Source organism: Eucalyptus grandis, chromosome 6 (genome assembly GCF_016545825.1).
Source record: "Eucalyptus grandis isolate ANBG69807.140 chromosome 6, ASM1654582v1, whole genome shotgun sequence".
In the NCBI taxonomy this organism is placed as follows: domain Eukaryota; kingdom Viridiplantae; phylum Streptophyta; class Magnoliopsida; order Myrtales; family Myrtaceae; genus Eucalyptus; species Eucalyptus grandis.
Window position 1 is genome coordinate 8,398,977 of NC_052617.1, and position 53,351 is coordinate 8,452,327.

General features: G+C 39.0%; 2 protein-coding genes and 1 pseudogene across 2 annotated transcripts; all 3 read left to right on the top strand.

Moving 5' to 3' along the window:
- The first annotated feature begins 11,088 nt into the window (after positions 1–11,088).
- On the top strand, positions 11,089–13,006 carry LOC104456181 (UDP-glycosyltransferase 74E2). The gene is given in 4 exon segments (XM_010070922.3): positions 11,089–11,594; positions 11,597–11,799; positions 12,279–12,648; positions 12,651–13,006. Coding segments are annotated over 4 exon segments (1,431 nt in total). The 5' UTR covers positions 11,089–11,092.
- A 2,207-nt stretch (positions 13,007–15,213) lies between these two features.
- LOC120286134 (mogroside IE synthase-like) lies at positions 15,214–21,071 on the top strand. The gene is made up of 3 exons (XM_039314290.1): positions 15,214–15,584; positions 16,693–16,709; positions 20,682–21,071. Exons 1-3 carry the CDS (start codon positions 15,263–15,265, stop codon positions 21,069–21,071), a joined length of 729 nt encoding a protein of 242 aa, XP_039170224.1. The 5' UTR covers positions 15,214–15,262.
- A 3,405-nt stretch (positions 21,072–24,476) lies between these two features.
- On the top strand, positions 24,477–26,640 carry LOC104456180 (annotated as a pseudogene).
- The last annotated feature ends 26,711 nt before the right edge of the window (positions 26,641–53,351 follow it).

Genomic DNA, 53,351 nt, shown 5'->3' on the forward strand with positions numbered 1-53,351 from the left:
CAAAAAGACAATCCGTGGCAAAGAAAACTGGTGGTAATGCCAAGATGATCACCAACTCTTACCCATTACACACATCTTTGAGCCTAACGATCCTTTCGTTTCTCAAACCCAAGAACCAAGCCTATGTTACGTCCCTTACAAAGTCTCTTCAGATTAGGGCACTTGAATTAACATAGGAATTCATATGTTTTAAGCATTGCTCGAAGAAGTGCGAGCAAGATTATTTCTTTCTCATTTTGTAGGGTTCTTGACTTGTAAACCGGAGATGATTACAAATTGTTCTTTCAATTGCTTTGACTCAAAGAGTCTCTTTGCTAAGCCATTGACCAAGCCCACATTACGGTACTTTGTCAAAGACCTCTCGGATTGGGAAGGTCGTGCGGTGCAAGAAAATTCGAACTCTTGTCAACAAGATGATGATAAGATTGAGTGATATATTCCCGCATCAATGGTCGGGACAAATAACCCCTCCTAAATGAGAGCGAGTGAAAAGCAATTTCACACCAAAAGTGTCTCATTTAGCATGTTCAAGAGATTCACATTATAACTGAAAATTGTCCTTGTGATAATTTTTCCAGTAGAAGCTTGATAAAGCCATCATTGAATTTTTCCTCAAAGACCAAAAAATTGGCTTTGAAACCCCGAGTTTGTTCAGTCATCTTGGTGCTTGATGAGAATTCCAAGTACCCATTTATAAAATATTTTCAAATGTCTAGTGTGAACTTCAGATATTTGAACCCTTAAATGCTTGATGTGACTTCCAAGTGTTTGTCTTTCCAAATGTCCGATGTGACTTCCAGATGTTTAGTAAAATATTTTCAAATGTCTAGTGTGAACTTGAGATATTTGAACCTTTAAAATGCTTGATGTGACTTCCAAGTATTTGTCTTTTCGAGCGTCCGATGTGATTTCCAGATGTTTTGAATTTTTAAGTACTTGATGCAATTTCCGTGTGCTTGGGATTTGATGAGAGTCCCAAATCCCCAAAGATTTTTCTTCAGATTCAGTTTGATTTAGGCGACCGTAGAATGGTACGGGTCCTAAAACAACATTTATTGCTCTAACAGGCGACCGTAGAATGGTATGGGTCCTGGAAAAGCAGTTTCCCCATTCAGGCGACCGTAGAATGGTACGAGTCCTGAAAAATCAATTCTCCGTCAAGGCGACCGTAGAGTGGTACGGGTCCTCGACAACACCTATTCCCTATTTTAGGCGACCGTAGAATGGTACGGGTCCTAGAAAGTGAATCCCGTTCGGGCATCCGTAGAATGGTACGGTCCTGGAAGGTAAATCCCGTTTAGGCGACCGTAGAATGGTACGAGTCCTAGACACAACCAAACACTGTCACCGGGCGACCGTAGAATGGTACGGGTCTGGGAAAACAGTTTCTTTGTAAAGTTATGTTACTATTTTAGGCGACCGTAGAATGGTACGGGTCCTAGACATGTAACACCCTTTGCCCTAGAACTATTCTATCCTTCTTGAAGGTAGGTTATTCCAGTGCTTGGGGATCGATGAGAGTTCAGATCTCTAAAGACTTTAAGCCTTTCAATTATCTGAAAAGATTTCCGGATGTTTGTTAGGTCCGGGTAGGAATCATTTCACATAATACTTTTTGAATCTCCGAGATAAGTATGACAGTACGTGTTCTTCTTTGCATTTTGCATTTCATTAAGCATGGAGACATAGAATTATATGCTCTCGACAAAATCATTGCATTTACATTGCATTATTGCATGACCTTGCATTTCAAAAAGAATTAAATTTATTTGAAAAAGAGGTTATTAACATTTGCATATACACCTTTACCAAAAAAAAAAAAAAAAAATTTGCATATACATTCCATATTCATTTTGCATTCATTTTGCATTTGCATTTCATTAAGCATAGGCACATTGAAATATATGTTCTTGACCAAATCATTGCATTTACATGGCATTCTTTATTTGCATGACATTGCATTTATTTGAGTCCATTTCTTTATAAAAAAAAGGGGTCATTACAATTAGCATTTGCATATTCATTTTGCATGGTTTAAATTTAGGTGTCATTTATCTTTGAAGAAACCTCTACGAGCTTCCCTTCAAAGAGGGGCAGCTGTTGACACCTAATTTAGATTCAATTTTTAGAAAATGAAAGATTAGAGGGAAATTTTGAAAAGAAATTTTGAATTCAAAATAATTCAACAGCTGGAGTTTTGGAGCCATTTCTTTTGTTGGAGAAGTTGAGCGAAAATCTCCACCTAGCGAGAGGTTGAGCAAAATCTCCACCGGCGAAACAAACTCGAATTTTCGCTTTATAAATAGAGGGTTCTTCTTCACCTTTGGAAGGAGGAGCTTCTCTTCATTGATCCAAAAAAATAGCAAATTGAAGAGAAAAAGAGAAGAAGTACGGTGGCGAAAGTTAATGGGGGAAGTCTTCGGTAGAGGGCGAGAGAGACAAGTGAGAGAGAGTGTCGGTGAGAGAGAAAAGAAGGAAAAGTACAAAAAAAAGGAAAAAAGCGAGCGAAAGTGTAATCGGGGAGATTGGACGTTTACTGTTCATCCTTTTCCCCCGCACTCGAATTTGCTGCCCACATACCGGCAGCTCCTCCTCACGGTGCACCGCCGTGCCGCACTGCGCCATTGCATTCACCCGGCCGCGCCTCCGCCTCGCTGCCTCCGACGGCTGGCCGCACCGCCGCCCCGCTCCTCCCAGCCACCGGTTCCGCTTAAAACACATTTCACCGCCCGCTCAACCCGGCGCCGACGTGCCGCGCTGTCCGGAGCCGAGACCGAAACGACGTCCCCGCTCGCCTCACCGCAGCCTACGAGGCCCGGGCCGCGGCTGTCCTCGCTCATTCCGGGCTCCCCGTGCCCGATCTCTTCGCCGCCCGCATTGCGCCTCTCCGAAGCTCCGAACCCGTGGGCCCTTTCCCCGCCACCTCCGTCCACGAAGCTGGCTCCGTTTGCCGTCGCGCTGCCGCCCGCACTCGCGTGCCTCCCGGTTCGTTGTTGCCGAGTCCCGAGCGACCCACCACCGGGCAGCAGACCCACGCTTGCCCTTTGCTTTCCGCCGCTCCGATCTCTCCGCGTGACTCGGCCACGACACCATTCCCGCTAGCCCGCTTGCTCCGTCTCCGCTCGGTGCACGACGCCCCACACCTCCGTCCGCGACCACCCGGTGCCTCGCGCCGAGCCCAGCACTTTTTTGCTGTGTGGCACCACCACTTGCTTCCCTGTTTGTTTATTCTTCGGTCTGGTTGGTTTGAGTTCGCTTTGCCGGAGCTCCGACGACCACCCGGCTCGGTCACAGGACCCATCACCCTTGGCGAGCCACCATCGTTGACCATTCGGCCATTCTTTGCTTCCTTGCCATTTCTTCAAGTCCACCGTGAGTTAGACTAGGTAAATTTTAGGTATTTGGTTTCATAGTTTTTATTTGTTTACTTTTTATATATTCTAACTTGATTTGTTTTGATTTATTTTTATCATTAGGAAATTTGTCATATTAAGTTATGATAATTAAAAATATTGACCACGCGAGACGTCGGGTTAGATTTTGATTATTTCGACTTTTATGGCAAAATTCATGAATTACTTTGCACCATTAATTCATATTAAAATGCCATTGATTTATATGGATGGATGTTTATTTTGGCATGTTATTATTATTTGCTCATCACATATTATGCATCATATTAGGTATTTAGGTCTATACACATATCACATTTAAATGCAACGCATTTTAGTTTTAAGATTCATGTAGAATTAGGATGATTTTCCTTTAATAAAACCAAAACACAAAAAAAAAAAAAATATAAAAAAACAAATCCAAAAAATATTAGGTACATGCTAGTTAATTTGCATAATAGGTTTAATTAGAATTTGTTTATTAGTAAAATATTGTCATATCTAGAACTTAGGTACTTAGGTCCATGCACATTTCATATTAAAGCAACATACTTAGATATTTTTAGATTAAGTCAATTTTCATTTAATAGAACAAAAAGATGAACAAAAAAAAATGTTATGCATGCCATATGAGTTATAGTTTTAAAAGAAAATGCTAAAAGATAGTCATTGCACCATTAAGTTGTTTTCTTTTTAATAAAAAACATTATGTCATTAAAAAAAATAAAAATAAAAGATCATTTCCTTGGTTAGTTAATAGGTTAATTCATAATTAATCTCATATCATCATTATTTAGCATAGGTTGCATATATGCATTAAAAATGAATCATCATTAAAATAAAATCAAAAAGAGCATGCATGTAGAAATACCATGTCATTTATCCCATATCATGTAGCACATGCATATTTAGGATTATAAAAATTAGATTGCATACATATAGTGATAAGTTTAAGTCATACCATATGAATTGCATCTCGCATGTCATTAAAATAAATTCATGCATATTAAGTTTAAATTAAGATTGCATATAATTAACATTTTAAAAAGAAAAAAAGAAAAATTAGGTGTCATGACATTTAGAAATCATGTTTAGGGCATGCATTTTTATTAGCATTTTTTATTGAATGTTATTTTATTGATTGTGCACCGCATGACCACCATTTGCATGTTAGTAGCTTAAGTTTAAATTAATCAACATTGCTTGCAAAATATTTTTAAAATAAAAGGTACCGAAAGGGCGTTAGACTAATCTAGCGTAACCATGTCCCGGACCTATTGAATCTCTGGTTCGCAATAGTAAAGTATTCTCCCTACTTTACTTGGGTTTCTAACCAGCCCTAATTGGTTAGTGGCGGCTCCAAATAGAATTGCATGTTTAAATAGATTAATTTCTATCAAGTCGCGATTGGTAGGACTTGGGAGGGTTCGCGCCAAGTTTTTTCGACTTAGTAATCCATTAACCTAAACTTTAGGATTTCCCTGAAAATTTAGGTCGCGACAGCCATGACCTTGATTATGAAGTTTTCATCGTTGAAGCTCACTAGTGTTAGAGGTGTGTGTGAGCACATCATGCAAATGAGGAACATTGCAGCTCAGCTTAAGAACCTTGAGGTTGAGATATCTGAATCCTTCCTTGTGTATTATATTATGAACACTCTCTCACAATAGTATGCACCTTTCAAGATCTCTTATAACACACAAGAATAAATGGTCAATTAATGAACTCATGACCATGTGTGTTCAAGAGGAAGAAAGACTGATTATGGAATTGGGAGAAAGTGCTCATTTGGCAACACAAGAAAAGAATAAGGGTCATGGCAAGCATAAGGGAAAAGGTAAAATACTTCCCCAAGTGACATTAAGAAAGAATCAAATGCTTCTTTTGTAAACATAAGGGGCATATAAGGAAGGATTGTGTCAAATTTAAGGCTGGCTTGAGAAGAAAGGTAATCCAATCTCTTGTGTTTGTTATGAATCTAATATGGTGATGTAAGTCACAACACTTGGTGGATTGATTTTGGATCTACAATCCATATTTCGAATTCCTTGCGGGGTTTTCAAAACTACGGGAAGCCGGTGAGAAGTGAACAAAACATCTATTCAAAGAAACAAGATGCGTTCGCATGTGGAAGCTATTGGGACATATAGACTAGTTCTCAATAGTGGTTTTGTTTTAAATTTGGAAAGACCTTTTATATTCCTAGTTTTTCTAGAAACTTAATTTCAGTTTCAAGACTTGTACCTTTGGGATACTCTTTTAACTTTTCAAATTCAAACTTCTGTTTATCATTTAAATCTGAAATTGTTGGGAGTTGTACTTTGTCTAATGGTCTTTTTTGAATTAATTTACAAGACAATGCCTATTATGATGCGATGCATGTTCATGATAAAGTTGGTATAAAACGATGTGTTGTGAAAGAACATTCCTCTATGTTGTGGCATCGGAGATTGGGACATATCTCCATAGAAAGAATTAAGCGATTAGTAAATGATTGAGTACTCGGTACTTTAGATTTTACTGATTGTGATACTTGTGTGGACTGCATAAAGGAAAGCAGACTAACAAGACAAAGAAATGTGCCAAGAGGAGTACAAAAATATTAGAAATCATACACACGGATATTTGTAGTTCGGATATGGACTCATGTGGTAAAAAATACTTCATCTCTTTCATAGATGATTACTTACGTTACATTTATCTCTATTTGATTCATAATAAGTATGAAGCATTAGATGCCTTTAAGGTATTTAAGGCGGAAGTAGAGAAACAATGTGATAAGCAAATTAAGATCGTGAGATCAGATAGGGGTAGAGAATTCTATAGTAGATACACTGAAGATGGACAAGCACCTGGTCAATTTGCAAGGTTTCTTCAAGAGTATGGGATAGTTGCCCAATATACTATGCCTGGTTCTTCGGACCAAAATGGCGCAGCGGAAAGAAGAAACCGAACCTTATTAGACATGGTGCATAGTATGCTTAGCAGCTCCAAACTTCCTAAATCCTTGTGGACTAAAGCACTTAAGATGGTAGTGTACATATTAAATCGAGTTTCGACCAAGGCTGTCCCAAAGACACCTTTTGAGTTATTTAAGGGTTGGAAACCGAGTTTGCATCATGTGCGTGTTTGGGGATGCCCATCTGAAGTGAGAGTTTATAATCCACAAGAAAAGAAGTTGGACCTAAGGACCATAAGTGGGTATTTCATTGGATATGCCGAAAGGTCTAAGGGATACAGGTTTTATTGTCCATCTCACACCACTAGGATTGTGGAATCAAGAAACGCTAAATTTCTTGAAAATGACTTGATCAGTGGGAGCGATCGATCGAAGGACCTTGATCCTAAGAAAGATCATACAGATACTCAACCTTCCACCTTAAGTTTAAGATTGGTTGTTGCTCATAATGCCCCTTCAGTTCAATCGGCTATTGAACAACCAATTGTTGAAGTTCCACAACCTGCTGATATTGATCTAGTAGATCCAGTTGTTTAGCAATTACCAGAAACTGTTGAACAACCAGTTGAGCAACACGCTCCTCAAGAGAATGTTGATGCAACATTGAGAAGATCTTCTACAATAAAGAAATCGGCTATTCCTAGTGATTATATTGTGTATTTACAAGAGTCTGACTACAATATTGGAGCTGAGAATGATCCCGAAACGTTTTCACAAGCCATGGATAATGATAAATCCAATTTGTGATACAATGCCATGAAGGAAGAAATAAGTTCAATGGCATCTAACAAAGTCTGGGATTTGGTTGAGTTACCTGATGGTGCGAAGGCCATTGGTTGTAAATGGGTCTTCAAAACTAAGAATGATTCATTGGGTAACATTGAAAGATATAAAGCTAGACTTGTTGCCAAAGTATTCACTCAAAAGGAATGAATCGATTACACGGAGACTTTTTCTCCTGTATCTAAGAAAGATTCTTTTTGTATTGTTTTGGCTTTGGTTGCCCATTTTGATATGGAATTACATCAGATGGATGTGAAAACGGCATTCCTCAATGGAGAACTAGAGGATGAGGTTTATATGAAACAACCTGAAGGATTCTCCTCTAGTAAAGGTGAGCATTTGGTGTGCAAGTTTAAGAAATCTATATATGGTTTGAAATAAGCATCCCACCAATGGTACTTAAGGTTCCATGAAGTCATATCTTCATTCGGTTTTGTAGAGAATGTCATGGATCAATGTATATACCAGAAGGTCAATGGGAGCAAAATTTGTTTCCTTGTATTGTATGTGGATGATATACTACTTACAACCAATGATAAGGGGTTGCTACATGAGGTGAAAAATTTCTCTCTAAGAGTTTTAACATGAAGGATATGTGTGAGGCATCTTATGTCATTGGCATTAAGATCCATAGAGATAGACCTCGAGGCATTTTAAGACTATCTCAAAAAACCTATATCAATAAGGTCCTAGAGAGATTTCAGATGAAAGATTGTTCACCAAGTATAGCACCCATTGTGAAGGGTGACAGGTTCAATTTGAACCAATGCCCGAAGAACGATCTAGAAAGGGAACAAATGTACAACATTCCATATGCTTTACGCTGTTGGAAGCTTGATGTATGCTCAGGTTTGCACTCGACCTGACATCGCTTTTGCTGTGGGAATATTGGGAAGATATCAGAGTAATCCAGGTTTAGACCACTAGAGAGCTGCAAAGAAAGTGATGAGATACCTTCAAGGTACCAAAGACTATATGCTTATGTATAAACGAACTGACAACCTGGAAGTGGTTGGTTATTCGGATGCGGACTTTGTGGGTTGCATTGATTCACGAAAATCAACATCTGGATACATTTTTATGTTAGCTGGCGAAGCCATGTCATGGAGAAGTGCCAAGCAGACTTTGACTGCTACTTCCACTATGGAGGCTGAGTTCGTTTCTTGTTTTGAGGCTACCTCGCAGGGTGTATGGTTGAAGAGTTTCACTGCTGGGCTTAGAATTGTTGATTCAATTTCTAGGCCATTAAGAATATATTGTGACAATTCAGCTGCGATTTTTATGGCTAAAAATGCCAAAAGTGGCAGTCGAAGTAAGCATATCGACATTAAGTATTTAGCCATAAGGCAACACGTTAAGGAAAATAAAGTGGTCATTGAACACGTTAGCACTGAATTAATGATAGCTGATCATTTAACTAAAGGCATGGCACCAATGAAGTATAAGGATCATGTAACTAGTATGGGAATAGGTCCCATCATGTGATTTGTCGACATATGAACGATTTTTGTTGTATGAAACTCTTATTCAGTTGTAATGTTGATTCTCAATTTTTGTGTACACATTTTGTTGTTTATGAGAATAACATTTATCCTTAGTTTTGGAATAAACATGGGATTTATTCATTCAGATTTGTTGTCACATATAGGCTGACATTAAAGAAATAAGATGCATTGTGATACATGGAAGATATTATTCACTCTTAGAGGACATGTCGCCATGATCCATGTGTTTTGTTTCTTTTCTTTAAGCATAAAGTTTTCGTGGAATTAGTTGGATAATCCGTATGATGAAAATGATGGGATCAAGTGGGAGAATGTTATTTATTTTTTTGTGATCCCACATTTTAGACCCACATTTTTCTCTTAAAGTTGCGACTATTCAACATAAAGTTTTTCCACGCTTCGTACCCTTTCATGAAAACCGCCCATTTGGTAACCGTTCTTGATGGGAGACGAGATATAAAAAAGGAACGTACGTTCATTTCTGACGGGGGATCACAAGGTCTAACACAAAATCCTCACATTTATAATACACCATCCGTACATGAGGAAATTTGGTTAGTAGAGTGTGCCCAATTTTATTTGATTTCAGGTTTTTCTAACAAAAGTAAACAAGAACAATGGCTGGAGGTTTGTCTTTAATTGATCCTGACTTTCGCATCATGAATTTTATGTCTCACATATTAAACATGGGAAGAGTGATTTTGAATATGAAAACTAAAATTAACACATGGAGGCACCTTTAGACGTAATAATAATACTTTGTTTTAAAACTCCAAAGTTAGGTGTGTTCAGATGAGAGCATTTATAGGGAAGGGGGCCTCATGGAAAGGTGCCCATTTATACATCAAAAGATCAAGACTGTGATGGTTGTGATATAGAAGTCCTCTTAATGTTGGTTGAGATGTGTGGTTGAAAATTATTTGAGAGTAGTTGAAGCTTGTTATTTTATTTAGTACAATTGTCTTATTAATTTAATCAATTCAAAGGTTGCGTTTTGTTTTTGAGAATTTTCAGAAATTATTATTTTTTAAATATTATTATTTTGAATTTTTATTTGTGTCTTTTCAAGACAACCTTTAGAAAAGATACTCGTTCAATTTCCAACTTTTTCCGAAGAGTTGCATTTGTTCGTTTTTCAACTTTTACTAAATGGATGCCTTTATTCAATTGGCAATTTTCGAAAAGATACGTTTATTCATTTTTTGTAATTTTTCACAAAGAGTTGCTTGTGTTTTAGGAGTGTTATATATATGTCAGTTTTCATAAAAGTGAGTGAGCATTTATATCTTTTTGAGCTTTTTTTCTGAAAACTACCGCCATCATTTCAATTGTTTCCTAGAGAAATCCAGGAGAAATACTAAAATTGTTATTTAGTATTCTCATTTGAGACTTTGTTGTATCATAAAGAAAATTTACCGATGACCATTAGCAACTTTGTGAGGGCAAATAAATCTTTAAAGAAAGTGATATCACACCTTAAAATTCGACTTGAGTACTCTAAAAATTCGTTTTCATTATCCTATCAAATTCGAAGCCATATTTTCAACACTATAGACATCTTTCAAAAATCTTACGTTGTTTATTACAAATCAAATCAATGAGGAGACATGCAGAAAGTTGCTTACGTGCGCTAGACTGTCCTAATAATTAGTGGCGTTTTGCTTCTGTTCTCTATCGAAACGTACAAGATGGACCGAAGCCGATGTCCTTTACTTCCTACAATATATAGTAATCCATATACTCGCTTCCAAAAGCCATGACGTCATTTTTATTATGCTGTTGCCATTCCCCAAATCTTCCTTGCCGATCAAATATATCACCAGATGGCAGCGGCGAAGTGTCCACTTTATTTGTCGCATTACACGATAGGTTTTGTCTATTCTCCCTGAAATCCACGTATGTGTATACGGCAAGAACATGAACAATACTCTTAGTGATTCGCTCAAGAAATCATGATTCGCAATTTTAAGCAATGCAATCGATATAAAAATTGACCAGTAAGTAATGCAACTCTCTCTGTTTTACTGCAATAAGGGCTTGTTTTAGAAAGATTGATTTAAATGTGATAGACGCCGTTAGATCGTTAAATGGCCAATTAAACGTGTGGGGGGAAGGATTCCCTGATTAGAAATGGAAGAAAAATTGAATTTCTTTTGTAATTCATATGCAAAGAACGACATGCTTGGGGCGATCCAACGAAGGGGCAAGGAGATGATGGGGGACGTTGGTGGGGTCACTCGAATTAAAAGAGTTCCTGTCCCTCTTTCGTTTCGAGATAAAAGAAGATGTGTATCCCAAGTTCAACAAACGGTTCAACTATCACGTGGTGAATGAGCTCCCATCATCAATAACGCCACCGCAAGCAACTACCATTCCAAGGACTGTCTCGGCAAAAGATCTTTTTATATAACAAGGATCGGCCTCAGACCATACGTGCCTTTTATAAACAGTTGATGTCATCGAGTCGAGAGAGAATCTGTCCGAGCAACAGACAGCCTACCATGTATCCGGCTAAGGACATTCACGTTCTAGTCCTAGCCCACCCAGTGCAAGGCCACATAAACCCAATGCTCCAATTCTCCAAACGGTTGACCTCAAAGGGTCTCAAAGTCACCTTCCTAATCCCCATCTCCACCAAGAAGTCCCTCAATCTGGTAAACGCGAGCTCCATCCAGGTCGAATACATCTCCGATGGGTTCGACAACATCGAAGAAGACAAGCTGAGCACTAAGGAGTATCTCGAACACTTCCGACTCTCCGTTTCTCAGAGCCTGAGCGATTTCATTCAGAAACACCAATCTTGTCAGGAGAATCCGGCTAAAGTTCTTATTTACGATTCCTTTGACAGCTGGGCTCTAGACGTGGCAATAGAACATGGAATGCATGGAGCTTCGTTCTTCACTCAGTCCTGCGTCGTCAGTTGTATCTATTACTTGGTTCACCAAGGAACAGTGAAGCTCCACTAGATGCTGTCGATGGACAAGGGCGTGTTCTATGTGACCCTCCGGTGATGTCGGTTTTAGGGCTGAACGATTTTCCTTCATTTGTTGCCGATGTCCATAAATATCCCGCCATTCTCGACATCGTTCTCGGACAGTTCTCCAATTTCCGGAAAGCGAAGTGGCTTTTGTTCAATACTTTTACTGAGCTCGAGGAGGAGGTAAGTAGCTCCAAATCACCTTAGTGAACATATGACTAGAAAGACTTTTGAGAAGGTTTTGTGGATGACCCTTGTTAAGTGCGCTCGATAAGAGTCCAGAAGTAATTCATTAATTGCCACGACTTAAATATTTATATAATCAATGATTTGACGGAAAAAAAAGTTCAACTGCAAAAAATTTCATAACGAGTGGCCAGTGGCCATGTTCGGCACATATTTTCCACGTTCTTATCCACGCGCTTGAAATTAATCTAATTTCTAGAATAACAAATATATTTGCTTTCAAATTCATGACATGAGATTGGCCACAAAAATTGATGACACGAGAGGCAATCTCTTCATGAATATTTTATTGCGTGGAATGTAACTTCTGTCTTTGGGTAAAGGGATGCTAGTATAAGTCAAATGGAGCATTTTCACGTGCCGCTAGGAATTAGTGCCATGTACGCAACTTAAATGATTTGTGCATTGAATCCCAGCTGGTGAATTGGATGGGGAATCAATGGTCGATGATGACCGTCGGACCCACGATACCTTCCGTATACATGGACAAGAGACTCGAAGACGACACAGGCTACGGGCTTAGCCTCTTCAAGCCCGAAGCAGAAGCTTGCCTCCGGTGGCTGGACTCGAAGCCGCCCTGTTCCACCGTCTACGTATCGTTCGGAAGCTTGGCGTCTCTCGGAGAGGACCAGATGGAAGAGCTCGCGAGCGGACTCAGGTCGATGAAGAGCCACTTCCTGTGGGTGGTGAGAGAGTCTGAAGAGAAGAAGCTCCCACGTAACTTCTTGCAAGAGCTAGGGTTAGATGATGACAAGAAGGGTTTGGTGGTGAGGTGGTCCAATCAGCTCAAGTGCTGAGCCACGTCTCGGTCGGTTGCTTCATGACCCATTGCGGTTGGAACTCTACCCTCGAGGCGCTGAGCTTGGGAGTCCCCATGGTGGTGATGCCCCAGTGGACGGACCAGCCGACCAATGCAACTTTTATCGTGGAGGTTTGGAAGGTCGGCCTCAGGGTCAGGGCCAACGAGCGAGGGGTTGTGACTGGGGAAGAGATCGAGAGTTGCGTGAACGAGATCATGGAGGGAGGAGAGAGAGGGAAAGAGATCAGAGAAAACTCCTTGGGTTGGAAAGAATTGGCCAAACGAGCCATTGACGAAGGAGGTAGTTCGAAAAGAACATCCAGAATTTGTCTCCAACGTTCTTGATTTATGCACATGATGCATTTGCCCTGCAATAATGGTGAAAAATAATCTCACTGATTTGATACAGATGGTTGTATCTTAATCGAATTGTAAGATTTTATTTAGAATAACATTGCAAGTTTAGAATGTCATTAGTCTCTAAATATTCAATTCCACTAGTTAAATATAATTATAATACAATTGCAATATCTTTTATATGTCTTGTGATTCTCCAAATCTCTTAAGATTATGTGTATATTTCCCTTAATGTAACAACTTGGCTTGATGAGGGCGGGGAGTGGTCGTTGAGGCTAGAGAGTCTCGACAATGAGTGTCTCCTGATAGGCTTATAGGATAGTAAATGGGGGTAAGGAGGTATACTGTACATGGGGAGAGTGATTTTGATATATGTATATATGAATATGAAAACAAGGATTAACACATGGAGGCACCTTTAGACGTAATAGTAATACTTTGTTTTAAAACTCCAAAGTTAGGTGTGTTTAGATGAGTGCATTTTTAGGAAGGTGACCTTGTGGAAAGGTGCCCATTTATTCATCAAAAGATCAAAACTATGATGCTTGTGATGTAGAAGTCCTCTTAATGTTAGTTGAGATGTGTGGTTGAAAATTATTTTAGAGTAGTTGAAGCTTGTAATTGGAGAATAGTCCATGTTGAACTCTTAAAGAGCACTTTTTTTGTACTATGGCAGTGTAAAAGAGCCTATATATTGGCAAGAGTGCTTAATTTTGATCATGTATGCTTGAGATCAACAATTGATGAACTGCTCGACATGGTTATATTGTGACAATCTATCAGCCATAAGCTTGGCAAATAATCCAATTATCCATCAAGGACCAAGCATGTAGAAATACACCATCACTTTTTGTGGGAAAATGTAATACTAGTGTGATAAAGATGTTGTACACCAAGACAAATTATCAAGTCGAGACGTCTTCATTAAAAAGCTTGGGTTGCAAAGTCTGAGGAGTTTCAAGGAAGTTGGTGTGATTGGACAGTCTACATTACAAAAGAGTAGTCGGTGGGGAGTATTGAAGAACCATCGCCTCTTTCTCTCTACTTTTCTAATTTATCCAAGACTAAATATCTATAAATGATAGTTGATGTTTGTGGCATTGAAGTCCCCTTAGTGTTAGGTGAAATGTGTGGTTGAAATTCATTTGAAAGTAGTTAAGCTTGTAATTGGAGATTGGTCCACGTTGAGCTCTTAAAGAGGACTCCTTCTGTACTATAGCGGTGGATTAGAGCTTATACATAGGCAACAGCGCTCAATCTTGATGATGTACGCTTGAGATAAACAATTCCATTCTTGTAATACACCTAAGCTATAAAACACAATTTCCCCACCTTGCCTTTGTTTCTCCTTTGCTTAATCTCTTGCCAAAATTTTTTGCAAGAGTGCTCAGTCTTAATGATGTACGCATAAGACCAAAATTCGCATTCTTATAATACACTTACGTTGTTAAACACAATTTCCCTTTCTTGCCTATGTTGCTCCTTCGCTTGACCTCTTGCCAAAGTTTTGTATACATACACATATAGAAAGTTACACTTCCACAAGCCAATAGAAGCTTGAGTCGAGAGAAAACATGGTGAAAACAAAGGGAAACCCAAAACTTGGAGGAGAAAGAGATGTGAATTTCAAGAGTGATTCTTGAGGAATTGTGTGCGATTAGTGAGCAACAGAATGTGTTGAAAACAAAGCAAACTGGTGCAGAATTCACGGCCAAAATTATGAGGAACCAAGGAGTTTGACCATCGTCCCTAGTATAAATGCTGCCACTATCCTTGGCATTTACTAGGTAAAAATTCATAATTTCTATCTCATTTAACTATATTTTGATTTATTTTTGGCTTAATTGCATGTCTTCTGATTAGAAAAGCCTTATGTGATATTTTAAAGTTGACAAAACCTTCTACCTTTCATGTTTATATGATAGATGCAGATATTGTTTTATTTTCTAATAACATTGATGTAAAGGACGCTTAACCACCATGATGGAATCTGAAGTACAAATTAAGAAGATCAATAAAGCTTGATGGACATTGATAAAAGGGTGAACAAGTCAAGAAGAATGGAAAGTTCATGAGGATTTGGAAGTATTGTAATAAGGTGAATAACTAAGTATTACCTGAACACTGATGTACTTAGGATGACCAAATGTGATAAATGGGCACAGATAGTGCAAAGGATGCAAGTGCTAAGAGAATAGGAAGGTCTGTACGTAACTGTAAATTAATTTGTTGATTGGATCCCAGATGGTGAATTGGATGGGGAACCAATGGCCGATGCTGACCGTGGGACCTACAATACCTTCATTATACTTGGACAAGAGACTTGAGGACGACGCAGACTGCGGGCTTAGCCTCTTCAAGCCCAAAGCAGAAGCTTGCCTCCGGTGGCTGAACTTGAAGCTGCCTTGTTCCACCGTCTACGTATCGTTCGAAAGCTTGGTGTCTCTCGGAGAGGACCTTATGAAAGAGCTCGCGAGCGGGCTCAGGTTGATGAAGAGCCACTTCCTGTGGGTGGAGAGAGCGTTTGAAGAGAAGAAGCTATTGAATATAACAGTGCCTATATTTCGTGACTCTTCGTGTTTTGGTTGAAAGGTTGTTCAGTTTCCAACAGAAGCCGTTTCGGCACATATATTAAAGTGTCTTTATTACTATTTATTCAAACATGTTGTCTTTATTACTATTTGTTTAGACATGTCTATTCATATATCTAAGGAACGTCAAGAATTGTGCTTTAAGCCTATATATAAACAAGTCTTGTAAACGTTTCAAAATAGAGAGTGAAAAGTTTTTTTTTTTTCCAGCAAGTAGTATATTCATCTCCTTCCTTAAAGAGCTTCTCTTGTGAGAGTGTTAACAGCTTTGATATTCAATAATTGGCATCAGAGCAAGGTTATATGGGACCGAAAGCACGGTTGTCAGGGATTGTGAGTCAAGTCTTCTAGAGCATAGTTCATGAAGACGGTGGTCAAGGACCATTGTTCGTGTGCAGGCGGTCGAGGACTGAAATATGTCAAAGTTCTGCCGATGTACTGTTAGGGATTGTGATCGATTGGTCAAGTATCAAGGTTTTTTGGAGTAGTGCTGGGCATTATTTCAAGTCAAATGGTAGATATTTGAAATTCGACGAATGGCATTGAGAAGCTCAACAACTCCAAGTATAATAATTGGAGTGTCTGGATGCAATTTTGATTTGTTGGGTTAGGATTTGTGGGATATTATTGGCGGCAGCAACACCACGGCACCCGGAGACAATGATGCACAGAGGAGATGGAAGATAAAAGAGGTTAAGGCTCTTTACGCTCTTGCTGTAACTATCAAAGATGATTTATTGCCGCATATTAGGAGCGCACAAACTCCCAGGGAGGCGTGGGATAACTTGGCAGCGTTATTTGCAAGGTCGAATGATGCCAAGCTACAAAGGCTGGAGAATGAGTTGCTATCGATGTCACAACAAAATATGACTGTGAGTCAGTATTTCTCCAAAGTTAAATCTATTTGTGAAGGAATTTCAAAGTTGGATCCCGCAAATGCCATCTCAGAAACAATAATGAGAAGAATTATTATTCACGGGTTAAAGCCGAAATATAATGGTATTATTATGGCTACTTGTGGATGGGCAACTCAACCAATGTTGACCAATTTGGAGAATATTCTAGCTAACCAAGAGACTTTAGATAGTCAAATGTCTGAGGTTTCGGTTAAGAAAGAAGAAAGTGCCATCTTCAATGATAAAAGAGGGTTCAAAGGCCAAAGGCAAACCGGTGCTAACAATAAAGATGGCAAGTCCGGGGAAAAGCCATGTCGAATGGCAAAAGCAACCAGCTCATGAAGGATGGCAAAAGCGCCAGGGGGAGAGTCGAGCCTTCGACCGGGGAGCTGAGTGATGCGATGACCAAAGACGTAATGGACAATGTTGCGTCTGCAGCAAGGAGGGCCACTTTGCTAGAGATTGTTGAGCGAAGAAAGTTGAAGGAAATATCGAAGCATCATCGAAGAGGAATGATTTTGATGAAGATAAGGAATGGGATTTCCAAACGCCTATTGTAATAGTGGTGTCAAATGAGTTTGCTGCTCTTACGCAGGTGAGTTAAACAATGAGATGGCATCGATATCTATAAGTGAAAAGTCGATTAATTATGATTATGACTAGATTGTTGATTCAGGGTGTTCGAGTCATATGACTGGAGATCAAGGCAAACTGTCAAACATGCTTAATTATATCGGAGGACGTGTTGTTATTCAGACTGCTCAAGGTTGCCGATTACTCATATCGGCAAGACAATGATAACTCCTCGGTTCAATTCACAGCAAGTTGAATTGAAAAGTGTATATCATGTGCTAGGAATGAATAAGAATTTATTGTTTGTGTCAGCTCACGACGCGGGTAATTATGTGGTGTTCGGTCCATGAGACATTAAGGTGTACCGAAGTTTGAAGCCGATCGGTCGACCAATCATGGAGGGACGTCGGTTGGAGTCCGTTTACGTGATGTCTGCTCAAACGGCATATGTAAACAAAACTCGAAGGAATGATACACCCAATTTATGGCATGCACGGCTTGGGCATGTAAGTTATCACAAGTTGAAGGTGATGATGCAAAAAAGAACATGCTGAGGGTCTTTGATTGGAAGTGTAAGAAAATGTGGTTTGTCTTTGGGTGCCGTACGGAAGGCACATCAACTTCCGTATGAGGAATTGTCGTTCAAAGCTCGAATGCCTTTCGAGCTCGTTCATTCGGATGTGTTTGGTCCAGTGAAGCAGCAATATGTTAGTGGATTCGAGTATATGATCACTTTCATCGACGACTTCTCCAGGTACGTCTAGGTTGATTTCATGAAGGAAAAATCTGAGGCGTTTATTAAATTTAAGGTGTTTAAGGAGAAGGTTGAAAGTGAAGTAGGTAGAAAAATTCATTGCCTACGCACCGATAATGGGAAAGAGTACACTTCCTACGAGTTTACGAAGTATTTGCAAGAGTACAAGATACGTCGACAGTATACTTGTTCGTATACGCCTCAGCAAAACGGTGTTGCCGAAAGAAGAATCGACATCTAGCTGAGAAATGCAGGAGTATGTTGAACGCAAAGAATGTTCCATCGAGGTTCTGGGTTGAATGTATGAAGACGGCAGCTCACGTGACTAACAGGCTGCCTCAAGCAAGGCTTGGTTTTATGTCACCATATGAGAAGCTATGGAATCGCAAGCCTATGGTAAGTCACTTTAGAGTTTTCGGATGTGTATGTTATGCAATTGTGCCTGATCATCTTTGCAGCAAATTCGACAAGAAGGCGGTCCGCTGCATATTTGTGGGATATGATGATCAACGAAAAGGGTGGAAGTGTTGAGACCCTATAATAGGGAGGTGCTATACTTCAAGGAATGTGGTGTTCGATGAAGTGTCGTCTTTGTGGTCACCTCAAGTAGTCGAATTGCCAAATTCACAGCATTTCGACAAAGAGGTTGAAGAAAGGTTGAAAGAATTTAATGAGAATCAGTTTGTTGAAAAAGATGTCAAAGCACAATCACCAAGATTGACAAGTTCATCTAGTGAGCATCCAAGGTCGATAGAAGAACTTCGACCAAGTCAGGTTGAAGAACTTCGACCAAGTCAGGTTGAAGAACTTGAAGAGAAGGAGCCTCAACTTCGGAGATCGACAAGGCAAAGGAAGCCGAACCCCAAGTATGCCAATGCATCATTGACTGAAGATGTTGGCATGGTTGAGCCTTTGACATAAGAAGCCTCGAAGAGTACAGAATGGAGGAAAGCCATGCAAGAACAAATCCTCGCACTAAAGAAGAATGAGACATGGAACTTGGTACCAAAACCTAAAGAGGTACGTCTTATTTCTTGCAAATAGGTTTATAAACTTAAAACTCGGCCAGACGGGTCAATTGAGAGGTATAAAGCACGTCTACTAGCTCGAGGATTTTCGCAAAAATATGGGGTTAATTATTAAGACCTTTAGCCCGGTGGCAAAGGTTACCATTGTTTGAGTTCTATTAGCACTTGCGGCAAGCAAGTCATGGAATGTGTGGTAGATGGATGTGAAGAATGCTTTCTGCATGGAGAACTCAAGCAAGAGATATACATGGAGCAACTGGATGGCTTCAAGAGCAAAATTCATCAAGAATATGTCTGTAAGCTAAAGAAAGCATTGTATGGCTTGAAGCAAGCCCAGAGAGCATGGAACGGAAAAATTTCAGAATTCTTGTTGAAGAACGATTATAATGTAGCTCCAACAGACTCGAGCTTGTTCGTGAAGGTAGAAGATGGAAAGGTTGCAGCTGTGCTGGTTTATGTGGATGATCTCATCATTACTAGAGATGATAAAGATGAGATATGTCGAATTAAAGCCAACCTCTCTGTGTGGTTCTGATGAAGGAGCTTGGAGAACTAAAACACTTTCTAGGGCTCGAGATTGATAGGACAAAGGAAGGATTATTCTTATGTCAACAAAGGTATCCACAAGACCTCTTGAAAAAATTAAGGATACTTGATTGCAAACCTATATCTACTCTGTTGGATGGGAACGCAAAGCTATGTGCTGAAGAAGGTCGAGAGCTAGAAGATTTGACTATGTATAGGCAACTAGTAGGCAATCTAATTTACCTTACCATAACTCTGCCTGACATCTCTTTTGTAGTGGGAGTAGTGAGTCGATTCATGGAGAAGCCAAGGAAGCCTCACTTGGATGTAGCCAAGTGTATCCTGAGGCATGTAAAGAAGACTTTTGATTTTTGGGCTTTTGTATAAAAAGGGATCATCGAGTGAGTTGGTCGGTCATTGTGATGCCGACTATGCTGGAGATCAACACACATGACGATCAACTACTTGATACTCGTTTAATCTTAGATCAGCAGTAGTATCTTGGTGCAGTAAAAGACAGTCGACTGTGTCTTTATCTACAACAAAATCTAAATATAAAGCAGTAGTAATGGCAGCTCAGGAGAGCATGTGGCTAGTGTAGTTATTGGATGATCTTCATTAGTCAATAGGTTATTCAACAATATTGTATTGTGATAATCTATCCACTACAAGCTTGGCAGAGAATCTAGTTTTCCATGCTAGGATTAAGCATGTGGAAGTCCATTATCACTTTCCGCGAGAGAAAGTGTTGGAGGGTGAGATCAAGATGAAGTACATCAAGACAGGTGATCAAGTTGTTGATATCTTCACCAAAGGTCTTGGAGCTGCAAAGTTTGAAGAGTTTCGAGCTCAGCTTGGTATGGTCACAAGGACTATCCTTAAAGAGAGTAGTCGGTGAGGGGGGAGTACTAAATATATCACTACCTATCTCTCGTGACTCTTCGTGTTTTGGTCGAAATGCTATTCAGTTTCTAACAGAAGCCGTTTCGGCACACATATTAAAGTGTCTTTATTACTATTTATATAGACATGTTGTCTTTATTATTATTTATTTAGACATGTCTTTTCATATATCTAAGGAATGTCAAGAGTCGTGCTTTAAGCTTATATATAAACGAATCTTCTAATCGTTTCAAAATAGAGAGTGAAAAGTTTCTTTTTTTTAGCAAGTAGTATATTCATCTCCTTCCTTAAAGAGCTTCTCTTGTGAGAGTGTTATCAAAGCTGTGAGATTCTGATATTCAATAAAAGCTCCCATGTAACTTCTTGCAAGATCTAGGGTTAGATGATGACAAGAAGGGTTCGGTGGTGAGGTGGTGCAATCAGCTCCAAGTGCTGAGCCACGGCTCTGTCGGTTGCTTCATGACCCACTGCGGGTGGAACTCTACCGTTGAGGCACTGAGCTTGGGAGTCCCAATGGTGGCAATGCCTCAGTGGGTGGACCAGCCGACCAATGCCTCGTTTGTCGTGGAGGTTTGGAAGGTTGGCCTCAGGGTTAGGGCTAACAAGCGAGGGGTTGTGACTGGGGAAGAGATCGAGAGTTGCGTGAACGAGATCATGGAGGGAGGAGGGAGAGGGAAAGAGATCAGAGAAAACTCCTTGGGTTGGAAAGAAATGGCCAAATGGGCCATTGACGAAGGAGGTAGTTCCAAAAGAACTTCCAAGAATTTGTCTCAACATTCTTGATTTATGCACATGATGCATTTGCCATTGCAATAATGGTGAAAAATAATCTTACTGATTTGATACAGATGGTTGTATCTTAATCGAATTGTAAGATTTTATTTAGAATAACATTACAATTTTAGAACGTCATTAGTCTCTAAATATTCAATTCCAATAGTTAAATATAATTGTAATACAATTTGCAATATCTTTTATATGTCTTGTGATTCTCTAAATCTCTTAAGATTATGTGTATATTTCCTTAATGTAACAACTTGGCCTGATGAGGGCGGGGAGTGGTCGTCGGGGCTAGAGAGTCTCGACAAGGAGTGGCTTTTGATAAGCTTATATGATAGCAAAGGGGTAAGGAGGCACACTAAACATGGGGGGAGTGATTTTGATATTATATATGAATATGAAAACTAGGATTAACACATGGAGGCACCTCTAGACATAATAGTAATACTTTGTTTTAAAACTCCAAAGTTAAGTGTGTTAAGATGAAAGCATTTTTAGGGAAGGTAGCCTCGTGAAAGGTGCCCATTTATACATTAAAAGATCAAAAATGTGATGCTTGGCCCGGAACAAGTCAAAGCAGACTATACCTCAATGAGTTGATCTAAGGATATCAAACCTAAATGGACTAAAATTAACCTCTTTGCTTTGTTTTGCTGAGTTTTTGAGTCCAAGTAATGTTGTTGAGGCTCGCGCGAAATTTGTCCCTGATTATAGCTTTTTTTAATGGTCTGAACGTAGTCTGATTTGGTTGTCCGATGCTTCAGTGTTGCATTTATACCTCTCGGTTGAATTGATAGCAGTTTGTTTGATAAAATGCCTGAACGAATCAGTGCTTAAGTTTAAGAAACGCTCTCACTCCTTAATTATAGTTTGACTACTGCACATTTAAACTAACGATGTACAGGCTCGGTTCAATTACTCTATAATCGTATCATGCTAATTTGGCCCATAGCTGAGACCTTCATTCAACCTACTTGATCCTTGCTTATTTCACATGTTAGTCTCGGTTCAAGTTCATACAAGTCACTTTCTGCTATGTGTCAATTTATGATAATCTGGATAATTAAAAGCACGTTTGCTATAGATTGTGTTGTGTGACCGAATATCTTGTAAAGCTGACTCCACTGGTCTGAATCTCCTGCTCGCCGGCCATGTTTGTATTCTTTCTCAACTGATTATGCTTTGTTCGATTACTTTGCTCTGATCTGATTGTGGATTTTAGAAGTCAATGAATCCCTGCATGAACTCATTTGCTGACGTTGGAATGCTTCTTGTTCAAGTGAAGTCTTGCTAATGGCTGCAACTAATGGACATGAGCAGAGAATAGGATCATTCAGCGAATATGTTATGCTTCATGAGTGAAGGTGAAAAATGACATTGAGGGTAGAAGGAAGGAACGAAAGAGAGAATAGAAATTTAGACGAGACTTTGTGCGGCTTAGGTGAAGGAAGGACCAAAAGAGGAGAAAGAAAGAAATAATGAATTATAAAAATAATAATAATAATAACGAAAATAAAAAGGAGATGAAAAAGGAGAGTGCAGGTCTTAGCTAGGTAATTGCATCTTAGAAATGGTTTTAATTCGATTTCATTTGATTTAAATCCAATTAACTTAGGAAGTCATCTTTCTTGCAACTGAAATAAATTGAAATTTTAGGATGTGCTTCCTTTAGATGAAATGGACATAAAGATAAAAATAAAATAAGAAGAAAACGATTAAAAAAACCTGATTTGCATTTATAATAGGATTATGTTTTGTGATTACTTTTTCAGTCAAGCACTTCTCTCTGGTTTAGAATTAGATGTCAGCTCGATTTTAGATCTAGCTCACCGGGCTCATGTCTTGGGTTTAATAGTGAGGTGGTGTATAATTTTTTCCTGAATTTTATCAGTTAACTTTACTAGTTTTTATATTTCTTTGTTCTTTTGTTGTGTTTGAGTTATGTGAGGTTTTAATGTGAGCTCATAGGTTCATATCCCGGATTTTAATAACAAAGTCATGTATATTTTTGTCTTACTCGTATCAGGTTTATTTGCTCGTATTTTACTTTTGTCGTCTTTATTTTGTGCTTTATATTGTTTTTTTTATTTTTTTTTTTGGACGAAATGCTTTATATTGTTTGATGGGTGACTTTCATTAAAAATGATATAAGTCTTTCCCTCATGTAATAGAGAGAGAGAGAGAGAGAGAGAGTCACTTAGTAGGAAAACAAAACGAGTTTTGCTATGGAAAGGATGCTATTTAGATCATTGGCAAGTTTGTAAGAATTGGGACATCTTCTTGCGTCTCACCTGACTCTTAGTTGGCCCAACAAATTGATGGCAACTCCTAGCATGGAATCTCATATCTTAGATCCAAATTGAATTTCTCAATGTCACGAGAGGTAAAGATTTGGATGAATTCATGCCAAAAGAGGGTGAGCACCTCAAATGTAAGGACTATTCATTCTAGCTCGACATTATTTCTAAATCCAATCACCCCCTAAGCCCGACCTTTAGGCAGGGTAGCAACGACTATAGACATCTTCCCAAAATCCTACATTGTTTTTCACAAATCAAATCAATGATGAGGCATGCAGAAAGTTGCTTGCGTGCGCTAGACTGTCCTAGTCAATAGTGGTGTTTTGCTTCCGTTCTCTATCGAAATGTACAAGATGGACCGAAGCCAATGTCTTTTCCTTCCTACAGTATATAGTAATCCATATACTCGCTTCCAAAAGCCATGATGTCATTTTATTATGCTGTTGCCATTCCCCAAATCTTTCTTGCCGATCGAATATATCACTTGATGGAAGCGGCGAAGTGTCCACTTTATTTGTCACATTATACGATAGGTTTTGTCCATTCTCCCTGAAATCCACGTATGTTTATACGGCAAGAACATGAACGATACTCTTAGTGATTCCCTCAAGAAATCGTGATTCGCAATTTTAAGCAAGGCAATCGATATGAAAATTGACCAGTCGGTAATGCGACTCTCTCTGCTTAACTGCAATAATGGCTTGTTTTAGAAAGATTGATAAGTGATAGACGCCGTTAGATCGTTAAATGGCCAATTAAACGCTTGGGGGAAGGATTCCCTGATTAAAAATGGAAGAAAATTGAATTTCTTTCGTAATTCATACGTAAAGAACGGCATACTTGGGGCGATCCATCGAAGGGGCAAGGAAATGATGGGGGATTTTGGTGGGTTCACTCGAAATAAAAGAGGCCATGTCCCTCTTTGGTTTCGAGATAAAAGAACATGTGTAGCCCAAGTTCAACAAACGGTTCAACTATCACGTGGTGAATGAGCTCTCATCATCAATAATGGCACCGCAAGCAACTGCCATTCCAAGGATTGTCTCGGCAAAAGATCTTTTTATATAACAAGGATCGGCCTCAGACCATACGTGACTTTTATACACAGTCGATGTCATCGAGTCGGGAGAGAATCTGTCCGAGCAACAGACAGCCTACCATGAATCCGGCAAAGGACATTCACGTTCTAGTCCTAGCCCACCCAGTGCAAGGCCACATAAACCCAACGCTCCAATTCTCCAAACGGTTGGCCTCAAAGGGTCTCAAAGTCACCTTCCTAATCCCCATCTCCACCAAGAAGTCCCTCAATCTGGTAAACGCGAGCTCCATCCAGGTCGAATACATCTCCGATGGGTTCGACAACGTCGAAGAAAACAAGCTGAGCATTAAGGAGTATCTCGAACACTTCCGACTCTCCGTTTCTCAGAGCCTGAGCGATTTCATTCAGAAACACCAATCTTGTCAGGAGAATCCGGCTAAAGTTCTTATTTACGATTCCTTTGACCGCTGGGCTCTAGACGTGGCAATAGAACATGGCATGCATGGAGCTTCGCTCTTCACCCAGTCCTGCGTCGTCAGTTGTATCTATTACTTGGTTCACCAAGGAACAGTGAAGCTCCCACTACAAGCTGTCGATGGACAAGGGCGTGTTCTATGTGACCCGCCGGTGATGTCGGTTTTAGGGCTGAACGATTTTCCTTCATTTGTTGCCGATGTCCATAAATATCCCGCCGTACTCGACATCGTTCTCGGAGAGTTCTCCAATTTCCAGAAAGCGAAGTGGCTTTTGTTCAATACTTTTACTGAGCTCGAGGAGGAGGTAAGTAGCTCCAAATCACCTTAGTGAACATATGACTAGAAAGACTTTTGAGAAGGTTTTGTGGATGACCCTTGTTAAGTGCGCTCGATAAGAGTCCAGAAGTTATTCATTAATTGCCACAACTTAAAGATTTATAGAATCCATGATTTGACGGAAAAAAAATATTTCAACTGCAAAAAATTTCACAACGAGTGGCCAGTGGCCATGTTCGGCACATATTTTCCACGTTCTTATCCACTTTTGGTACTACATTAAATTAAAAGATATAGCTTACGAATTTCATTAAGAGCTGTTACCGGAGAAAAATAAGAGATTTTTTTGAGCTCATGTGCATATACGACGCTTGAAATCAATCTAATTGCTAGAATAACAAATATATTTGCTTTAAAATTCATGACACGAGATTGGCCACAAAAATTGATGACATGAGTGGCAATCTCTTCATGAATAAATTATTGCGTGGAATGTAACTTCTGTCTTTTGGTAAAAGGGATGTTAGTATAAGTCAAATGGAACATTTTCACGTGCCGCTCGAGAATTGGTGCCATGTACGCAACTTAAATGATTTGTTCATTGAATCCCAGCTGGTGAATTGGATGGGGGAACCGATGGTCGATGATGACCGTCGGACCCACGATACCTTCCGTATACATGGACAAGAGACTCGAAGACGACACAGGCTACGGGCTTAGCCTCTTCAAGCCCGAAGCAGAAGCTTGCCTCCGGTGGCTGGACTCGAAGCCACCCTGTTCCACCGTCTATGTATCGTTCGGAAGCTTGGCGTCTCTCGGAGAGGACCAGATGGAAGAGCTCGTGAGCGGGCTCAGGTCGATGAAGAGCCACTTCCTGTGGGTGGTGAGAGAGTCTGAAGAGAAGAAGCTACCACTTAACTTCTTGCAAGAGCTAGGGTTAGATGATGACAAGAAGGGTTTGGTGGTGAGGTGGTGCAATCAGCTCCAAGTGCTGAGCCACGGCTCTGTCGGTTGCTTCATGACCCACTGCGGGTGGAACTCTACTCTCGAGGCGCTGAGCTTGGGGGTCCCGATGGTGGCGATGCCCCAGTGGACGGACCAGCCGACCAATGCCACATTCATCGAGGAGGTGTGGAAGGCCGGCCTCCGGGTTAGGGCTAATGAGCGAGGGGTCGTGACCGGGGAAGAGATCGAGAGTTGCGTAAACGAGGTCATGGACGGAGAGAGAGGGAAAGAGATCAGAGAAAACTCCTTGAGGTGGAAAGAAATTGCCAAACGGGCCGTAGATGAAGGAGGCAGTTTGGATAAGAACGTCTTAGAATTTGTCTCGAACGTTGTAGATTTGTGCACGTGATGCGTGCTCGTGCAATAATGGCGGAAAATAAGCTCATCGATTTGATTTAGATGATTGTGTCTTAACGTAATTGTAAGATTATTTTCAGATTACATTATGAATTTAGTCACTGTTTGTGTTTGTTTGAGAGAATATGATTTCTAGAAAAATGATTTCATAAATTCCAGTGTATGTTGTGGGAATACAATTCGGCGAAGGAAAACGTTTCCATCTTGAAGAAAATTCACACTCAATCCTTTAATTGGTCATTCACACATCCTCTCAGCTATGCAAACGCGCACCATCGTCCTCCACACATCGCCAGATCACAACATCACCACAACCTTTTGTATCTCACCACCATTGTCGACTAGAAAACAAGATCCAACTTGACGCCACTGCCGGATTCTCCATTTCACAACCGCTGCCACCATTTGCCGCCGCCATTTTCTTTACTACTGTCCACCACCTGCAAAACGTCCACCACTGACCACTGTTCACAACCTACGGTCACCACCAACCAGGACATTAAGGTCATGAACCTCTACCACCACTTGATAACCAAATATTTACCTCCACACACCACCTGAAACAGCCAGCCTTTTGCAATCCATACCTCATATTTATCACCAATGATTAAACCGAGAAAGGGGGCGAGAAATTTCACCAATCAAGGTTGGTCGGTCATCTAGAATTGTAGAGAAGTGTGGCTTTCTATGAATTCTAGGTTCAACTTTGTTGGTATGGCTTGCCATAGTTGAGCTGTTTTTCGGAATTAAGGGATGATTCTTACTATGAATAATGAAGAAGGGGAAATATAGATGAAAAAATAGAACAAGGAAGAACGAGCCCGAACCGAAAAAATGAGTAAATAGTTAGCTCAAAACGGGTTCAAAGCCCATGATAAGTATTAGTGAGGCCCACCATTGAAAAAGATAGCGTTGAAAGTGGTTTCTAATTTTCTACAAATTGAGGATATCAATTTTAGCGTATTTCAAGTTTTTATTTTTATTTTTTATTAGCAAACATCATCACTTGATTTACTATTTCATATGAGGGAATATAACACCCAGAACATCAGTGCATAAAAGATCAAATAAAGCAGGGGGATTGGATATCCAGTTTGGGGGTAAGGAGTTGTTTTGACAAGCCTTAGCTATCCAGTCCGCAGGGCAATTTGAGCTTCGGTTGCAGTGGGCCAGGGAGAGGCCCGGGAGATGGGCGAGTTTTGCTTGGGCCCGGCTCACAATCGGTTGCAGTTCCCAACTAAGTTCAGTCGAAGATTTTAACGCGTGCACCAGAGATAAATAGTCAAAGTGTACTTGTGGAGAGAGAAAGCTTCGGCTCTCGATGAAATTTAGGATTTCGTCCATTGCGATCGCCTCCGCCTGAGAAGCCGAAGCAGCGTCGACTAGCTTCGCAAAACCGTCCACCAAGAAGCCTCGATGATCTCGACAGACACAAGCGATGACAGCTCTGTGTTGAGGAGGATCTCTCGCATTGGTGGGTGCTACGTCCTTAGCCAGGTCGGGAGCAAAAGATGCATCTATATTGATTCGAAGCGTACCTGGAGGAGGTGGAAGCCTGGTTTTAGATAAGTGTTCGGTTTCCTTCTTGCTGTTCGATTTACCGTTTATAGCTCTGTAACTTTCTGTGAACGCCTCTGCTCTAGCAATTTTTGATTCCGGCCTTGGGTTTTGATGACTAAAAATAAATTGATTTCGCTCCTTCCAAATGCTCCATAACAACATCGCTATGTGATTAAATTTGCCCGAGATGACTAGATTCTATTGTATGCTGCAGATCCAGTCTTCGAACCAGGTAAGGCCGAATCCAGAGATCTGTAGATGCAAGGGAGTTGAGTTCCAGACCTTGGCAGTCCATGGGCAGAGAAGAAGTGTGTGCTCGAGCGTTTCTGCTTCCTGCTTGCAGAGGGGGCATAGAGGAGAAGGTACAATCTTTCGGTGGTGCAAATTCTCCATTGTAGCTAGGGCATTATTGCATGCGTTCCGGAGGAAAATTTTAATTCTGGGTGGGTTTGTGGATTGCCAAATATATTTCCAGAGGTTGGGGTTGGCTTGATAAGATGAGGTTGCTTGTATATCCTGTGATATAACTGAGACATCCCTGAATATAAAGTAGCCGCTCTTTACTGAATAATCGCCTGATTTTGTGTGCATCCATACCAGTTTATCTTCTTTATCTGGTAAGCCAATGGGTGTGGCTAAAATTTCCTGAACCCTTCTTTCATCAAACATAGAATGTAGTAGAATTTCATTCCATGTGCCTGTACCTGGATTTATGAGATCTGAAACTTTTGTTGGCTCTTGGTTTGTTGTTAGGCCTCCTATGGGGCCACTTTTTAGCCATCTATCTGTTCTAATTGATGTGTTCTTTCCATTGCCAATCCTGTGCATGACCTGAGGAGCAACCGAATCCCTGGCCTTGATGATACTCTGCCAACCCCACGAGGGACGTGAGCCTCTGCCAACATTCCAAATGTCACTATGTGAGTAATACAGCCCTTTCAGTATTTTGGTCAACAGAGAGTCTGAATTTTTAATTATGCGCCACATTTGCTTAGCTAGCATTGCTGTGTTTAATATTTGTAAATCTTTAAAGCCCAAACCCCCTTCACTCTTCCTGGTTTTCAACAAGTCCCACTTCTTCCAATGAATTCCAGCCTTTTTCTCATTGCTTTTCCACCAAAAAGATTCAACCTTTCTCTCAATTGCTTTGCAAATCGATATAGGTATTTTGAATATTGACATAGCATATTGAGGGATAGCTTGTATTACTGCTTTCAGGAGTATTTCCTTTCCTGCTTTCGATAACAATTTTTCCTTCTAGCTGTCCAATTTGGAGTTGACCCGAGCTAAGATCCATGCGAACATGTCTTTCTTGGAATGCCCCCAGTCTGAAGGTATGCCTAAATAATTCCCTGTCTTTGTGATTTCTGGAACTCTAAGAGTTAATGCCATGTTTCTCTTTAGAGCTGTAGGACATCCTTTGCTAAAGTAGATGCCCGATTTGTTGAGATTGATTGCCTGACTTGAAGCAAAGCAGTATTGATTTAAGATATCAGCCATGTTTTGACATTCTACAATTGTGCCATGCAGGAAGAAGATCGAATCATCAGCAAAGAGTAGATGGGACAGAGTAGGGCAGTGATTGTTCAATTTGATTCCTGTAATCGAACCCTCCTGAACAGCTTTCTTCATCAGGATAGACAGCACATTGGCCACAATGATAAAGAGATAAGGTGAGAGTGGGTCTCCTTGGCGTAAGCCACGGGTGGGTTTAAAGAAAGGTAAGGGCTCCCCATTGAAGTTTATGCTAAATTTACTGTGGTCACACATTGCATGATCCACTGTACCCATAGGTCACAGAAGCCTAATCTTATTAGACAGGCCTTAAGAAATTCCCATTCAATGCGATTGTATGCCTTTTGCATGTCGAGTTTTAAAACTACTTGGAACTTCTTTTTCCTGTTGCTGGTTCGTAGTCTATGTAGCACCTCCTGAACTATCAATATGTTATCCTGAATCTGCTTGCCTCCCACGAAAGCACTCATAAAGTCAAAACTATTAGGTGTCCATGTCTTGCCCCTCTTTGCAAGAGAGCTCATAGAGGTTCCTTAAATGTGCGCAAGGCTGCACCTGAAACATAAAGCAGATAATTAAAAGAAACAAACAGGGTAAATTAGATGCATGCTGGAAAATTATTTTATTTTGAAAAGATTTTCAAGGGAACATGAAGAAGCCCAACCTTCAGAATTAGCTCCTTGCCGTTTTCTTTTGGGTAGGATTTTATCACAGGGTTGGTTTGGTGTACTTCAACATGCCCTTAAAACACGAAAATCTCCATGTATTTTATTGGATGAAAAGCAAATTACATTATTGAAATAAGGGAAATCCTAGAATTGAAATTGCAAATATGCAAATATGGAAAGCAATAAAGACTCTTGCGCAGAGGAGTGTGCAAATAATTAAAACTTTCTTACTCTTGAGCTTTGTCGATGGCAAACACTAAATTCTCTTCAAACAGTTCAGTCATTCCTTCGAATGCGTCATCAGAACTCTCCATCTTTGGAGGTGCGAGATCATCTATGCCACCCCATCCATCTGGCATGATATCCCGTGGGTTGAAATAGGAGCTGGGAGGAGCCGAATGCTTTACATAGTAATCGAATTTGCCACTTGGTTGCCCTAGGGTGTCCATCACTTCTACTTCCTCATGCATCATCTGAAACATGGTGGGCTTAGCATCAAAACCGAAAATGGCATTCACAGCTTTTGGGTGGTCAGGGAGTGGGTTATTCTGGATGTTCGGCTGTGCATCGTGGAATGAAACCACCTTGGCATCCAAAAGATTTTGGATTTTATGTTGCAGCGTATAGCAATTGTCAACAAAATGCCCTACCTCCCCCATATGATAAGCACATGTCTTGGACGGATCATAGTTGGGGAATTGCTGGGGATTAGGTCGCTTAGGCTCTTTAGCGAGTAATCCTTTCTTCTGAAGGGTTGGCAAGATCTTGGACAATGGCTTAGGAAGAGGCGTAAATTGACGCCTAGAAGAGTTCTTCTCGCTGGCCAAAGAATGGTCATGCTCCTCCTGTTGGGTGTTTGGGATAGGGCGAGGTGGTTGAACATAAGTTGCATTAACCTCCACTACAAGTTCTTTATCCTTCTTGGTTGAGACTCTTCCATAGGAGCTGGTTTGATCAGACGTCCATCCATCACGCAATGCTACTTCAATTCGCTCGCCAACAGGGATTAGCTGATTGAATGACTCGGCAGTTGATCCCAACATTCAATTTTGATACTCAGGCGGGAGTGTCTTCATGAACAAATCCATCAGCTCCTTTTCTGTTGGCTCTAGAGTTATCTGAGCGGCTACAGTCCTCCATCTCGTGACATATGCCTTGAAAGATTCTTGTCCTTTTCTTCTCAGTGCGAAGTAAATCTTCTTGAGATGGATTGACATCAATATTATACTTATATTGCTTAAAGAAGGTATCTGTCAAATCCTCCCAAGTCTCCAGCAGATTAATCTTCTTCATAATGTACCATTGAAGCGCCGGTCCTGTCAAGCTTGCTTGAAATTGTTGAATCATCAAAGGGATGTTATCAACATATTGGGTCATCCTAACCACATAAGTCTGCAGATGGATCTTCGGGCAAGAGGTGCCATCATACTTTTCAAAGTCTGGCATTTTGAACTTCTTTGGCATCTTGATCATAATGAGACAAATCAGTTGAGTCTTGGGTAAATGAACCCTGCAGCTGCTTAAGTTTCTCTTCGATTTTTATCAAGCGTTTTTCCTGCTAAGTTTTTGGTACAGCTGAAGGTATCACTTGTACCTCATCATCAACAACAATTTGAGGTACGTCAGTAATTTTAACCCTGGAGGTATCATCAGAGGATGATGGCCCAACTGCGGATGTAATTCTTTCCTTTATCTCTCGGATCAGCCGTATTCCTGCCTTTATCTCTTGGACCAACCATGGGAGCATGTTGTGGTAACACCACTTCAACTTGCGGAGCTGGTGGAGCAGTGTTTGCTTGGAGAGAATCGATTTTCTTAGAGAGCTGCTCAAGAACATTCAAAACTTGCTTCATCTTCGATTCGAGGGCAGCGATGCGAGTTTGTTCAACAACACATGTTTGTTCGGTGTTATTAGCCATTGTTGCTCTGGAACGAGTACGAATTTGTGATCTTAGATAAGCCGTGTTGTTACCTAAAGGAGAAAAGAGATAATGTAAGAAATGATGACAAGATAGGAAAATGACCCATGACAATGGTCTAATCGCCTCATTTTATTTGAAATTTGAATAAAATTTTCTAACTAAGAATTGAAATTCAAGTCCCTAAACATTGAATTGAACTAAAAATTGAAAGCACTGAATTGAAATTAAGGTCTCTAAACATTTAACTAAGAAACCAAAACATCTCATTTTATATGCTTTTGGGGGTAGAAATGAATTTTACGTCAGTTTTCTCCATTGCATATAAAATAAGATCGACGACGAATCCTAATGTCATGGACCAACGAAATTGCAAGTAAGTAAATTGCAGTAGTGAGAATTTAAACAACTTACTTTCACTGGTAATGGATGACAATCACATAGACACACGTGTGAAATGTGAGGCTCGATTTCTATTTAGATGGTTTAACAAAATGGAGCTAAAATGATGATTTGACTGTTGTAGTCTCGCATTAACGTGTCAGGTCATCCTAACTTCGGCTCAGTTGAATGAAATGCCTAATATCACGCAGTCTCGCGGATATGGAGAAACACATTCGACACTATGAAGAACTTTCGGGGAAAAGAATGTCAACCTCTATATAGCAGTCTCGCTTTAGAGGAAGTATTATTCTCAACACCATCCTAAGAATCCTATCGCAGCCTAGGTCCGGCAATAGGTTGTGTGTGCAATAGTGTAGTGCTAAAAACAATAAAACATGCACAACAGTTTAATTGCAAACAACACTTCTATAGTTCAACCATTCATCCTTAACTCCAACCTGCAAAACAAGGGTTAGCAAAGACTACTTCCCTTATACCTCCCATCTGCAAAAACATTTAACACTTCACGTTAGGAGCGTACCTTGTTTCCATGCTGCCAAACAAATATATATATTTTTATTTTAAAAAAAGGAAATAGGCCTATGTCCACTATGAGTTTTAACTCTGTCCCCAGTGGAGTCGCCAAGCTGTTGCGACCTTCTCGAATTTTTTTTGAAGGTGAATTACCTAAAGAAGGCTAATGGATTACTAAGTCCGAAGACTTGGCACGGACCCTCCCAAGTCCTACCAATCGCGACTTGATAGAAATTAACTCATTTAAACATGCAATTTCAATTTGGAGCCACCATTAACCAATTAGGGCTGGTTAGAAACCCAAGTAAAGTATGGGAGAATACTTTACTATTGCGAACCAGAGATTCAATAGGTCCGGGGACATGGTTACGCTAGATTAGTCTAACGCCCTTTCGGTACCTTTTATTTTAATTTTAAAAATATTTTGCAAGCAATGTTGATTAATTTAAACCTAAGCTACTAACATGCAAATGGTAGTCATGCGGGTGCGTAATCAATAAAATAACATTCAAATAAAAAATGCTAATAAAAATGCATGTCCTAAACATGATTTCTAAATGACATGACTCCTAATTTTTCTTTTTCTTTTTAAAAAAATTAATTATATGCAATCTTAATCTAAATTTAAAATCCACTTTAATGATATGTGAGATGCAATTTATATGGTATGACTTAAACTTATTACTATATGTATGCAATATAATTTATATAATCCTAAATATGCATGTGCTACGTGATATGGGATGAATGACATGGTATTTTTACATGCATGCTCTTTTATGATTTTTTATGATGATTCATTTTTTAATGCATATATGCAACCTATGCTAAATAATGATGATATGAGATTAATTATGAATTAACCTATTAACTAACCAAGGAAGTGATCTCTTTTTTTTGTGTTTTTTTAATGACATAATGTTTTTTACTGAAAAGAAAGTAACTTAATGGTGCAATATTCTTTTAGCATTTTCCTTTTTATTAAAAAAACAATTAAACTATAACTCACACATAACATTTTTTTTGTTCCTCCTTTTGTTTTACTAAATGAAAATTGACTTAATCTAAAACTAATTAGACTAACTAAAGTGAATGATATTCTAATTTATTTTAGGAATCAATTTAACTTAAACTATATTTTATCCTAAAAGCTATATAAAAAATCAAGACATGCCAACATTATTTAAAATTAGCCCTAACAAAAATCACCCATCTAAAAGTATAATCTAAAAATTATAATCGTATAAATGCAATTCTAATTTACTAACCCTAAAACTATAGTCCTATTTTACTAAACCTAAATGCTCTAATGGAATATTTAGATTTTTATGCATTTTCTGATTTTTTTTTATCTTTTTAATCTTTCCAAACAAGTAAATATTTAAAAAGAATGAAGATAAGAATTAAAATAACCGAAAAAATAATCCGTTGTCTTACAGATTAAATTAACAATTATTTTAACTCTATAATATTTTAACAATTGAAATACTATCAAAATTCCTAAAAATTAAAGTAATTAAAAAAAATGACCCGACGTCTTACGGGTCAAATTAATAATTACCTTAATTTGGGATAAAACTCTTAATGTCTACAAGGTCTACAAATATTGACAAACAATACTACAATTCAAATAATTAAACTTAAAAAATAAGCTAACATAACATGAAATAAGTAAAAGATAAAAAAAATATATTACCTAATTTCCTTTTCTTTTTTTTTCTTTTTTTTTGTTTTCTCTTTTCATGCTTTCTTCACCCACGGCTGAGCGGCTTCGGTAGATCACCGGGGTTGGGTTATCGGCTTTCAAAGCTCCGGCAGAGGGAAGCAGCGGACCGGCAGCAGGAGCAAACGTCGGGTCGTCGCGGGTCGGTAGTGGGCGTCGTCGGAGAGCACGTGGAGCCGGCGATCGGGGGGCCGCGAGCAACGAACGTGGAAGGCCGGGGTCTGGGCGCTGCAGAGGCAGGTCACGCGGCGGAACAGGAGCGGCGGTGCTGGTGCAGTTGGCCGCGGAGCGCTTCGTGGGTCCGAACGGTGGCGCGGCTGCAGGTGGAGCAGAGAGCAGATCTCCAGTGAGGCTCGACGTCGTGGTGGTGCGGCTGATTTGGGGCTCCGGTAGCGTTGGGTCGCGATTGGGTGCAGGGCTGGCGGAGCAGGCCGAGGCAGAGGGGCGTAGAGTTGCAGAGGGAGGCGGAGTGCGGAGACCAGCAGAGCGGGGCGAGCTGCTGCAAGGCGGTGGCGCGGCAGAGCGAGCAGTAGCGGAAGCTTCACGGGCGGCAGTGACTGGCGCAAGGCGTGCTGGTGGAGATCTCGGACCGGCGGCGATGTGGGGCACCGGAGCGACAGCGATGTGGGGATTCGCGGACGGCGGTGGTCGCGGTCGTGGAAGCAACAGCGGCTTGGGGCTTCGCGGAGGAGGAATCCACGAGGAAGATGAACAGTGTGTCCTATTTTCTTCTTTTTTCTTTGTTTACTTTTTCTCTCCTGACACTCTCTCTCACCTGTCTCTCACTTTTTGCAGAAGCAAAAGCTTCTAACTTTTCTTTTCTTTGCTTTTTTTTTTTCTCTTCCTTGAAGCAATAGAAACTCCCCCTACTGACTTTTCCCTTTTGCTTTCATTTTCCTTCGACGAAAAGAAGTCGCCCCCGCGCACTTTTTTTCTTTTCTCTGCCAATTTTCTATATTTTTCTCCGATGAATGGCCAAGAGAAAAAAACCCCTTGGCGTTCATTCTGAAGCCTCGCATTTTATAGTGAAAGCGCTCAAAGTTGTTGAAGATTTCCAATATTCACTCAACTTCTTCAACAAAAATGCGGCTCCAAAATTACATGACTGTTGCATTTTTGAATTCAAAGTTTTGTTTTTTCAAAATTTCCCTCTATAATCAAATATTATCTTTTATTTCTAAAAATGAATTTAAATTAGGTGTCAACAGAAGTGGTACGTGCTCTTAAGTTCCGGGCATCTATACTAGAAAATTTTTAGGGAAATTGTGTGATCACTGCGGCATATCTAATAAATCGTATGCCATCTCGCATTCTAAAAAGCAAAACTCCATTTGAATTATTGTATGGAAGGAAACCAGATTTGAGTCATCTCAGAGTCTTTGGCTGTCTATTTATGTGGCTACAGTAGGTCCCCGGGATAAAATGTTCCCTCGTGCTCAACAATGCATCTTCATGGGGTATCCCAATTTGAAAAAGGGTTATCGAGTTTATGAACAGTCTACTGGAGAGTTTTTTATTAGTAGGGATGTGGTTTTTCATGAAGATATTTTGCCTTTTTGGGATACTACTTCTCTGTCTGCAGATGATATGAGAACTAATCATAGATTCCTATCAGAAGAAGATCTATCTTCTGGGGAATCATACCTTATTACCTCTCCTCCAAGACATTAGATAGTAGATACAGTATTGCCTTCACCACCCGATGATTCATCTCATGACAATTCCATTGAGCAACAACTCATGGAGCAGAAATCCCATGAGACAAATCACGTAGAACCTACAAATATTGAAGAATCATCTTTGAAGGTGCTGGATGAGCCACCATGAAGATCAGGTACCCGTTATCCTCTATCCTCATATATATCTTTTGACTACTTGTCGTCAGACCATTTATGTTGCATTAGCCGAGTTTCTGAGGAAAGGGAGCCTTCTAGTTATAATGAGGCTGTACATAATGAACGTTGACAAAAGGCAATGGAGGCAGAACATAAGGCCCTAATTGATAATCACACTTGGGATGTTGTGTTGTTACCTCCTGATCGCAAACCCATTGGGTGTAAATGGGTCTATAAGATCAAATATAGAGCAGATGGCTCTGTGGAAAGATACAAGGCCCGATTGGTGGCCAAGAGCTTCACACAGCGATAAGGTTTTGATTACCATGAGACATTTTCTCCGATAGCCAAGGATATCACGGTTTGCTCCTTCTTATCAGTTCTGCTTTTTGCAACAGATCATTGCATCAAATGGATGTCCACAATGCTTTTCTTCATGTTGATTGGAAGAGGAGATTTACATGGACCTTCCACAAGGATTACAAAGACAGGGGGAGTCTAAGGTATGTCGTCTACGCAAATCTCTTTATGGATTGAAATAGACCTCTTGATAGTGGTACGCCAAGTTTACTACTGCACTTACGGGAGTTGGATTCCAACAATCCAAACATGATTATGCCTTGTTCACTTGGGCAAAAAGTACGTCGGTCATATACTTGATGATTTATGTTGACGACATACTTATTCTGAGAAATGATGATTTCGCTGTGAAGAAGCTTAAAGACCATCTACATTTGTTTTTTCATATCAAAGACTTATGGTCACCTAAGTATTTTCTTGTAATAGAGATAGCTCGTTCTGATCTAAGGATTTCCCTTAGTGAAATTTGTGATAGAGATTATATTAGAAGCGGGATTATCAAGGTGCAAACCAGCAATTATTCCCATTGAACAGAATGCCAAGTTGACCAGTGTTGATTATGATGTTGGGACGTCCTCCTCTAATGATCCACTATTGAAGGACTCGACAAGCTACCAAAGACTTGTTGGGAAGCTTATCTATCTCACTATGACTAGGCCAGACATTTGCTATGCAAAACATACTCTTAGTCAATTCATGAATAGTCCAAAGCAATCACACATGAATGTAGCTTTAAAGGTGGTGAAATATCTAAAGAGATGTCCAGGATTATGGTTACTCCTCTCTAGAAAGTGCAATATGGAGATGATGGCCTATTGTGATGTGGACTATGCTACATGTCTCATGAGTAGGAGATCTATTACTGGATTTTGCATCAAATTTGGAGAGTCATTACTTTCATGGAAGACAAAGAAATAATCTACTGTATCATTGTCATCGGCAAAAGCCGAATATCAATCTATGGCAAAGACTGTTTGTGAGGTAGTATGGCTACGAGGCTTACTTCTGGACTTTGGGGTACAAATTAAAGGTCTGACATTACTTTTCTGTGATAATGATTCGGCACTCAAGCTTGCGGCAAATCCTATACTACATGAAAGGACAAAACATATAGAAGTTGATTGCCATTTTACTCGAGAGAAGATCAAAGAAGGGATCATCGAAACCAAAGGAATCAAGACCATAGAACAACCCGCGGATATCTTCACTAAACCCCTTTGTCAAAGACAGCATACATATCTTCTAAACAAGCTGAGTGTCTTGGATATATACAAGCCACCAGCTTAAGGGGGACTGTTGAAAGAAGATATGATTGAAGATCTGGGATCTGATTGACGGTTTGTATTGATTGTAATTGATAGGAGATGTGATTATTTTAGGACTAGAAAGATTAGAAGAATTTATTTAATTTTTTATTGAACTCTCTTGTACGATATATACATCATTGTATTACATGTAGAAATCAATGAAGCAAGTATAATTTTCCTCATCGCATGAAATTCCCACATTCCTTTTCTTCTCATCTTCTTCTCGGATTCGTGACAGAGCGTCGCAAGGTTCCCCCAAGAGACTTCAGGGGAGGCTCGAGTGCTCGCAAGCCCAGATCTAAGGGAGAGGGAAGAGATTGGAGCCAAAGGAGAGGAGCTACACGAGAGAGGGAGTTACCCGATGCCATCCTCGATGACCTACCGTCGACCCCTGACGTCGTCGCAACAGACCTCCGTCATCGCCGCTTAGCCACTTGCCGAGGCCCCCTATCATGCTTGGCTGCCGTTGCTCCCCACGACCCCACCGCTAATTCTTGTCTCACCACCACCGTTCGTCACTTGACGAGTTCCAGTCAAAGTCCCCGAAACTAGTGAGCATCTCCGCACCTTCCCTCGTCTCCTCCGTGCCATGTTTTAGTAGCCGGGTTCGCGCTCGGATGCCTCCACTCCCTGCTGCCTCTGTTGTGGCTGGATCGCAAGGGCAGCAACGGCTTTGAAATTCGGGTCAGCCGGCTTGGATGTGTGACCTGACGCCCTAAGGTTCCTTCAAGCAGGTTGGGTCGTCAGGCCGGGTTCGAAGCTTGGGCCGAATGCCCAATTTTGTTTAAAAATAGGCCTGTCTTGCAAGTCAAGCGTTTTTTTTAAATAATAAAGTAGCCCAGTCTGGGCCCGCGTTCCAGGCCCATTCGAAATAGCTTCTAGTGACCTGGGTCAGGCTCAACCCTGAAATCCGACCGAGGTCACCTTTTTAATATATTATAATATTATAATATAAAATAATATTTTAAAATAAAAATAAAAAATAATTTATTTTCTTGAAAATCAAAATAAAAAAATATCTCATATTTTCCCAAAAGGCCAAAAAAGTTAGAAAAAACAAAAAATATTTATATTTTCCAAAAATCAAAAAAAAAAAAATCCATTTTATGTCCAAAAATAGAAAAAGGTCCCAAAAAATTTTCCTCCACAAATACATGGAAAGTCCCTTAGAAATTAAAAAAGCCTCAGAGTTTAAATAAGATTAGGTACCGAAAGGGCATTAATAATTAACTAGAGTAAGTCCCCGATCCTAATTTCTCTAGTTGCACAGGAGTGAGTATTTTTCCCGATATTTCACTTGGGTTTCTAATCGATCCACCCCAAACTAATTAGTTGCGACTCCTTTTTAAATCTAACTCACAGGTTAAAAACTTGAACCATTAAGTCGTGAATTGATGGATTTGGGAGAGTCTGGGCTACACTTAATAGACATAGCCGAACCATTAGCTTCCACAAGGCACCCGCCCCGATCGGGCGCCAAAAAAAAGAGGTTGCGTCAACTGCTGCACGAAATGCGAATAAAAATATGAAGTTATTATTTACTTGATGGGCAAGCTATGCGAGCATCATTGACAAGTTGGAAGTAGTTGCTTATGGCTAAGAGTGCTAAGAAGAAATGGAAAACATGAAGAATGCTAAGAGTAGCGCCCAAGGAGAAGTAATCGACTGACGGCTACTAGTCCGCTCTATAAATGACACAACCTATCCAATGAGGAAGCCTCTCGGCACAACATAACAACCATCTTTACTTTATCTTTACTTATTGCATTTTAGCTGTAGTTTTTAAGATTCTCATCGTAGATTAAATTCTGGTGTGCATCTTTATTCGGGTTAGCATTGTTGATTAAATCCCGGTGTTGTTCTATAAGCTCAGCGTCATTGATTAAATTCGGACGTTGTATTTATTGTCCAAGAGTATTGCTATTGATTAAATTCTAGCCGTACACCTAAAGCAAGCTATGTCGTATATTAAATTCCAACATAGTTTGATTTCAAATTATAGGCTATCTAGCTACTTGCGTCTAGTTTGCATCATTTAGTAGATTCTGGTGTAATTAGTGCTCAAAAGCTATTAGTCCTTGAGTCATCTTAGTATTAATTGTCAAAGTTGTATATACAAGTTAAGAATAAAATCTACCATTAAATTTAATATTCTTTGTCCAACCTCACTACAGAAGCTGAGTCTTCTATTAAAACGTAACCTTTGGTGAGAGATTTTTCGCAAGAATCAAAATCGATGAAACAGCCACACTTGGGCATTGCTAATCTACAAGGCTCGAGCCCTACCCTATGGTGACACTTGAGCGTTGCCAATCTGTGAGGCCTGAGCCTGGCTGCCCCTTGGCGACGCTTGAGCATCACAAATCTGCGAGGCTTGAGCATCATAGTCCTTGGGTGACACTTAAGCATCGTGGATCTAACAAGCTCAAGCTTGCTAGTGGCCAGTTGTTGGCCTCCAACGACCAACTAAAGAAGAATGAAAAAGATAAAGGAAAAGATAAAAAGAATAATTAAAAATTCGAATTTGAAAAGAAAAAAGGAAAATAAAAATAATCAAAATGAGTGGTGAAAGAATGAACAGGTAAAATGTTTTCCTTTTTTTCTGAAAAGCAGAAAATATTTTCCCCACTTTTGATTGAGCTTTTTCCATTGGCCAATATTATCCTTGACTAGTCTATCTTTCGTGAAGCAAATGCCTGAAAATCTAGGAAATTTTTTTGTAAAAGTTATTTTTTGTGAAACAAGCAGAGCTTTAACCATTATTAATTTCCAAACATACAACTCAACTAATCTCGCGGGTACGTATGATTTTCCTTGTTCAGGTGCATCCAGTAACGCTCCACGGAAGGACATAGCTTTCAGAACTTCTTTAAGTTGGAGGCATTGAGATTTTAAATACAGAATCCGTCGCATTCAAATAGGGTGCATGCTTTAGCCGCCAAGCCAACATAGGCATTCACACAAGTGTTATTACATTGGTCAGTGTTCTTAAACTTTTTTTTTTTTTTTTTATCAAGAGTGTATAATTATGGGTCACGAAATAATTATTCTATGTTGAATATTTTTAAGGTCAAAAATGTATATTAATTTATATGGTGAATTCTCTGTTCAAAAGAAATGTTTTGGATGATGATCCAAGTTTCTTCCGTTATGAACTAATTGATAAAAGCCCATAAAATTCACAATGCGAGATTGTCAAAATTGTGGAATTTAGAACTGAATTGACATTTATATAAAATGGTAATTTCCACTAGTCTGACAAGACAAATCCTGAAAAGATAAAGATGAGGTTCATCGTTTCTATTAAATGGGTATGTATCGATTGATCAGCTACATGTGTTTCCTAAATTACAATAAAATCAATCATGAAGAACATATATTCGTTAATAACTTGTTACGAAAGTGCCTTGGTGTGAAAAGAGTGTGGCGGTGAATAAAATAGTCCAAGCTCGTGCCACACGTCTTCGTGTAACATAAGTCCTGAGAACGACTGTGAGTGTTTTTAGCATAAAAAGAAGAAGAAAAATCTTATGATAAGTTTTATATATTTTTATGAGATTGAAAAGTTAATTTATAAGAAATTATGAGGGTTGAATATTGTGTGAGATTATTGAGTGTGATTTGGACCTAAAAATGCTAAGAGTGTTGGAAGGATGTGATGGAGTTATAATTTTCAATATATCACTTAATTTATAGTGGAATTATGTGTCACTCTTCTTGTAAAATAGGTTATGTCAATCGAATTGTGTAAATTTAGCGTTCGATGTATTTTCTCTTTTTGTTTATTATTGCTCGATGCTCCATATAAAACAAATCATGAGCAACTAGTAAAATCAACAAGGAAGAGTACTAAAAAAGTCCTCAACCTATTGCACCAATGTCAATTCAGTTCTAAATTATTTAATTGTGCTAATTTAATTTTAAATGTTTTCGCGTTTCATTAATTGAGTCCATTCGGCCATTTTAGGCCAGAGATCACTGACGTGGATGTTAATCGTCCCATGTGATACATTCGGTATTGACATTGACTTTTTTTTTAATTATAATTTTCTCCGTTTTTCCTTTCTATTTTTTTGCCGGTGGCTGGCAAAGGTGAGTGTCCCCCTTGTTAGATTTGCCGAGGCCAACCCTTGCCCTCGCCTAGGTGAAGTCTGGCAAGGCTGACCCTCACCTAGGTTAGGGTGGCTTGTTGGACCTCACCCTTGCCAGTGGTCATCCTTCCCCAAGTGAGGCCCAATGAGGCCCAATGAGGCCGGCCCTTGCTTGTGGTGGAGAGGGAAACCCTCATTCAAGCGAGGCCAGCCCTCGTTAGCCTTGGCCTATAGCTAGTAACCGGGCATTGATAGAAAGAGAAGGGAATGAAAATAAAAGAAAAATAAATTGAAAATTATATAAAAAAATATTCATGTCAATGTTGGTCAAGCTATGTAAGATTATAGGTATCCATGTTCACGATTTCTGATCTAGATTGGTTGGATGAACTTAATTAACAAAATGTGAAAAAGTTTGACTAAATTGAGACAATTAAAAAGTTTAGAATTGAATCGACACAAATGTGATAGGTTTAAGATTTTTTTTTTTACTTTTTCCTAAAATCAACTTCAAACCTATATTTGGCGACATGCTACATATATAACAAATCAGGAGCAACTAGTGAATCAACATCAACTTCAAGCCCATAATTACGAATCTTAACATTGAAAATAAGGAAGTAGGACGCAGACTAAGACGTCTCTTCTTTGCTAATCATGAGTAAGACTAACCATAGTCATGTAAGACTAACCATAGTCATCTTGTCGAATTCTTTCATTGTCTTTTACAAATTCAATCAACGATGTCCAATGCAGAAAGTTGCTTGCGTGCTTAGACTATCCTTGTCAGTGTTGGTGCTTTGCTTCTGTTCCATATTAAAAAAAAAGCACAATAGATGGACAGAAACCGATGTATTTTACTTCCTTTTGTATATAATAAGCAATTTACTTGCTTCCAAAAACCACGATGTCCCCTGTAATATGTTGTCGCCAGTCTCCATCTCTTTATCGTCAAGTTATGGGCGCTGGCAAGCGCTGGCAAAGTGTCAGCCATGTTTGTCGTATTACATGTTAGGTTTTGTCTTTTCTTTCCGAGAGCCACCTATATTAGACGACAGGAACATAGTAAACACTATTTTAGTAATGCCCACAAGGAATCGTGTTTTACAACTTCAAGCCATGCAACAAATGTGAAGCTTGACCATTAGGAATGTGACTCTCTTTGCTTAACTGGAATGGTAGCTTGTTTTAAGAAGATAGGTTTAAGTGTGAGTGACGCTAATTAGTATGTTAAATTACCAGTTAAATGTCTGGGAGGAGGGTTTCGCTGTTAGAAATGGAAGAAAATGCGATTGTTAAAATATGTAAACAAAGACCTATATGGGGTATCCAACAAAGGGGCAATGAGATTGTTAAAATATGTCTCAAGTTTGAGTCCAAATCTTCTCTTTCTCCAGTATTCTATTCTGTCTCATCCATGTCTTTTTCTTGTCTCTCCGTTGATTCTGGAACATAACGTCTCAAGTTCTTCAATGCCATTGTAGAAATGGTGATATCATCCTCATCTTCTTCATCCTCAATGATGAGAGCTCTTCTTTTCTTGGATCGAGCAACCATGGGCTCCTTCCTTTTTCTTTTTGCAGCCACAGAGATTTGATGAGTCTTGACAGGGGTTTTCTCCTTGAATTGTTCCAACGCCTTGTTGAGTTCCTTCATACGCATTTTAGAAACCATTTTCAGTTCCACCACCATTTGATTGCACTTTCGAGCACAGAGAATCCGGGGAGGCTGACGTTCAAATGTCTAAATAACTTGGTCATGAGAGTTGCGTATGGAAGTTGACCATTGTCTTTCACCACTACCCTGTACATGTGGAACATGATAGTGTATGGAAGAGAGAATTTTTTACCAGCATTGATGGCATACATCAACTTTGCCTCTGAGTTTGAAACATCGGTTTTTGAAGTTGATTTTGGTCTGAGGCAGTTAATCACAATTTTGTGAAGCAAAATGTTGGTCGCATTCATCCTCAAATAGGAAATCTTTCCTTCTGTCCTTCTATCCTGATCAAGTTCCGATGTTGCACGAGCAATATATACACTAATAGGTTGATATCTCCCTCTTTCAACCTCAATCACATCAAACAATGTATTTATGTCAACCACATAGTCCTGATCTCGAACACTAAAAGAGAACTTATTTGCATCCAAGAAACTGAGATTTGAATAGGAATAAGCAGTAAATTCAGCATAAGCTTATGTAGATTCAGAACAAAACTGTTCGAGTTGAAGAAGACTGAATTTTTCCTACAGATTGACATTCACAGAGTCAAGAAAATCAAAATCTACACTTCTAGGGTTTATCACATCTCGCTTTAGCAAGTTAGAGTATAGTTGCTTGTGGTCATCCGATTGAAACAAGCCTGTCCTTTTACTTCGGATTTTTGCTGCAACACCCATTCTCGGTTTAAACTAACTATACATCCTATCATCCTCATTCCCATCAGGCTGACTTAGCCCTCCAACACATGGATCGCTTGGAATATTTGCCAATGCCTCCTCTGCCGACCCAGCAGGGGTAATTCCCAATCGTTTCATTGTGCGTAAAAAATAGGTTTCATTTCGATACCCTTTTTCTTTCAAAAATTCGTCAATGTAATTCAAATGAGTACCACCCTTCTTCAAAGCATGGTAAAGCTTATAAGTAAAGCCAGGCTTAAGAGTTCTTACGGGTTCTGCGTCTTCGATGATTTCTTCTTCTTCTTGATGTGCAACATTTTGAGGTCTAGAAGGAGAAGATGGACGCTGCTGAGAATGTTGTGGGCTCTGCCGCTGTCTAGGAGATTCTTCTTCCTCGGTGAGATCAAAGTGCGTAGGCCCCTCATGCATTTGCTGTGGACCCCTGTTCGCGATCCTTGAAGACTTTCTTTAGAAAGACATCTTTCACAGTCTTTGAGAAATTCCAAACTTGTTTTCGAAGAAAGATGACAACTTTTTGAAGATTAAACAAGTGAAGATGACAGAAGTGGACGAACTGTGTTCTCTTAGGGTTTTTGTGAGTAAAACTAAGAGGAACCGACAGTATATAAGACAATCAAAGAGAGGCATACGGAATGTCGTAAAAAGAAATATAAAGATGCCTTCTAAAAATAACTGCCTTTTCAAAAATTAGATAACTATCATTTTTTAAAAAATAACTTCTTTTTCGAAAAGGAGAGATTGCAATAATCACGGAAATTGAAAATAGCAATAATCAATTATGGATAGATGATCGTACCTTTTCGAGATTTGATTTGAAAAAAATATAACTTACAGTAAGAATCTTGATTGTCTAAGTTTGAGTGTCTTTAGACTTTCAGTCCTGGGTCTGAACTTCCTCAGACTTTAAGATATTGAGTCTAGAACGAATAACTTCAAATTCATTTTTCTCCAAAGGCTTTGTAAATATATCCGCCAGTTGATTCTTTGAATCAATAAACTGAATTGAAACTTCTCCATTTTGAACATGATCTCTAATAAAGTGATGTCGAATCTCTATATATTTTGCTCTTAAGTGAAGAATCAGATTCTTCGTGAGATTGATTGTGCTGGTGTTGTCACATTTGATTTCAATGCATGAATTTTCGATTCCAAAGTCTCTTAACTATTGTTTTATCCATAGAATTTGTGAGCAACAACTTCCAAGAGCTACATACTCTGCTTCTGCTGTGGAAAGAGCTACTGTACTTTGCTTCCTTGAAAACCAAGACACTGTCCTGCTTCCAAGTAATTGACAGGTGCTTGACGTGCTCTTTCTATCAACTCCGCATCCGGCTAGATCTGCGTTTGAGTATCCAAGAAGAGTAAAGTCTCCCTTTTTAGGATACCAGAGACCAAAGTTTGAAGTTGAGGCAATGTATTTGATAATATGCTTTGCAGCATTTAGATGAGATTCTTTAGGATCTAATTGAAATCTGGCACAAACGCAAACACTAAACAAAATGTCAAGTCTAGAAGCAGTAAGATAAAGAAGTGAACCAATGATACTCCTGTATAGCTTCTAGTCAACTTTCTTTCCTCCTTCATCTTTGTCCAGCTTCAAGGAACTTGACATTGGTATATCAGTCTTTTTGTAATTTTCCAGCCCAAACTTTTTGACAAGATCATTAGCATATTTTTCTTGATGAATAAAAGTTTTTTACTTCAATTGTTTCACTTGAAGCCCAAGAAAGAAGGTTAGTTCACCCTTCATGCTCATTTCAAATTCATCCTGCATAGACTTAGAGAATTTCTTGCATAGACTTTCATTAGAAGATCCAAAGATAATATCATCAACATATATTTGAACAAGTATAAAACTTTTGCTTTCTCTTTTGATAAACAATGTGGTATCAACTTTACCTTTGACAAAGCCATTTTGAATTAAAAACTTACTTAGTTTGTCGTACCAAGCTCGAAGTGCTTGCTTTAAACCATATAAAATCATTTTTAGTCTGAATACAGAGTTCGGTTTCTTTGGGTCTTCAAAACTGGGTGGTTGTTCCACATAAACTTCCTCTTGGATAAATCCATTTAGGAAAGCACTTTTGACGTCCATTTGGAATAACCTAAAATCTCACAACAGGCAAAAGCAAGTAATAATCTAATTGCTTCTAACCTCGCTACTGGCGCGTAAGTCTCATCATAGTCTATCCTTTCTTCTTGTGTATATCCCTTGGTCACGAGTCTTGCTTTGTTTCTTACTACCTTACCTTTCTCGTTCATTTTGTTCCTGAAAACCCATTTAGCTCCAATAATAGATTTATCTTTCGGTTTTTGAGTCAGTTCTCAAACACCATTAATACTAAATTGTCTGAGTTCTTCTTGCATAGCTTCAATCTAGCTTTCATCAGTTAAAGCTTCTTCTATGCTCTTGGGTTCTATTTCAGAAATAAGAGCCACAACACTAGACTCTTCATGCCTTTTGGATCTTGTGCGAATTCCTTCATTAATATCACCAATAATGAGATCCTTGGGATGACTGGACTTATGCTTCCAGTTGTTGGTTGATTTGTCAAACTGTTGATCTTTTTCCTCATTTGAATCTTCGACAATCATTTGTTGCTTGTCTTCTGAAGTCTGAGCTGCTTCTGGAGATTTAGACTTTGTAGAGTCTGGAGCAGGTTCAAATTCTTCAAGTTGAATATGAATTGATTCATTTTGCATAAAGCCTTGAAATTTGACATTCATTGATTCCTCCACACATTGAGTCTTTTTGTTGTATACTTTGTAAGCTTTCCTAGAGGTTGAATATCCAAAGAAGATGCATTCGTCTGATTTTTCTTCAAACTTACCAATTCGATCATTTGCGTTTTTCAATATAAAACATTTACTTCCAAACACGTGAAAATATGAAACAATAGGCTTCTTTCCTTTGAATAACTCGTATGGAGTTTTCTTCAGAATTGGCCTTAGAAAAACTCTATTAATGATATAACACGCTGTAGAAACTGCTTCAGCCCAAAAACGTGAAGATACGTTACTTTCAATTAAAAGAGTTCTAGCCATTTCTTGCAAAGATCTATTCTTCCTTTTCACAACTCCATTATGCTCTGGAGTGTATGGTGAAGAGAACACATGCTGAAAACCAGATTCATCACAGAATTTTGTAAAGTCTTGATTTTCAAATTCACCTCCATGATTTGTCTGTATTCTTGAAATAACATATCCTTTATCATTTTGAACCTTTTTAGCAAACTTTTTAAAGGAAGAAAATGTTTCAAACTTACTTACCAGGAAATATACCCAAGTGAATCTTGAATAATCATCCACAATCACTAAACAATATTTCTTACCTCCAATGCTTTGAGTTCTGATTGGTCTAAAGAGATCCATATGCAGAAACTGCAGTACGCGATTAGTGGAAACTTGATTTATTGATTTAAATGAATTTCTTACTTGTTTTCCCAACACACATGGTGTGCATAGTTCAGACTTTTGGTATGATAAACTGGGTAAACCACGAACAAGCTTCTTTGCTGAAATTTTGGCTATTTGCTTCATGTTGATGTGCCCAAGTTTTCTATGCCATAAGTTTGCTTCTTCTTGAATTGAGATTAGACATTGGGTTTCATCTTATTTGACATCCAAGAGGTAGATATTTCCATGTCTTCGACTTGTGAAAGACTGAGAGGAGTCTTTACTGGTTCCTAAACAGATTCCTTCTTAAAAATTGATTTTGAAACTTGTGTCGCACATCTGACTGATACTTAGCAAATTGTAGTTAAGTCCTTCCACTAATGAAACATTACTGATCGTGAGGCTTCCAATCTTTATAGTTCCGAATCCCACAATTCTTCCTTTGATGTTCCCTCCAAATGAAACTTTTCCACCATTAACTTGAACAAATTTTATGAAGTAATTTGAATCTCTTGTCATATGCCTTGAGCATCCATTATCCAGGTACCATTTAATCTTTTTCTTGATAGTAACCTGCATTTAAAAAAGAGACTCAAGCTTTCTTTGCTACCTATATTTTCTTGGGTCCATTGGTGTTAGTGTGATATACGGTCTTTGCCCATACTTTCTTAACAGGTTTACAAACCATAGGACATTCTTTCTCAAATGGTATGAGCTATTGCACTTAGAACATCTTAGAGCATTGCGACCTACTTAGTTTGACAAAAACTTTTTGGAAAAGATTTTATTAAGCATCTCTTGAAGGTCTTTGCTTAATTCTTTCCTTTACTTTAGGAAAATCAATTACAGGAATGGTTTCCGCAGTCATTCCCAAACCAGATTTATTGAAGTAAAGTCTTTGTATTGAAAGAATTTTCTCAAGTTTCTCAGATCCTATAGATAATTTTTAGAAATATTTGAGATGTCGTTTTTCAAGAATGCATTTTCTTTTGAAAGATTGTCTGCATTTTCTTTCAAAGTAGTAACACTCTTGTCTAGATTTTTGACATTTTCTTTCCAAACATTTTCCTGTTGCTTTAGAGTAGAATTTTCTCTTTTGAGTTCGGAAATCCTTTTAAAAGAAGTTTTGAGATTAAGACATAATTCATCAATATATTTAGACACTTTAGTAGGGATTTTCAAGTTACTTACCTCAATTTCACTGTCTGAATTTGAGTCTATCTCGGAGTCTGAATCTGAGTTTAATTGTGCCATGAGACAAATGTTGGCACAATCATCATCACTTTCTTCACATTCTGTATCATTGCAAGTTTCTGCTTTGAGTGTTTTTTGATATTTCTCAGTTTTTCCTTTCTTTTTCCTCAGAAGGGGATAGTTGGGTCTGATGTGTCCCTTTTTTCTTACATTCAAAGCAGACTACATCTCTATTGGTTTCATCATCCTCAACAAACTTAGTCTGTTGCTTTTGAAAATTTTGTTTCTTTGGATTGAATCTTCTCCCCTTTCTGTTTAGCTTGCTGAATCTTCTTATCATAAGAGCAAGCTCTTCATCATCCATATCGTCTTCAGAATCTGTGACATCAGAATCATCATTAGATTTTAATGCAATAGATTTCTTACTTTTAGGATCTTAATCTTCGTTGATTCGCTCCACTTCATAAGACTGAAGAGTCCCAATCAATTCATCGACATAAAGTGGCATAATTCTTTGTGTCTCCCTTATTGAGGTCTTTATGTGATTCCAATCCTTGGAGAGTCCATGCAATATCTTGTTTACTTTCATGGGATCAGAAATTGGTTGAGCTTGATTTCCAAGACCATTCACGATTTCTGTAAAATGACTAAACATGTTAGTGATAGATTCTCTTGATTTCATTTTGAATGCTTTGTATTGACTGAATAAAATGTTGATTCTGGTTTCTTTCACTCGATTAGTTCCTTCATAGGTGATGTGTAATCTATCCTAGACTTCTTTAGTTGTAACACAAGAAGATATTATGTTATATTCAGTAGGTGATAATGCACAATATAAAGAATAAATTGCTTTTGCATCAAGAGCTTATCTTTTTGTTATCTCTTCTTGAGTCATTTCACTATACTCAGCAGCATCTTTTCCATTCTCTGAGATAAATGCAGCTTTAGGAATGATTCCTTTGTCTACCACGTCCCATTCTAGAGGATCCTTTGATCTTAGGAATGCCTTCATCTTGTTTTTGCATATGTTGTATTCATTTCCATCAAAGTAAGGCGGTCTGGTATTGCTTTGCCCTTCGACTAGTCCGGGAGCCAACATACTAGCCATGGATCTTTAACTCTGAAGTAAAACACTTCAACTTAAGTGAGTACACAAGCTCTGATACCAATTGTGAAAGCTAGTATGAGCACCTAAAGGGGGTGAATAGGTGCAGAAACAATTTTGCGAGATATGTGCAGTTTTAATCAATAATAAATTATGAAAATGAAATTTGTCTCTTGTAGACAAAACAAGTTACGATCAAGGTAAAAGAGCGTAGAGAAGAGAAAATGAACACAGAGATTATAGTGGTTCGGCTTAATCCAAGCCTATGTCCACTCTTCCGCACTGACAACCCACCGATTGGATTTCACTATGACCAAAAGAGTTGTTACAGAAAAGCTCTACCTTGATTCCACAGCATAGAGACTCTACTATACTTCCTCAAGGCTTCTCAAAGATATAGACTCTCTTTTACGTACAAGATTTTGCTCAATAATTTAATTGACTAAGAACAAGGAGCTTCAAACTTTGGAATTCTTCTATCGCGCACACACTCTAACAACTGGAACTATACTCCTTTATGCCATCATACCCGTTGGCACTTACCAAAGGAATTCTTCCAATCTACCCATTGGACAAAATCAATTAGGAAGATCTTTCGAGCTATTTAAGGAACATGACGATAGCCCATCAATCCTACTCGCCCATACAATCAGGATCTCAGTTTCCATAAGTAGAACATTCCAAGTTTACTTCATCAATCAACGGATCCATAATCCCTGAATCAATCTTGATTTGAATAATGGATTCTGGCATACTATATCTAGCCAAGAGATCTTCTCTAGTCGATAAAGTCAAATCCTTAATAAAACATTCAGTTGTGGATAAGCCTTCTTCGACAGTCTAGAAACTGTCAATGAGGATACTTTGAGTCTTGAGTCTGGTAGTCCGGAGGTCTTCAGACTTTGATAGAAGAGTTTGCAAGTCTTCAGACTAGACTGATGGAAACGTTTTGTTAACTTCAAAACACTCAAGGAAGTTTTCTCCAACAGCATATTCCAAAATTGGAAAAAGAACCTAATTTCCTTGAGTGCCCATATTTTGCTTGGTGTCCATATAATTCAAAAAATAGAGTTTTGAAGGTCCCCTGTAGTGTCCTAGTGATAATGAGAGAAATTAAGAACCATAGCTTATGAGCTTCAAGGGAAGATAATGATGGATTTCATCATGGAGGTGTTGGATGCATTGAAAGTTTGAACCATGCCATATGTGTTTGGTGCACATTAACAAGAGAAGTCTTAAGGTTCTAGGTGAAAAGAATCTATTGAGGAACTGAAATGTGTGCAGGTGTTGTAACTTGAACAAACAATAGAAAGTGCTATTTAGTATGAATGTGAAAGAAAACATAGAGATTGCGGAATTGATTTGTAGATTGTTACAATTTTTTTCTAGGAAGATTGCCAGAATTATCCTAACAATTGTGGATGACCATTTGACGAGGATCTAGGTGTTTTTGCTAAGGCATATGTCTAATGCAATTATTAGAATCATGAGGTTAATTGATTGAAATGAAGATTGGTAAGATTATCGAACATGTGCAAACTAATTGGAGTATGAAGTTGGGCTTGTAGCTATTGAATGAACATCACTTAGAGGAGGTCATAATGAGACAACACACTAGTGTCAGTGAACCACACTAAGTTACAGAGTTGATGAATGGACGCTATTAAAGATGGCCTACAAAATGCTCGCTAGAGTTGCTATAATGCTTAGTATGGCATGCTACGTGGAGAGTAGATTGATCGGATTTTGAATTCCCGAAGAAGTGTCATCAAGTAATGCTTTGCTGATTGTTTTGCTCTTAGAATACTTGGTTTTTCATATAATATTTGAGTGACTGATGGTAAGCTTGGCTAGAGGGTAAGAAAGTATATATTCTTAGGCTATACACAAGGTGACTGGGGGTATTAGTTGTGGCCTAGGATTAAATTCACTAGTTGCTATTAGAAAAGTTACATTTGACAAGTTTTCAATATTTAGGAGTATTATGGTAGTGTTTGTACGGTTTGTAGGATGGCGTTTAGCTTGTGGTAGACTTGTAGTTAGAAATTTCCATGGGAGTGGCTTCTAATGCGATAATCGACATTAACGGTGTCTGCTTGAGGTAGATATTGTAGAGCCAAAAGTTGTTATAGCTGTTGAGTTTAACAAGGTTTGAATTTTCTCACCAACAAATATGGCTAAAATGGAGGTTTTGCTTTTCTTTTTTTTCAAGATAGAGAAGGATTCATCTAAGAAGCATAGTAGAGCTAGAGTGCTTGGGAACACACAATGTTCAAAAGCAAGTCCAATGTCCGAAGTTAGCTTGGCGATTTCATGATAAATTGTGAAAGCTAAATACTATGTGATAATGTCCAATGTAATTTAGAGCTAGAAAGTACCAAGATTGTTTGAGTGACTTGGGTTTAGTTGTAATCTCCATTGTCCTGCTTGATTTTGTTGGAGAAATTTTTTTATTATTATTTTGAAGTTGATAAAACGTTTCCATCAGTATAGTTTGAAGACTTGCAGAATCTATCATTTAAGTCTGAACACTTCCAGACTCAAGATTTAAAGTCTACCATCACTGATAGTTTCTAGACCGACGAAGAGAAGATTTATTTAGATGCGAGTTTATCTTTAAGGATTTAGTTTGTACGATTGAAGAAGATCTTACGACTGGAGATAGTATCTCGTGATCAATTATTCTTATTTAAATCAATTCAGATAATTAGATCTGTTGATTGACGAAGTATACTTGGAAGGTTTTATTTATGAAAATCTAGATCCTAATTGTATAGGCGAGCAAGATTGATGGGCTATCATCACATTCTTAAATAACT

Excerpts from the sequence above, each read along its gene's own strand:
- LOC120286134 (XM_039314290.1), top strand. The coding sequence starts at position 15,263 with ATGGTGAATTGGATGGGGAACCAATGGCCGATGCTGACCGTGGGACCT.